This window comes from Cololabis saira, chromosome 21, assembly GCF_033807715.1.
Source record: "Cololabis saira isolate AMF1-May2022 chromosome 21, fColSai1.1, whole genome shotgun sequence".
Taxonomy (NCBI): Eukaryota; Metazoa; Chordata; class Actinopteri; order Beloniformes; family Belonidae; genus Cololabis; species Cololabis saira.
Genome location: NC_084607.1, coordinates 1,747,809 through 1,819,897, shown reverse-complemented (window position 1 = coordinate 1,819,897; position 72,089 = coordinate 1,747,809). Strand labels below are relative to the sequence as shown.

The window sequence follows — 72,089 nt, the reverse complement described above, 5'->3', positions numbered from 1 at the left end:
AAAAAAAACAGGTAGTGGTGGTGGTTTGAAAGTCTGCTGAATCCGCTCCGCAGGAAGACGAATTCAAAATGGGGCCGAATGAGCTTTGCCGAGGTGAGATAAGGTGAGATGAGACCCCGCCCACCACGACGTCGTGACGTCATGACGCTCCTGTGCGATTCCTAAAACTTTTGAGTGCTGCAAACAAATTAACTATAAAATATTGAGCCCTGTCCCATTAAAGTGGCATAAGTCTTTACAGAGCTCAAAACTTTTTAGTTCAGTCAACTGCATACCGACTTTTGAGTGTTACAAACTTATAAATTATGAGCCAGTACAACTGTTAGGGAAAACAGTGTGCATACAGCACCTGTGCATTGCGCTTTTCAATCCGGTCGGGTACCAGAACTTATTGTCCGTGTGAAATTATATGACAAAAAAATGCAAAAATTGTTTTCTTAAATTTAGTATGAGGTTGCTTTAATTATGTGGCAAATTATAATAAACACGAGAAAGATGGTACTTCAATGAAAAATAGATATTTTATTCAACTTTGCTGCTGTTCATACAAAAAAACCAAGGACAGGCACAGTGATCAGTCAGTATAGACATAAATCCATAAATAAATAAACCTCTGTCCATTGTTTTTCATTTTTTAAGGACAGGCAATTGTGTGATATAAAAAAGAAATGATAAAATAAAAAAAACGTCTCGCGTATTTTTTCTCCATCAAGTGGGTAAAATGGGTTCTGGATGGCAGGACGTTCTCTGGGTTGAACTGGTATCATTTGTTGAAACCCGTCACCAGAGCCGTCTGGGATATTTGTGAGGCCCTGTGCGAAATGGCCGGGGGGGGCCCAAATTTTGGGGTTTTTCGGGTCATATCGGGTGTCTATATGCGCAATTTTAACTCTCCAATTAGCAAAATACTGGATACCTTCCCCTGCAGTAGCGGAGCGCGGGTCTCAGTACAGAGGGGGCGGAGTATTCTCGATGGGCCCTTATGATAGTCATTTTAATGTTCAACAACACCTCATCCCACCCATCAAACAACATTTATTCTCACTTTTATTGAGCCAAGCCTATAGGACTATGCTGCAGAAAGTAGTAAAGTCACAAACTTGTTCAGAAGAACACACACACACACACACACACACACACACACACACACACACACACACACAACTGACAGCTGTCAATCACATGGCGCTGAAAACTCAGATAGTCACGGACTGACTCAGTTCCATCTTTGATACAGCTTAAATACAAAAAAAAACATAACTGGTCTAAAATTACACAATCTATTTAGATAGATATAGACACAGCGGTCTATTAACATAATTTCTGAGCTCTATAATAGAGAATAGACTCGGCGGTCTAGTTGAAAACAACACAAGCACATTAAAATAGGCAGGTGGTCAAAGCTACCACAACATTCTGATAAAGAAATTATTTATGCAGGTTACACTGACCATAGTTGACTCTTCCATAACCCAAAATAATCCAGGTAACGTGGAAAACGGGGTAACATTCAAAACTTTGTACATGCTTAGTCCTCTTTTAAAGTTTAGCTCGTCTCCTTCATGGCCGCAAATTTGCCGAGTCGGCAAATTGCTGCAACTGTTAAGGCTGATTTATGGTTCCGTGTTACACCAACGCAGCGCCTACGGCGTAGTGTAAGCGGCGATGCGCACGTACGGTGCGTGTCGCCGCGTACCCTACGGCGTATGCTCTGCGTCGATTTAACGCAGAACCATAAACCAGGCTTTACAGACAATCAGCGTTGGCTCACAGCTCTGATGCGTTCAGGACAGTTGTAAAGTAAGAATCAGCCTACACTGGCCGCACAATGCACATTTTATCGTAATTATAGCCTTCAGTGATATTTATAAGGGGAAAAAAAACAAAACAAAAAAAAAAAAACGGCCCACAGCGCGAGGCCCCTTGGGGCGCGAGGACCCGTGCGGTCGCGCGGTTCGCACACTCCTTGCGGCGGCTCTGCCCGTCAGCATCAACCATGGAGAGCCTCATATCACAGATCAGCATCTGCAGTATTGATCAGTGAGCGCAGTCGTCCGGTGCGGGGAACACATCTGCTTCTTTTGCAGAAAGGGGTCCATGGTGGCTCTCATCTTCGGACTGCATGCATTTAATTTAAAATACTTTTGTCAGGCACAGTCAGGCATAACGTTTAAGCTCTCTTTTAAAGCCAAAATACGCTTAATATCTTACCAAGCCGAGTCCGTTTCGTTCAACGGTCCGAGGTGCTTTTTCTCTTCAAATGCTCATGCATTACAAACGTGCTCCCGTGATAAGCAAGGTCTCCTTTGCAAACCTTGCAAGTCTTCTTTTTATTCGCCGTATCCAGGCTAAAATACTCCCGAACTTTTGAAGTTTTGTTACCCGCAGCTGCACTGAGACGCAAAAAAAAAAAAAAAAAAAGTTGCGCTGAGCTGTGGTGCTGCGCGGCTCTCGGCAGAGATTGTATGAGTTAAAGTGAAGTGAGATGCCTCACTCCATTGTGAAAAAAACATCTGGTGACAATTGCCGACAATTTTGATTATCGCTTTTTGTCGACAACGTCGACGAATCGTTGCAGCCCTAATTATGATCGGAACACAAGCCATTTCACGGCCCAGTAGTAGCGGACATTTAACTTACTGACTTTAAATGCATTTATTTGCCCTCTAGTGGACACATAAATTACTGCACTCAACTGCATTTAAATGCATTTAAAAACATGTATTTGCCCTCTAGTGGACATATAAATTACTGCACTCAACTGCATTTAAATGCATTTAAATGCATTTACGTGACCTCTAGTGGACATATAAGTTACTGCATTAAAATTATACTGATTTGCCCTCTTGTGGATATATAAGTTACTGCATTTACATGCACTTATTTGCCCTCTAGTGGTCACGTAAATTACTGCATTTAAATGCACTTATTTTCCCTCTAGTGGACATATAAGTTACTGCATTAAAATGACTTATTTGCCCTCTAGTCGATACATAAATTACTGCATTTAAATGCATTTCTTTGCCCTCTAGTGTACGTATCAATTACTGCATTTAAATGCATTTACTTGACATCTAGTGGACATATAAGTTACTGCATTAAAATGACTTATTTGCCCCTCTAGTGGACATATTAATTACTGCATTTAAAGGGAAAGTTCCGTTTTTTACAACCTGGACCTTATTTCTGGCATTTTTTATGGTCGTATATTCACCCAGAAAAGTTTGGTGTCATTTGGACTCCAAATGACACCAAACTTTTCTGGGTGAGAAATAAGGTCCAGGTTGTAAAAAACGGAACTTTTAACCTAATGCATTTATTTGCCCTCTAGTGGTAACATAAATTAATGCATGTAAATGCATTTATTTGCCCTCTAGTGGACATTTAAATTACTGAATTTAAATGCATTTATTTGCCCTCTAGTGGTCATATTAATTACTGCATTTAAATGCATTTAAATGCATTTATTTACCCTCTAGTGGACAATTAAATTACTGAATTTAAATGCATTTATTTGCCCTCTAGTGGACATAGAAATTACTGCATTTAAATGCATTTAGATGCATTTATTTGCCCTCTAGTGGACACATTATTACTGCATTAAAATGACTTATTTGCACTCTAGTGGACATATAAGTTACTGCATTTACATGCACTTATTTGTCCTCTAATGGTCACATAAATTACTGCGTTTAAATGCATTTATTTGCCCTCTAGTGGACATATCGATTACTGCATTTAAATGTATTAATTTGCACTCTAGTGGAAATATAAGGTACTGCATTCAAATTATTTTGTTTGCCCTCTAGTGGACACATAAATTACTGCATTAAAATTTCTTATTTGCCCACTAGTGTAAATATTAATTACTGCATTTAAATACATGTATTTGCCCTCTAGTGGACATTTAAATGATTTACTTTAAGTGCATTTATTTGCCCTCTAGTGGACATATAGGTTACTGCTTTTAAATAAATTTTCTTGCCCTCTAGTGGACATATAAGTTACTGCATTTACATGCACTTATTTGCCCTCTAGTGGTCACGTAAATTACTACATTTAAATGAATTTATTTCCCCTCTAGTGAACATTTAAATTACTGACTTTAAATGCATTTATTTGTCCTCTAATGGACATATTAATTACTGCATTTAAATGCATTTATTTGCCCTCTAGTGGACATATAGGTTACTGCATTTAAATGCATTCCTTTGCCCTCTAGTGGAGATATTAATTACTGCATTTAAATACATGTATTTGCCCTCTAGTGGACATTTACATTATTTACTTTAAGTGCATTTATTTGCCCTCTAGTGGACATATAAATGACTGCACTCAACTGCATTTAAATGCATTTAAATGCACATATTTGCCCTCTAGTGGACAAAGAAATTACTGCATTTAAATGCATTTAAATGCATTTATTTGCCCTCTAGTGGACATATAAGTTACTGCATTTAAATGACTTATTTGCCCTCTAGTGCATACATGAATTACTGCATTTAAATGCATTTACTTGACATCTAGTGGACATATAAGTTACTGCATTAAAATGACTAATTTGCCCTCTAGTGTATATTTAAATTACTGCGTGTAAATGCATTTATTTGCCCTCTAGTGGACGTTTAAATTACTGACTTTAAATGCATTTATTTGCCCTGTAGTGGACATATAAATTACTGCATTTATATGCATTTAAATGCATTTATTTGCCCTCTATATGACTTATTAATTACTGCATTTAAATGCATTTATTTGCCCTCCAGTGGAATTATAAGTTACTGCATTCAAATTATTTTATTTGCCCTCTAGTGGACACATAAATCACTGCATTAAAATTACTTATTTGCCCACTAGTGGATATATAAGTTACTGCATTTACATGCACTTATTTGCCCTCTAGTTCTCACGTAAATTACTGCATTTAAATGCACTTATTTGCCCTCTAGTGGTCACGTAAATTACTACATTTAAATGCATTTATTTGCCCTCTAGTGGACATTTAAATTACAGACTTTAAATGCATTTATTTGCCCTCTAGTGGCCATTTAAATTACTGACTTTAAATGCATTAAAATTACTTATTTGCCCTCTAGTGGACATATAAGTTACTGCATTTACATGCACTTATTTGTCCTCTAATGGTCACGTAAATTACTGCGTTTAAATGCATTTATTTGCCCTCTAGTGGACATATCGATTATTGCATTTAAATGTATTAATTTGCACTCTAGTGGAAATATAAGTTACTGCATTCAAATTATTTTGTTTGCCCTCTAGTGGACACATAAATTACTGCATTAAAATTACTTATTTGCCCACTAGTGTACATATTAATTACTGCATTTAAATACATATTTGCCCTCTAGTGGACATTTAAATAATTTACTTTAAGTGCCTTTATTTGCCCTCTAGTGGACATATAGGTTACTGCTTTTAAATTAATTTTCTTGCCCTCTAGTGGACATATAAGTTACTGCATTTACATGCACTTATTTGCCCTCTAGTTCTCACGTAAATTACTGCATTTAAATGCACTTATTTGCCCTCTAGTGGTCACGTAAATTACTACATTTAAATGAATTTATTTCCCCTCTAGTGAACATTTAAATTACTGACTTTAAATGCATTTATTTGTCCTCTAATGGACATATTAATTACTGCATTTAAATGCATTTATTTGCCCTCTAGTGGACATATAGGTTACTGCATTTAAATGCATTCCTTTGCCCTCTAGTGGAGATATTAATTACTGCATTTAAATACATGTATTTGCCCTCTAGTGGACATTTACATTATTTACTTTAAGTGCATTTATTTGCCCTCTAGTGGACATATAAATGACTGCACTCAACTGCATTTAAATGCATTTAAATGCACATATTTGCCCTCTAGTGGACAAAGAAATTACTGCATTTAAATGCATTTAAATGCATTTATTTGCCCTCTAGTGGACATATAAGTTACTGCATTTAAATGACTTATTTGCCCTCTAGTGCATACATGAATTACTGCATTTAAATGCATTTCTTTGCCCTCTAGTGTACGTATCAATTACTGCATTTAAATGCATTTACTTGACATCTAGTGGACATATAAGTTACTGCATTAAAATGACTAATTTGCCCTCTAGTGGATATTTAAATTACTGCGTGTAAATGCATTTATTTGCCCTCTAGTGGACGTTTAAATTACTGACTTTAAATGCATTTATTTGCCCTGTAGTGGACATATAAATTACTGCATTTATATGCATTTAAATGCATTTATTTGCCCTCTATATGACTTATTAATTACTGCATTTAAATGCATTTATTTGCCCTCCAGTGGAATTATAAGTTACTGCATTCAAATTATTTTATTTGCCCTCTAGTGGACACATAAATCACTGCATTAAAATTACTTATTTGCCCACTAGTGGATATATAAGTTACTGCATTTACATGCACTTATTTGCCCTCTAGTTCTCACGTAAATTACTGCATTTAAATGCACTTATTTGCCCTCTAGTGGTCACGTAAATTACTACATTTAAATGCATTTATTTGCCCTCTAGTGGACATTTAAATTACAGACTTTAAATGCATTTATTTGCCCTCTAGTGGCCATTTAAATTACTGACTTTAAATGCATTAAAATTACTTATTTGCCCTCTAGTGGACATATAAGTTACTGCATTTACATGCACTTATTTGTCCTCTAATGGTCACGTAAATTACTGCGTTTAAATGCATTTATTTGCCCTCTAGTGGACATATCGATTATTGCATTTAAATGTATTAATTTGCACTCTAGTGGAAATATAAGTTACTGCATTCAAATTATTTTGTTTGCCCTCTAGTGGACACATAAATTACTGCATTAAAATTACTTATTTGCCCACTAGTGTACATATTAATTACTGCATTTAAATACATATTTGCCCTCTAGTGGACATTTAAATAATTTACTTTAAGTGCCTTTATTTGCCCTCTAGTGGACATATAGGTTACTGCTTTTAAATTAATTTTCTTGCCCTCTAGTGGACATATAAGTTACTGCATTTACATGCACTTATTTGCCCTCTAGTTCTCACGTAAATTACTGCATTTAAATGCACTTATTTGCCCTCTAGTGGTCACGTAAATTACTACATTTAAATGAATTTATTTCCCCTCTAGTGAACATTTAAATTACTGACTTTAAATGCATTTATTTGTCCTCTAATGGACATATTAATTACTGCATTTAAATGCATTTATTTGCCCTCTAGTGGACATATAGGTTACTGCATTTAAATGCATTCCTTTGCCCTCTAGTGGAGATATTAATTACTGCATTTAAATACATGTATTTGCCCTCTAGTGGACATTTACATTATTTACTTTAAGTGCATTTATTTGCCCTCTAGTGGACATATAAATGACTGCACTCAACTGCATTTAAATGCATTTAAATGCACATATTTGCCCTCTAGTGGACAAAGAAATTACTGCATTTAAATGCATTTAAATGCATTTATTTGCCCTCTAGTGGACATATAAGTTACTGCATTTAAATGACTTATTTGCCCTCTAGTGCATACATGAATTACTGCATTTAAATGCATTTCTTTGCCCTCTAGTGTACGTATCAATTACTGCATTTAAATGCATTTACTTGACATCTAGTGCAGTGATTCTTAACCATAGGGCCGCGGCCCACACTTGGGCCGCGAGCGCCATCTAGTGGGCCGCGAAAAATAATTCAGTTTTGTACATGTGGGCCGCGAGGGCCGCGGGACTGCATAAGCAACTCCCGACCAAATGAGAAGAAGACCCTCAGCTAGCTGTACGTGTAATAGTAAGAGAAATGGTGTGTATTTATAGAGAAAATCCTTCATTTTGCACAGAGTACGTTTAGATCCGCCAGGATCAGGGATCGATTACTTGGGTCTGCGCCCAGAGCGAGCGCGGCGTGCTCATTTATCCCGGCGCGTCCCCGCGGCCGGGGAGGTCGGTGCCGCTCGGGCGGCTCCGTCGTTACTGCTGAAGGATTGTACATGTAGATGCGTGGGCTGGACTGTTGTTCGGGCTTTTGCAAAAGCATCGGAAAGTGACACGGCTGCAGCGGCCAGAGAGCTGCGGGCTCAGCTGATCAGGCTCGGATGAAATCCGACATGCGCAGTCCTGACAACTTATTAATGTAAATAAAACTTAGTAAGTTACTTAGTAAGTAATTAGCTTGACTCTTACAGAGATGAGAAGCGTAACAGGTGGAAAGTTCAACCCAGAATGGACCGATTCATCCTGGTTCAGTCTTCCCACTGGGACAAAACCAGTGTCTCATACGTTCAGAGACCGTGGCGTCACAGAAAATAAGCTGACCATCTTAAAACATCCTGCCATGCATGTTTGGGTCCACATACAGCTGTGAAGCAGCTTTCTCCACAATGAACATAATTAAAACTAAATATCGTTCCAGGCTCACCAATGAGCACCTTCTCATGTGCATGAGAACCTGACACCATCCAGCCCAGATTTAAAGTCCTGGCAGGAGAAATAAGAGCTCAGTTCTCTCACTGAACGACAGAAAGTGGGGACATAAGATTAAGGGGAAGAAAGAAAAACTGCAAAACTGTTCAATTGTTAAGATGTGTTTATATTCATTTATTATAAAACTGTGTTGAGACAATTAACAAAGAAAAGGGGAAATTCAAACTGCTGGTAAAGAAATAAAATAAGATAGCATTTGAAAAATAAAATAAAATCTATTTTATTTTTAAGAGAAAAAAATATGTGTATTTGAAGTTACACATGTTAATGGGCAAATATGTACTTTTTTAATATAACAGTCAGATGCAGATGTTGATACAACTATGAGGCTACTTGAATATACAGTATATATATATATATATATATATATATATATATATATATATATATATATATATATATATATATATATATATATATATATATATATATATATATATATATATATATATATATATATATATATATATATATATATATATATATATATTATGATGTTCTGGACCTTCGCTTGAGTAAATTTTCTCTAAATGGACGTCTTAAAGTTGAATACCCCTGCTATACAGTGTTAATATTTAACGGGCCCCGGGCCACTCTGTACTGAAAAAATTGGGCCCCAAGGTCAGAAAGGTTAAGAACCCCTGATCTAGTGGACATATAAGTTACTGCATTAAAATGACTAATTTGCCCTCTAGTGGATATTTAAATTACTGCGTGTAAATGCATTTATTTGCCCTCTAGTGGACGTTTAAATTACTGACTTTAAATGCATTTATTTGCCCTGTAGTGGACATATAAATTACTGCATTTATATGCATTTAAATGCATTTATTTGCCCTCTATATGACTTATTAATTACTGCATTTAAATGCATTTATTTGCCCTCCAGTGGAATTATAAGTTACTGCATTCAAATTATTTTATTTGCCCTCTAGTGGACACATAAATCACTGCATTAAAATGACTTATTTGCCCACTAGTGGATATATAAGTTACTGCATTTACATGCACTTATTTGCCCTCTAGTTCTCACGTAAATTACTGCATTTAAATGCACTTATTTGCCCTCTAGTGGTCACGTAAATTACTACATTTAAATGCATTTATTTGCCCTCTAGTGGACATTTAAATTACAGACTTTAAATGCATTTATTTGCCCTCTAGTGGCCATTTAAATTACTGACTTTAAATGCATTAAAATTACTTATTTGCCCTCTAGTGGACATATAAGTTACTGCATTTACATGCACTTATTTGTCCTCTAGTGGTTACGTAAATTATTGCATTTAAATGCATTTATTTGCCCTCTAGTGGCCATATAAATTACTGCATTTAAATACATTTGAATGCATTCATTTGCCCTCTAGTGGACACATTATAACTGCATTAAAATGACTTATTTGCCCTCTAGTGGACATATAAGTTACTGCATTTACATGCACTTATTTGTCCTCTAGGGGTCACGTAAATTACTGCATTTAAACGCATTTCTTTGCCCTCTAGTGGACATATTAATTACTGCGTGTAAATGCATTTATTTGCCCTCTAGTGGACGTTTAAATTACTGACTTTAAATGCATTTATTTGCCCTCTATATGACTTATTAATTACTGCATTTAAATGCATTTATTTGCCCTCCAGTGGAATTATAAGTTACTGCATTCAAATTATTTTATTTGCCCTCTAGTGGACACATAAATCACTGCATTAAAATTACTTATTTGCCCACTAGTGGATATATAAGTTACTGCATTTATATGCACTTATTTGCCCTCTAGTTCTCACGTAAATTACTGCATTTAAATGCACTTATTTGCCCCCTAGTGGTCACGTAAATTACTATATTTAAATGCATTTATTTGCCCTCTAGTGGATATTTAAATTACTGACTTTAAATGGATTTATTTGCCCTCTAGTGGACATTTAAATTACTGATTTTAAATGCATTTATTTGTCCTCTAGTGGACACATAAATTACTGCATTAAAATTACTTATTTGCCCCCTAGTGGACATATAAATGACTGCACTCAACTGCATTTAAATGCATTTATTTGCCCTCTAGTGGATATATAAGTTACTGCATTTACATGCACTTATTTTCCCTCTAGTTCTCACGTAAATTACTGCATTTAAATGAATTTATTTGCCCTCTAGTGGACAAAGAAATTACTGCATTTAAATGCATTTAAATGCATTTATTTGCCCTTTAGTGGACATATAAGTTACAGCATTTACATGCACTTATTTGCCCTATAGTTCTCACGTAAATTACTGCATTTAAATGCACTTATTTGCCCTCTAGTGGACATATAAGTTACTGACTTTAAATGCATTTATTTGTCCTCTAGTGGACATATAAATGACTGCACTCAACTGCATTTAAATGCATTTAAATGCATTTATTTGCCCTCTAGTGGACATATAGGTTACTGCATTTAAATGCATTTACTTGCCCTCTAGTGGATATATAAGTTACTGCATTTACATGCACTTATTTGCCCTCTAGTTCTCACGTAAATTACTGCATTTAAATGCACTTATTTGCCCTCTAGTGGTCACGTAAATTACTATATTTAAATGAATTTATTTGCCCTCTAGTGGACATTTAAATTACTACATTTAAATGCATTTATTTGCCCCCTAGTGGACAAAGAAATTACTGCATTTAAATGCATTTAAATGCATTTACTTGACATCTAGTGGACATATAAGTTACTGCATTTACATGCACTTTTTTGTCCTCTAGTGGCCACGTAATTTACTGCGTGTAACTGCATTTATTTGCCCTTTAGTGGACATATAAGTTACAGCATTTAAATGCACTTATTTGCCCTCTAGTGGACATATAAGTTACTGACTTTAAATGCATTTATTTGTCCTCTAGTGGACACATAAATTACTGCATTAAAATTACTTATTTGCCCCCTAGTGGACATATAGCTTAGTGCATTTAAATGCACTTATTTTCCCTTTAGTGGACATATAAATGACTGCACTCAACTGCATTTAAATGCATTTATTTGCCCTCTAGTGGACATATAAGTTACTGCATTTACATGCACTTTTTTGTCCTCTAGTGGCCACGTAATTTACTGCGTGTAACTGCATTTATTTGCCCTCTAGTGGACATATAAGTTCCTGCGTTTACATGCATTTATTTGCAGTCTAGATGACTTATTAATTACTGCATTTAAATGTATTTATTTGCCCTCTATATGACTTATTAATTACTGCATTTAAATGCATTTATTTGCCCTCTATATGACTTATTAATTACTGCATTTAAATGCATTCATTTGCCCTCCAGTGGACATACAATTAATGCATTAAAATGACTTATTTGCCCTCTAGTGGACATATAAGTTACTGCATTTACATGCATTTATTTGCACTGTAGTGGGCATATTAATTACTGCATTTAAATGCATTTATTTGCTCTCTATATGACTTATTAATTACTGCATTTAAATGCATTTATTTGCTCTCTAGTGGACATATAAGTTACTGCATTTACATGCATTTATTTGCACTCTAGTGGGCATATTAATTACTGCATTTAAATGCATTTATTTGCTCTCTATATGACTTATTAATTACTGCATTTAAATGCATTTATTTGCCCTCTATATGACTTATTAATTACTACATTTAAATGCACTTATTTGCCCTCTAGTGGTCCCGTAAATTACTGCATTTAAATGCATTTATTTGCCCTATAGTGGACATATTGATTACTGCATTTAAATACATCTATTTGCCCTCTACTGGGCATATAAATTACTGCATTTAAATGCATGTATTTGCCCTTAAGTGGAAACATAAATTACTGCATTTACATGCATTTATTTGAACTCTAGTGAACATATTAATTACTGCATTAAAATTACTTATTTGCCCTCTAGTGTACATATATGTTACTTCATTTAAATGCATTTATTTTCCCTCTAGTGGACATATTAATTACTGCATTATAATTACCTATTTGCCCTCTAGTGTACATATAAATTTCAGCATTTAAATGCATTTAAATGCGGTTATTTTCCCTCTAGTGGACATATAAGTTACTGCATTTACATGCATTTATTTGCCCTCTAGTTGACATAAAAATTACAGCATTTAAATGCATGTATTTGCCCTCAAGAGGACATATTAATTACTGCACTAAAATGACTTATTTTCCCTCTAGTGGAAACATGAATTACTGCATTTAAATGCAATTATTTGCCCTCTAGTGGACATATAAGTTACTGCATTTAAATGCATTTGTTGCCCTCTCATGGACACGTAAATTACTGCATTTAAATGCATTTATTTGCCCTCTAGTGGACATATTAATTACTGCACTAAAATTACTTATTTTCCCTCTAGTGGAAACATGAATTACTGCATTTAAATGCAATTATTTGCCCTCTAGTGGACATATAAGTTACTGCATTTAAATGCATTTGTTGCCCTCTCATGGACACGTAAATTACTGCATTTAAATGCATTTATTTGCCCTCTATTAGACATATATATTACTGCATTTAAATGCATTCATTTGCTCTCTAGTGGACCTATTAATTACTACATTAAAATTACTTATTTGCCCTCTAGTGGACACATAAATTACTGTTTAAGAATTACTTATTTGCCCTCTATTGGACATATAAGTTACTGCATTTATTTGCTTTCTAGTGGACCGATACGTTACTGCATTTAAATGCATTTCTTTGCCCTCTAGTGGACATATTAATTACTGCATTAAAACGACTTATTTGCCCTCTAGTGGACAAAATCATTTCTGCATTAAAATTACTTATTTGCCCTCTAGTGGACATATTAATTACTGCATTAAATGTACTTAATTTCCCTCTAGTGGACATATATGTTACTGCATTTAAATTTTTTTGTGAAGAATCAACAACTAGTGGGACACCATCATGAAGTGGAACGAAATGTATTGGATATTTCAAACTTTTTTAACAAATAAAAAACTGAAAAAGTGGGCGTGCAAAATTATTCAGCCTCCTTAAGTTAATACTTTGTAGCACCACCTTTTGCTGCGATTACAGCTGTAAGTCGCTTGGGGTTTGTCTCTATCAGTTCTGCACATCGAGAGACTGAAATTTTTGCCCATTCCTCCTTGCAAAACAGCTGGAGCTCAGTGAGGTTGGATGGAGAGCGTTTGTGAACAGCAGTTTTCAGTTCTTTCCACAAATTCTCCATTGGATTCAGGTCTGGACTTTGACGTGGCCATTCTAACACCTGGACATGTTTTTGTGAACCATTCCATTGTAGATTTTGCTTTATGTTTTGGATCATCGTCCTGTTGGAAGACAAATCTCCGTCCCAGTCTCAGGTCTTTTGCAGACTCCATCAGGTTTTCTTCCAGAATGGTCCTGTATTTGGCTCCATCCATCTTCCCATCAATTTTAACCATCGTCCCTGTCCCTGCTGAAGAAAAGCAGGCCTAAACCATGATGCTGCCACCACCATGTTTGACAGTGGGGATGGTGTGTTGAGGGGGATGAGCTGTGTTGCTTTTACGCCAAACATATCGTCTTGCATTGTTGCCAAAAAGTTTGATTTTGATCTGATCTGACCAGAGCAGCTTCTTCCACATGTTTGGTGTGTCTCCCAGGTGGCTTGTGGCAAACTTTAAACAACACTTTATATGGATATCTTTAAGAAATGGCTTTCTTCTTGCCACTCTTCCATAAAGGCCAGAATTGTGCAGAATACGACTGATTGTTGTCGTATGGACAGAGTCTCCCACCTCAGCTGTAGGTGACCTCTGACCTCTGCAGTTCATCCAGAGTGATCATGACCTCTGACCTCTGACCTCTGCAGTTCATCCAGAGTGATCCTGACCTCTGACCCCTGACCCCTGACCTCTGCAGCTCATCCAGAGTGATCATGACCTCTGACCTCTGCAGTTCATCCAGAGTGATCATGGGCCTCTTGGCTGCATCTCTGATCAGTCTTCTCCTTGTATGAGCTGAAAGTGTAGAGGGACGGCCAGGTCTTGGTCTGATACTCCTTCCATTTCAATATTATCGCTTGCACAGTGCTCCTTGGGATGTTTAAAGCTTGGGAAATCGTTTTGTATCCAAATCCAGCTTTAAACTTCTCCACAACAGTATCTCGGACCAGCCTGGTGGTTTCCTTGTTCTTCATGATGCTCTCTGCTCTTTAAACGGACCTGAGACGATCACAGTGCAGGTGCATTTATACGGAGACGTGATTACACACACGTGGATTCCATTTATCATCATTAGTCGTTTAGGTCAACACTGGATCATTCAGAATCCTATATATATATATATATATATATATATATATATATATATATATATATATATATATATATATATATATATATATATATATATATACATACATATATATGTATATATATGTATATATATATATATATATATATATATATATATATATATATATATATATATATATGTATGTATATATATAATATGAGGATCTGATAAGAGACCGGACCTGCTCCAGGTCCAGGTCCTGGTCCTGGTCCAGGATCTGATAAGGAACCAGACCTGCAGACTAAAAGACTCTGATTAGGTTTCAGACTCTGATCCAGAGATAAAAACATCCTTCTGTGTTTTGGACCCAAACCTGAAATAATGTCATTAAACTCTTAAAGAAACATGTTTACAGGATCCAGCTGAACCACCCAGACCTGGTCCTGGTCCCTGGGCTGGTCTGGTCCCTGGTCTGGTCTGGACCCAGACCTGGTTCTGGACCCAGACCTGGTTCTGGTCCCTGGTCTGGTCTGGACCCTGGTTTAATCAGATTATATCTGGTCTCACTGACTTGTATGGACTTGTACGGTTGTGGGTGTATATGTAAATATAAATACACATCGTTGATAATCCTCCGGATCTGGTCGACCCCCCCCCCCCCCGACAGGTGTGTTCTGTCTCAGGTCTAACCCCCCCCCCCCCCCCGACAGGTGTGTTCTGCCTCACCTGCAGTCTTTCACCAGCGCTTCCAAGCGTCTGATTGGCTGTTGTTGTGCAGCATCAGATAAGCAGTGTGTGTGTGTGTGTGTGTGTGTGTGTGTGTGTGTGTGTGTGTGTGTGTTCTGGTCTACGTCCGTCGTGGGAACACCCCAGACCTCATTCTTTAAAAAAAAAAATGTATTTCTTTTTTTTATTTGCACTTTTTAGAAAATAAAAGGACAACAACAGAATAAAAAAAAAACAACAAAACACACACACACAAAAAAAATCTAACAAAATTTTAAACATTATACATATATATATCACTTTGTCATTACATATAAGACTTCATTCAGGGGATTCCTTACACTCACTACATGGACAGAAGTACAGACGTATCTTCATGTTATGGATCATTAGGCTGTTGTTTGTTGTTAACTCACCCATTTTTCCTTCTTTCTTCAAAAATAGTTTCATTGTTATTTTTTCCATTCCATATATGTCATTTACAAGATCCTTCCATTTAGAATTAATTAAATTATCCTCTTTTAACCAATTTCTTGTAATTTGTTTTATTAATGCTACTCTAACACAAGGCAAGTTTATTTGTATAGCTCGATTCAACACAAGCTAATTCAAAGTGCTTTACATCAACATTAAAAACGGCAAGACACAATTAAACAGTAAATAACAAATACAATTAAATAAAATGATAAGAAAAGAGGTAAGATACTAAAAAGCACCAGTTATTAGTCAGTAAGGGCGGTAGATCCAGCAGGTTCATCTCATCCTTACGATAGCAAGAATTACGTTTCTATACGGTCAAAATATACAAAGACCGGGTCAAATACAGGATTACAAAAGTAATCTGTTACAATTTGTACGGTGAATTAAACCAATTTGACAATTCTACGTCACGATTCCTGCATTCAGGGCTTATCCATAACTAGTGTAACTTCGAGCAGTTTTCAAAAATCACAATTAATTAATTAAAGAGTACGCTTCAGTAACCAGTACACAATTAAACAGTAAATAACAAATAAAATGTAATAAAATGATAAGAAAAGAGGTAAAATAATACAAATTAAAAGCGGCAAGATACAATTAACAAATAAAATGAAATAAATTATGAGAAAAGAGGTATAATAATAAAAATTAAAAGTGTGTGCAGACAAGGTAAAAAAAAATAAAATAAAAAATAAATAAATAAATAAATAAATAAATAAATAAATAAATAAAAAAAAAAAAAAAAAAAAAAAATTAAAAGTGGCAAGACCCAATTAACGAATAAAATGTAATAAAATAATAAGAAAAGAGGTGAAATAATAAATATTAAAAGTGTCAAGACCCAATTAACAAATAAAATGATAAGACAAGAGGTAAAATAATAAATATTAAAAGTGTCAAGACACAATTAACAAATAAAATGAAATAAAATGATAAGAAAAGAGGTAAAATACTAAAAAGCACCAGTTGTTAAACAGTAAGGGCAGTAGATCCAGCAGGTTCATCTCATTCTTACAACGGCAAGAATTACGTTTCTATACGGTCAAAACGTACAAAGACTGGGTCAAATACCGGATTACAAAAGTAATCTGTAACAATTCGTACGGTGAGTTCAGGTTACTAACATGAATGTATTTCCTTCTCTAGTTAGTTGCAGCGTTGCTTCCTGGGTAAAAAAACAGCTGTGACTCATCGCACGGGTTTGAGAAATCAGAGAAAAACAGGTCCTGAGGAAGTGGCTACAAAGACAGGAAGCTGCAGAAAATCAGAGGTCTGTGTGTGTGTGTGTGTGTGTGTGTGTGTGTGTGTGTGTGTGTGTGTGTGTGTGTGTGTGTGTGTGTGTGTGTGTGTGTGTGTGTGTGTGTGTGTGTGTGTGTGTGTGTGTGTGTGTTACTCACACAGAGGGGTGTGTGTGGGGGAGTGTCCCGACTTTTAATCAGGTCCTTGAATTGATTCCTGCAGGATGGCGTCCCCATGACGACACAAAGGTCAGAATCTCTACCTCTGTGTGTGTGTGTGTACTTAAGTTAATTAAGTAAGTTTTTCTCCTTTTCCCTTTTTTTTCTTTTTTTCTTCTTTTTTCCCCTTGTTCTGTTTTTTTCTTCCCTTTTCCTTTCCTTTTTAATCTCGACATTTCGACTTTTTTCTCGACATTTCGACTTTTTTCTCAACATTTCGACTTTTTTCTCGACATTTCGACTTTTTTCTCGACATTTCAACTTTTTTCTCGACATTTCGACTTTTTTCTCGACATTTCAGCATTTTTCTCGACATTTCGATTTTTTTCTCAACATTTTGACTTTTTTCTCGACATTTTGACTTTTTTCTCGACATTTCGACATTTTTCTCGACATTTCGACTTTTTTCTCGACATTTCGACTTTTTTCTCGACATTTCGACTTTTTTCTCGACATTTCGACTTTTTTCTTGACATTTCAACTTTCTTCTCAAAATTTTGATTTTTTTCGCGACATTTCGCCATTTGACTTCATTCAAAGGCAAGAGACAAGAGTTAATTTTTCGCGGCTCCAGACAAATTTGTTTTTTTGTTTTTGGTCCAATATGGCTCTAAAACATTTTGGGTTGCTGACTCCTGGTTTAGTCTAAATGTGTGGAGTGATAAAAAAGCGTATGAGATTTTTCCATCCAAATTCTCGCCATCTTCTCGAACCAGTTGAAGATTGCTGCGTGTTGCTACGGTGGCCGAGACCCGCTATTGCTGAAAATAAAAGTAACGCTGAGAACAGAAACAAACACCGCTGCAAATAAAAGAAATGCTACAAAATAAAAAGAAACGCTGCTGCAAATAAAAGAAACGCTGCTAACAAAAACAAACCGCTGCAAATATAAAGACACTCCGCTGCAAATAAAATAAAATAAACGACGCAAATAAAAAAGCCACAACGGAAGTGAATTACCGGGGACTGTTTTTGCTGATGCACCGGTGTTGCACATTAAAAATGACACGTAGCGACGTTGAACACTAACCTTTTCACTTATTTTCTCGTTCGTTGTTCTTCTTATCCCTCGCTCTTCTTCTTTCTTCCTTTTCACTTATGTCTTCGTCTTCTTCTTCTCCTCTCACGTAAAAAACACCGGTGCATCAGCAAAAATAGTCCCCAGTAATTCACTTCCGTTGTGGCTTTTTTATTTGCGTCGTTCTTTTTTTTATTTGCAGCGGCGTTTCTTTATATTTGCAGCGTTTCTTTTATTTGCAAAGCGTCTCTTTTATTTGCAGCGGCGTTTCTTTATATTTGCAGTGGCGTTTGTTTTTATTTGCAAAGCGTTTATTTTATTTGCAGCGCCGTTTCTTTTTATTTGCAGCGTTTCTTTTATTTGCAAAGCGTTTCTTTTATTTGCAGCGGCGTTTGTTTTTATTTGCAGCGTTTATTTTATTTGCAAAGTGTTTATTTTATTTGCAAAACATTTATTTTATTTGCAGCGCCGTTTCTTTTTATTTGCAGCGTTTCTTTTATTTGCAAAGCGTCTCTTTTATTTGCAGCTGCGTTTCTTTATATTTGCAGCGGCGTTTGTTTTTATTTGCAGCGTTTATTTTATTTGCAAAGTGTTTATTTTATTTGCAAAGCGTTTATTTTATTTGCAGCGCCGTTTCTTTATATTTGCAGCGTTTCTTTTATTTGCAAAGCGTTTCTTTTATTTGCAGCGTTTATTTTATTTGCAAAACGTTTCTTTTATTTGCAAAACGTTTATTTTATTTGCAAAACGTTTCTTTTATTTGCGTCGTTTTTTTTATTTGCAGCGGTGTTTCTTTATATTTGCAGCTGCGTTTGTTTTTATTTGCAGCGTTTATTTTATTTGCAAAGCGTTTATTTTACTTGCAAAGCGCTTATTTTATTTGCAGCGCCGTTTCTTTTTATTTCCAGCGTTTCTTTAATTTTCAGCAATGGCGGGTCTCGGCCACCGTAAATTCAGGTACAGAGAACACCTCCCTTTTTTAGTATAAATTCAACTGGACTGATGAAAACGTTGTGCGTTTCTCTCCTACCTTGTAGTCTGAAAGAATTGAACCTCCTGACGGAAAAAAATGGTGCTTGATGTAATAAAAGCTTGTATTAACTTTGATTCTAGTTCACTGGTTTTCTTATCCAGACAAACGAACACAGGATCTTTCACTTATTTCTTATTTTATACACACCCATCAAAAATACAATCATGTCATTAGTCTCCGCTGATAATAATATAAATATAGATACAGATACTTGTCAGTGTCTCGCCGCTTTTAATGTTGATGTAAAACACTTTGAATAAACCTGTGTGTGTGTGTGTGTGTGTGTGTGTGTGTGTGTGTGTGTGTGTGTGTGTGTGTGTGTGTGTGTTACTCACACAGAGGGGTGTGTGTGGGGGAGTGTCCCGACGGCGTCCCCATAACAATACAAAGGTCAGAATCTCTCCCCATGTGTGTGTGTGTGTGTGTGTGTGTGTGTGTGTGTGTGTGTGTGTGTGTGTGTGTGTGTGTGTGTGTGTAGGGGGGCGTGTTCCTGACAGAGAGAGACATGATTTCATCTCAGGGCGATCGAGCTGGAGGACAGACGGACCTTCTGAGCGCGTGCGGGAGAGAAGAGGCTCGGCAGACGGAGCTGAACCGACAACCTGCCGAGGACCAGGATCTCCATCAGCCAACAGGTCAGTCTCCCTTAGATTTACATTTATTTATTTAGCACAGTATAAAAACAGAACAAGTGACATACAAATTAGGGCTGGGCGATTTTGGACAAAAATAAAATCCCAATTTTTTTTCTCTGAAAACCAGATTTTCGATTTCGATTTTTTTGGTAAAACTACAAAAAACAATGGAATAAATTGTTTCAAATATTTTATCTTTATTTTTAAAGAAAAATAGCAAACAAATGTCCCTATTGGGAATGAAGTGCAATTGAAAGATACTGTAAATCCTCCTTGAGTTTAGTAAAGTGACAACATTTACATTTTCTTGACCAAACAAAGACGACTAGACGAGCTCTGTCTGTGATGCAGCTGCAAAAAAGGAAAATCCATTTTCCGATTTAAATTTTTTTAACATCGTGTTGAATAATAAATCCGATTTAGATTTAAAATCGATTAATCGCACAGCCCTAATACAAATGTAAAAAAAGAGATTGGTAATGTGCTCAGCTGAGGCAAAAAGCCTTCTACCTCTACCTGTAAAATACAGCAAAAGATTGTACTAAGATTAAAAATATGCACAACACACGATTGCAGTCTAGCAAAAAAAACGGCAGCATGAATACAATATGGTATGTACATGATTTAAGAAAAAAATAACAAATCTAGAAATATCATTAGGTAATCTGATCAATTACATTATTATTGATTATTAACCTTTATTTTACCAGGAAAATCCCTTGAGACTGAATTTTTTTTGCGAGGGAAACCTGGCCAAGAGGCTTAACAATAAAATCAATTTAACAACAACACCACAGTGCAAACATCATTACAAAACCTTACATTAAAAGTAGCAGGTGCACATTTCTGTTTCTGTTTAAGAAGAACCTTGAATTCACCCGAGGAGACGAGTCCACAAAGTAAAAGAGATTTCTGAATGTGGTTCCAGGACCAGGAGCAGCAGGAGGAAGTTCTGTATGAATCCTGGAGACTTTCTATGAATCCTGGAGACTTTCTATGAATCCTGGAGACTTTCTATGAATCCTGGAGACTTTCTATGAATCCTGGAGACTTTCTATGAATCCTGGAGACTTTCTATGAATCCTGGATACTTTCTATGAATCCTGGAGACTTTCTATGAATCCTGGAGACTTTCTATGAATCCTGGAGACTTTCTATGAATCCTGGAGACTTTCTATGAATCCTGGATACTTTCTATGAATCCTGGAGACTTTCTATGAATCCTGGAGACTTTCTATGAATCCTGGGGACTTTCTATGAATCCTGGAGACTTTCTATGAATCCTGGAGACTTTCTATGAATCCTTGGGACTGTCTATGAATCCTGGAGACTTTATATGAATCCTTGGGACTTTCTATGAATCCTGGAGACTTTCTATGAATTCTGGAGACTTTCTATGAATTCTGGAGACTTTCTATGAATTCTGGAGACTTTCTATGAATCCTGGAGACTTTCTATGAATCCTGGAGACTTTCTATGAATTCTGGGGACTTTCTATGAATCCTGGAGACTTTCTATGAATCCTTGGGACTTTTTATGAATCCTGGAGACTTTCTATGAATCCTTGGGACTTTCTATGAATCCTGGAGACTTTCTATGAATCCTGGAGACTTTCTATGAATCCTGGAGACTTTCTCCAGCTTCCGTGTGGAAGAGCGGGAGCTGTACACACTGTGAGCTGGAGAGAACAATCTATACCTGTCCACTGACTGCGACCACTCCCTTTCCCCCTCCCTTTAGGGGTGCAGTCAGCTCTGTAAACTAGGGTACACCCAGAGTAAATAAAAGCAAGGAAGCAGCAGAGACAAATTAGAGTATGTTGGAGATCTTACAAATCTCGACTGCTCTCCTTGCAAGTAAATTCTAATCGTGTTTGTGTCTTTCTTTGTCTCCAGAGAGTTTGATGATACAAATGTTAAGTGCCTAAACCTAACAGACAGATATGAGGGGAGTTTATTCAGGATGGCTTTGTAAATAAAAATAATCCAATGGTGTTGTCTCCTCAGGAGACCAGAGAATCAAGAACACAGTGATTGTCACGGTGTGGTTGTTGAGGACCCAATAGGCCAACACACGGCCAAAGTTCCGGGGGCCCTTCAGGACCGGGCCGACCGGCAAGACAGTTCGGGGGGTCGTCCACGAAGCCTAGGTATGGGCCTTGGCGTGGGGCTCGGACGACTTGGTGTGGGGCTTGGACGACTTGGCGTGGGGCGTGTAAGACTTGGCGTGGGGGTTGGAAGACTTGGCGTGGGGCTTGGATGACTTGGTGTGGGGTGTGTAAGACTTGGCGTGGGGCGTGTAAGACTTGGCGTGGGGCTTGGATGACTTGGCATGGGGCTTGGACGACTTGGTGTGGGGCGTGTAAGACTTGGCGTGGGGGTTGGAAGACTTGGCGTGGGGCTTGGAAGACTTGGCGTGGGGGTTGGAAGACTTGACGTGGGGCTTGGAAGACTTGGTGTGGGGTGTGTAAGACTTGGCGTGGGGCGTGTAAGACTTGGCGTGGGGCTTGGATGACTTGACGTGGGGTGTGTAAGACTTGGCGTGGGGCTTGGATGACTTGGCGTGGGGCTTGGAAGACTTGGCGTGGGGGTTGGAAGACTTGACGTGGGGCTTGGAAGACTTGGTGTGGGGTGTGTAAGACTTGGCGTGGGGCTTGGAAGACTTGGCGTGGGGCTTGGAAGACTTGGCGTGGGGCTTGGATGACTTGGCGTGGGGCTTGGAAGACTTGGCGTGGGGCTTGGATGACTTGACGTGGGGCTTGGAAGACTTGGTGTGGGGGTTGGAAGACTTGGTGTGGGGCGTGTAAGACTTGGCGTGGGGCTTGGACGACTTGGCGTGGGGGTTGGAAGACTTGGCGTGGGGTGTGTAAGACTTGGCTTGGGGCTTGGAAGACTTGGCGTGGGGCTTGGATGACTTGGCGTGGGGCTTGGAAGACTTGGCGTGGGGCTTGGACGACTTGGCGTGGGGCTTGGACGACTTGGCGTGGGGGTTGGAAGACTTGGCGTGGGGTGTGTAAGACTTGGCGTGGGGCTTGGAAGACTTGGCGTGGGGCTTGGACGACTTGGCGTGGGGGTTGGAAGACTTGGCGTGGGGTGTGTAAGACTTGGCGTGGGGCTTGGAAGACTTGGCGTGGGGCGTGTAAGACTTGGCGTGGGGCGTGTAAGACTTGGCGTGGGGCGTGTAAGACTTGGCGTGGGGCTTGGAAGACTTGGCGTGGGGCGTGTAAGACTTGGCGTGGGGCGTGTAAGACTTGGCGTGGGGCTTGGAAGACTTGGCGTGGGGCGTGTAAGACTTGGCGTGGGGCTTGGATGACTTGGCGTGGGGCTTGGATGACTTGGCGTGGGGCTTGGATGACTTGGCGTGGGGCTTGGACGACTTGGCGTGGGGCTTGGACGACTTGGTGTGGGGGTTGGACAACTTGGCGTGGGGGTTGGAAGACTTGGCGTGGGGCTTGGACGACTTGGTGTGGGGCGTGTAAGACTTGGCGTGGGGCTTGGAAGACTTGGCGTGGGGTGTGTAAGACTTGGCGTGGGGCTTGGAAGACTTGGCGTGGGGTGTGTAAGACTTGGCGTGGGGCGTGTAAGACTTGGCGTGGGGCTTGGATGACTTGGCGTGGGGCTTGGATGACTTGGCGTGGGGCTTGGATGACTTGGCGTGGGGCTTGGACGACTTGGCGTGGGGCTTGGACGACTTGGCGTGGGGCGTGTAAGACTTGGCGTGGGGCTTGGATGACTTGGCGTGGGGCTTGGATGACTTGGCGTGGGGCTTGGACGACTTGGCGTGGGGCTTGGACGACTTGGCGTGGGCGACTTGGCGCAGGGCTTGGAAGACTTGGCGTGGGGGTTGGAAGACTTGGCGTGGGGGTTTGGACGACTTGGCGTGGGCGACTTGGCGTGGGGCTTGGAAGACTTGGCGTGGGGCTTGGAAGACTTGGCGTGGGGCGTGTAAGACTTGGCGTGGGGCGTGTAAGACTTGGCGTGGGGCTTGGAAGACTTGGCGTGGGGCGTGTAAGACTTGGCGTGGGGCTTGGATGACTTGGCGTGGGGCTTGGATGACTTGGCGTGGGGCTTGGATGACTTGGCGTGGGGCTTGGACGACTTGGCGTGGGGCTTGGACGACTTGGTGTGGGGGTTGGACAACTTGGCGTGGGGGTTGGAAGACTTGGCGTGGGGCTTGGACGACTTGGTGTGGGGTGTGTAAGACTTGGCGTGGGGCGTGTAAGACTTGGCGTGGGGCTTGGATGACTTGGCGTGGGGCGTGTAAGACTTGGCGTGGGGCGTGTAAGACTTGGCGTGGGGCTTGGAAGACTTGGCGTGGGGCGTGTAAGACTTGGCGTGGGGCTTGGATGACTTGGCGTGGGGCTTGGATGACTTGGCGTGGGGCTTGGATGACTTGGCGTGGGGCTTGGACGACTTGGCGTGGGGCTTGGACGACTTGGTGTGGGGGTTGGACAACTTGGCGTGGGGGTTGGAAGACTTGGCGTGGGGCTTGGACGACTTGGTGTGGGGCGTGTAAGACTTGGCGTGGGGCTTGGAAGACTTGGCGTGGGGTGTGTAAGACTTGGCGTGGGGCTTGGAAGACTTGGCGTGGGGTGTGTAAGACTTGGCGTGGGGCGTGTAAGACTTGGCGTGGGGCTTGGATGACTTGGCGTGGGGCTTGGATGACTTGGCGTGGGGCTTGGATGACTTGGCGTGGGGCTTGGACGACTTGGCGTGGGGCTTGGACGACTTGGCGTGGGGCGTGTAAGACTTGGCGTGGGGCTTGGATGACTTGGCGTGGGGCTTGGATGACTTGGCGTGGGGCTTGGACGACTTGGCGTGGGGCTTGGACGACTTGGCGTGGGCGACTTGGCGTGGGGCTTGGAAGACTTATGTGGCTGACAGCAGAAAGGGACACGCCTGGAACGCTTGCAACAAACTCCTCAGAGTCTGGCAGGAATTTCCACCTCCATCAAGGTCTCTTTCTCCAGGGTCTGTGTTAAAGCATCCTATTATCTGGTGCTGAGACCTGGACTATGAAGAAGGAACTACAAGACCGGCTCAACGGCACAAACACAAGACTCCTCATGTGTTCAGAAACATCTCCTGGAAAACTCATCCAACCACGGAGCAGATCTCTGGTGAACTGCCACCAATAACAACAACTGTAGCACGCCGTAGAGCAATCTTTGCGGGTCATTGCTACCGTGCTACGGATCAAGTAATATGGCGGCTCCCCCAATCATCCAGAGGAACCAGGCTCATACTTATCCTGACAATCTCTAGCGACCCAGGACTTACACTCCAAGAACTGGGAGCAGCAATGGCCGACAGAACCCGATGGAAAGAAGTGACATCTAGGATCTCCATGACAGTCGAAGGATGATGATGATGGAAGACTTGGCGTGGGGCTTGAACTCTGACTTGGCGTGAGGAGAGCAGGAGGCAGGAGTTCATAAAAGGCAGGGTTTATTTAACAAAAACCAAAAGCGCTGCTGAGCAGGATCAAACAAGGCAGAACAAAAACAGGGAACCATAAACTAGAGGAGAACATGGAGGGAGGAAACAGTACGGGCCGACAGGGAGCGGGAAAGACAGGACCAGATATACGCAGGGGGCAACGAAACACAGGTGCAGACAATCAGGGCAGATGGAAACAGGAGGGACAGAACTGAGAATCAAAAACTGGGGGAAACCCTGACGGTGATGTGTCCTAAATGCTGAGTTAGTAATAAAACGTAAAGCACTGTGATAAACTGTGTCAAGCCAATAAAGTGTTGAGGAGGCAGCATGAATATAAATAATGTCCCCGTATTCCAAAGTGCTTAAAAAAGTTGCCTGTACCAGTTTTTTCTTGGCAATAATGTTAAAACAGGTTTTGTTTCTATAATAAAACCCCAGCAGAGCCCTCAGTTTCTTTAGCAGATGAGACACATGTTCTAAAAATGACAGTTTGTCATCCAACCAGATACCCAGATAACCAGTAGTAACCAGCAGTAACCAGTAGTAACCAGTAGTAGTAGCCAGTAATAACTGGACAGCTGGACAGACGCCGCTGTTAGCGCTCATAGCTGCTGGTGTTAGCACTCGTAGCTGCTGGTGTTAGCACTCGTAGCTGCTGGTGTTAGCGCTCGTAGCTGCTGGTGTTAGCGCTCGTAGCTGCTGGTGTTAGCACTCGTAGCTGCTGGTGTTAGCACTCGTAGCTGCTGGTGTTAAAACTCATAGCTGCTGGTGTTAGCGCTCGTAGCTGCTGGTGTTAGCACTCATAGCTGCTGGTGTTAGCGCTCATAGCTGCTGGTGTTAGCGCTCGTAGCTGCTGGTGTTAGCGCTTGTAGCTGGTCACATGACTTTTATTGTGCGTTACTGTTCTACGTCTTTACCTGCACCACCTGTCTGTCCTGCTCTCAGGTGCGTCTCCATGGTGACGGTCTCCATGGCGACGGGGTTGTGTGTGCTGCTGAGCGCTAGCATGTACGCTAGCATGTGCGCTGCGTTCAACGTGGACACGGCGTTCCCGCTGCTGAAGACCGGCGACCGCGGGAGTTTGTTCGGACTGTCGGTGGCGCTGCACCCGGACCTGGGGACGGAGACACACCTGTGAGTGGACACCTGTCCTCACCTGTCCGTCTGTCCTCACCTGTCCTCACCTGTCCTCACCTGTCCGTCTGTCCTCACCTGTCCTCACCTGTCCTCACCTGTCCGTCTGTCCTCACCTGTCCTCAACTATCCTCACCTGTCCTCACCTGCCCTCAGCCGACGACCCAGTTCTAACTAATATAGAAACATGCAGCATGTGTTGTTGTTTTTGTCGAGGACTGATTGTATAAGAGAATGAATTGAATTCCAATAACTTTGTAAACGGTCGCATTCCCAGAACAAATGCATGAATGTAAATAACAATAATAAATTAAAGCTGCAAGCAGCGATGAACGGGCCCTCGCACTCACGGCCACCGCCCCCATAAGCATATCAGAAATGACACCACCCACGACTTCCTATGTTAAACCATTCAAAAGTTATAGCAGAAAAAAGGAACTATGAAATATCAACCAATCAGAAGAAGGGGCGGGGCTAATTTGCACCAATTATGGTCAAGGACTCAATATCGAGTCCGATGACACCACCAACGAGTCTTTATGTCAAACCTTTCAAAAGTTATGGCAGAGAAAAGTTTTCTAGGGGGCGCTGTTGAGCCGTTAGGCCACGCCCATTAATGCAAACCATGAAATATCCTATTTATTGATTTCCATCAGCTCATCTCGCTTGGAGCACAGATGCATACTAGAAGACTTGACAATTCCTGGTGCCAACAGGTGGCGCTACAACCGATCCTGAATATTCCACCATAGATGTCTTCAGGCTCAGTCTACAATCATGCACATACGTTTTCAACCACATCAAATCATGTATTGCTGAGTTACAGCCAATTGATGTTTCATGGCGAGGCTTAAAAATGACCTCAAACTTCGGTGGATCACTACGGTCAAGCCCTCTGGAAAAAAACTTAAAAGCTTCGCAATTTAGCGTCGGCCATGTGTATAGATTGAACAAACAAAGTTGTGAGACAATCCAATAAAATCTCTAGGAGGAGTTCGTTAAAATACGAGGCCTGGAAATGACCAGAATTCATGAAAAATGACATTTTCTGTTCAAAATGCTGGACCTCCTGTGTAACTTAGAGCATGGGTCCAAGAGACTTTTTTGTAGGGTTTTGTCTGCTATAATAGACACATAAAGGTCATTGCTGCAGGTCAAACCATATTATGGGGCTCGTCAAAAAACTTAAATAGGTGGCGCCCATTCTTGTCGACCCATGCCTGTCGACCATAAAATACGTAATTTTTCGCAACTCTGGAAAATTTGGTGAGCATTCGAGCATTTTAAGGCCTCCAAAAAGGCAATTCATTTCCGGCGAGAATAATAATATTAATAAGAAGAATAATAAACATCACAGATATAATAGGGTCCTCACACCTTCAGTGCTCGGGCCCTAATAAATGAACAGTTCTTCAGTCAGCTGATCCTTCATCCTCATGAATCCCCTGTCGGCCCCTGGACTGGGTCAGGTGGTTCTCATCACATCAAAGAGTGCGTGAGTGCGTGCGTGCGTGCGTGCGTGCGTGTGTGTGTGCGCGCGTGTGTGTGTGTGTGCGTGCGTGCGTGCGTGCGTGCGTGCGTGCGTGCGTGCGTGCGTGCGTGCGTGCGTGCGTGCGTGCGTGCGTGCGTGCGTGCGTGCGTGCGTGCGTGCGTGCGTGCGTGCGTTCGTGCGTGCGTGCCTGCGTGCCTGCGTGCCTGCGTGCGTGCGTGCCTGCGTGCGTGCGTGCGTGCGTGCGTGCGTGCGTGATGCCCTCCAGTGTTAATAATATGTTCAGATTCTTCAGTCTGAGAAAACACCAGCTGCAGTGGCAGGTACTGACCCGGTTCTGACCCGGTCCTGGTCTTGACCCGGTCCTTACTGACTATGTTTCCGTGCAGTCCATAACCCTTTTCTTTTTTTCTTTTTTAGTAATAGCAGTGACCAAAACAGCTGCAGAAATACTGCAGGAATGACATAGCAGCAGTTAAATGCAGCCTTCTGTAAGCTTTAAATATCCACTGGGCTTACATCAAATACATCAAAACACAACAATAAAAAACACTTTTCTGAACTTATCAATATGACTCTGTCCTTCACAGGATAAGTAGAATGGATCACTGCAAAAACTCAATGTTAACAAGAATATTTGTTTTATTTCTAGTTAAAATGTCTCATTTTAGTAAAAAAAATCTCATTACACTTAAAACAAGACTCATCACTGGAAAAAACAACAATTTTCTCCTGTTTCAGATAGGAGAAGATAAATCTCGTCCCACTGGCAGATTTTCCTACTTATTTCAAGTGAAAATTTACTTGAAACAGGTGAAAATTGTCAAATAAGTTATTTTGACTCTAAATGTTGAAATAGCAGTAAAACCACATTCATTGATGAAATGACATAAGGGATGGAAAGGGGGGATGGCAGTTTTACAGGGGGGATGATTTGGACCGTTTTTATTTCAGGGGGGATGCCATCCCCCCTCAACTCCAGTACTGGTTATTGGTGTGTACAAGGCCGTGCAAAACCGGGTCCTTGCTAATATTCCCGGTTTTAAAAGGGTTATTGAGTCCGTGGCGTCTGTCTGGACTGATAAACTCCCCAACATCAGCGCTCATGTTTGGAATGCAGGGATGAGCAGCAGCAGCTGTTCTGGTATCAGCTGGTCCAGTCAGGCCCCGCCCCCCCCAGGTCTCTCAGAGATCGGCCGGCTGTCCGTCTCCACGGTCGCCGTGACGACCGTTCCTTCATGTCCTCTAATTGAATTGGCTGTAATCTCTGTAATCTTGTTGTTTTTCCCCGGGGGCTTGTTTGTTTCCTGATCCTGGTCCCTGGAGAACCTTCCAGGGTTATTGAAGGGACCATTCATTCATCCATTCATCCATTCATTCAGGGTCTCTGGGTCCTGGAAGGAATAGTTGTCACGGCCCAAAAGACAGAGAACCCAAAAGCACAAAACCAAACAGAGTATCAGAGTCCAAAAGGCTTTAACCAGGTCAAACGTAAGCAGGAGTCAAAAACCGGGCAGACAGGCAGACAAATCCAAAGGGGGCTACCCAGGGGGCAAAACCCAATTTTTTGGGAAAACAGACATGGAGCGTTGTAAAAGGTTTGACACCAGAAATGATATCTAGGACCTTCAAGGATCAACCTGGGTGGACAACCCGGTCAACTAGCTGCTGGAAAGCTACAGGGGGCCAAAAACCCTCTTTTTGGGACATTTTCCAGGCGAAATTATGTATCTGCAAATATTTAGGTACTACAATGGCATTAATAGTCATAGAACTATAACATTTGGCAGAGAGTATGTTGACACATAGGGGAAGACAGGAACATAATATTCTGGGCCTTGCTGCAACTCTATTTTAAGATATCACTCTCAACATCCCAAAAAAGACAAAAAAAAGTACTGCTCGCCTAACAAATTCTCATGAAAATCAATATTTTTCAGTACTTTATGGAGAATATCTATGCCTACCATGTATATAGAAAACTTCCTTAATTCATAAGCTTTCATTTGAGTCCAAGATGGCCTTTCTATCTCGATGGCTGCACTAGCTGTGGCCAAATGTCTGCTCTATATCCCAAATGGAGAATTGTACTGAAACTGAATTTCCAGTCAGTGTTCCACGAGATGAGGTCAAGTGCTATTTCTTCTTCTATCATTTGAATAACATCCTATATTGATACTTAGATATTGATGATAATAAGAAACAAAATTCCTGTCAGCAAAACATTTATTTTCATTTGGATTTTCATAAATTGAATACAAAATAGCCATTTTCGTGGCCAGAACTAGATTGTGATTTTAAAAAAAGAAAAGAAAAAAAAGTAACCTGACATAATACATGTCCAAATTATAAAATTAGGCAGGCAAAAATCCAAAAACCGGGAATCAGGCAAGAAAGGCAGGCAGAAACAGACTCAGGAACGCTGGAAAGCTAGGCATGAACACTAGACAATCTGGCAGCAGCATGTGGAAGTGGGCCGGTTTATAAAGGGAACTGATCACCATGGAAACCAGGTGTGGAGACGGAGAGGAAGCACAGGTGAGAGGAATGATTGTCTGAATGATGAGGTGGCAGGATCTGGAATAACAGGAGAGTGAGTGACCGGGTAAAAACATATCCCCAACTGAGAAACCATGACACTAGTTAGCGTTAGTAAGCCTCTAGTTACTGTTAGTTAACCTCTAGTTAGTGTTAGTTAACCTCTAGTTAGTGTTAGTAAACCTCTAGTTAGTGTTAGTAAACCTCTAGTTAGTGTTTAGTAAACCTCTAGTTAGTGTTTAGTAAACCTCTAGTTAGTGTTTAGTAAACCTATAGTTAGTGTTTAATAAACCTCTAGTTAGTGTTAGTAAACATCTAGTTAGTGTTTAGTAAACCTCTAGTTAGTGTTTAGTAAACCTCTAGTTAGTGTTAGTAAACCTTTAGTTAGTGTTTAGTAAACCTCTAGTTAGTGTTAGTTAACCTCTAGTTAGTGTTAGTAAACATCTAGTTAGTGTTTAGTAAACCTCTAGTTAGTGTTTAGTAAACATCTAGTTAGTGTTAGTAAACATCTAGTTAGTGTTTAGTAAACCTCTAGTTAGTGTTTAGTAAACATCTAGTTAGTGTTAGTAAACATCTAGTTAGTGTTTAGTAAACCTCTAGTTAGTGTTTAGTAAACCTCTAGTTAGTGTTTAGTAAACATCTAGTTAGTGTTAGTAAACATCTAGTTAGTGTTTAGTAAACCTCTAGTTAGTGTTAGTAAACCTCTAGTTAGTGTTTAGTAAACCTCTAGTTAGTGTTTAGTAAACCTCTAGTTAGTGTTTAGTAAACCTCTAGTTAGTGTTTAGTAAACCTCTAGTTAGTGTTAGTAAACCTCTAGTTAGTGTTTAGTAAACCTCTAGTTAGTGTTAGTAAACCTCTAGTTAGTGTTTAGTAAACCTCTAGTTAGTGTTAGTAAACATCTAGTTAGTGTTAGTAAACCTCTAGTTAGTGTTAGTAAACCTCTAGTTAGTGTTTAGTAAACCTCTAGTTAGTGTTAGTAAACCTCTAGTTAGTGTTAGTAAACCTCTAGTTAGTGTTAGTAAACCTCTAGTTAGTGTTTAGTAAACCTCTAGTTAGTTATTGTTAGTAAACCTCTAGTTAGTGTTAGTAAACCTCTAGTTAGTGTTTAGTAAACCTCTAGTTAGTGTTAGTAAACCTCTAGTTAGTGTTAGTAAAACACTAGTTAGTGTTAGTAAAGCTTCTAGTTATTGTGCAGAAAGACCCTCCGGTCACATGGTTAAAAATGGCTCCCCACATCAGTGAGTGAGAAAATAAGCACCTGTAGGTAACTCCTCCCACCTGTAGGTAACTCCTCCCACCTGTAGGTAACTCCTCCCACCTGTAGGTAACTCCTCCCACCTGTAGGTAACTCCTCCCACCTGTAGGTAACTCCTCCCACCTGTAGGTAACTCCTCCCACCTGTAGATAACTCCTCCCACCTGTGGGTAACTCCTCCCACCTGTAGATAACTCCTCCCACCTGTAGGTAACTCCTCCCACCTGTAGGTAACTCCTCCCACCTGTGGGTAACTCCTCCCACCTGTAGATAACTCCTCCCACCTGTAGGTAACTCCTCCCACCTGTGGGTAACTCCTCCCACCTGTAGGTAACTCCTCCCACCTGTAGGTAACTCCTCCCAACTGTGGGTAACTCCTCCCACCTGTAGGTAACTCCTCCCACCTGTAGGTAACTCCTCCCACATGTAGGTAACTCCTCCCACCTGTAGGTAACTCCTCCCACCTGTAGGTAACTCCTCCCACCTGTGGGTAACTCCTCCCACCTGTAGGTAACTCCTCCCACCTGTAGGTAACTCCTCCCACCTGTAGGTAACTCCTCCCAACTGTGGGCAACTCCTCCCACCTGTAGGTAACTCCTCCCACCTGTGGGTAACTCCTCCCACCTGTAGATAACTCCTCCCACCTGTGGGTAACTCCTCCCACCTGTAGATAACTCCTCCCACCTGTAGGTAACTCCTCCCACCTGTAGGTAACTCCTCCCACCTGTGGGTAACTCCTCCCACCTGTAGATAACTCCTCCCACCTGTAGGTAACTCCTCCCACCTGTGGGTAACTCCTCCCACCTGTAGGTAACTCCTCCCACCTGTAGGTAACTCCTCCCACCTGTGGGTAACTCCTCCCACCTGTAGATAACTCCTCCCACCTGTAGGTAACTCCTCCCACCTGTGGGTAACTCCTCCCACCTGTAGGTAACTCCTCCCACCTGTAGGTAACTCCTCCCACCTGTAGGTAACTCCTCCCACCTGTGGGTAACTCCTCCCACCTGTAGATAACTCCTCCCACCTGTGGGTAACTCCTCCCACCTGTAGATAACTCCTCCCACCTGTAGGTAACTCCTCCCACCTGTAGGTAACTCCTCCCACCTGTGGGTAACTCCTCCCACCTGTAGATAACTCCTCCCACCTGTAGGTAACTCCTCCCACCTGTGGGTAACTCCTCCCACCTGTAGATAACTCCTCCCACCTGTAGGTAACTCCTCCCACCTGTGGGTAACTCCTCCCACCTGTAGGTAACTCCTCCCACCTGTAGGTAACTCCTCCCAACTGTGGGCAACTCCTCCCACCTGTGGGTAACTCCTCCCAACTGTGGGTAACTCCTCCCACCTGTAGGTAACTCCTCCCACCTGTAGGTAACTCCTCCCACCTGTGGGTAACTCCTCCCACCTGTAGGTAACTCCTCCCACCTGTGGGTAACTCCTCCCACCTGTAGGTAACTCCTCCCACATGTGGGTAACTCCTCCCACCTGTAGGTAACTCCTCCCACCTGTGGGTAACTCCTCCCACATGTAGGTAACTCCTCCCACCTGTAGGTAACTCCTCCCACCTGTGGGTAACTCCTCCCACCTGTAGGTAACTCCTCCCACATGTGGGTAACTCCTCCCACCTGTAACTCCTGCCACCTGTGGTAACTTCTCCCACCTGTAACTCCTCCCACCTGTAGGTAACTCCTCCCAACTGTGGTAACTCCTCCCACCTGTAACTCCTCCCACCTGTAGGTAACTCCTCCCACCTGTAGGTAACTCCTCCCACCTGTAGATAACTCCTCCCACCTGTGGGTAACTCCTCCCACATGTGGGTAACTCCTCCCACATGTGGGTAACTCCTCCCACCTGTAGGTAACTCCCCCCACCTGTGGGTAACTCCTCCCACATGTGGGTAACTCCTCCCACATGTGGGTAACTCCTCCCACCTGTGGTAACTCCTCCCACCTGTGGTAACTCCTCCCACCTGTCGTCCTGACAGGTTATTGGTCGGAGCCCCCCGGGAGAAGGCGGAGCCTGGCGTCCCGGCCAATCGGACAGGAGGAGTGTACAGCTGCCCGATTACCGCCCACCAATCGGACTGCAAGAGGATGAAGCTCGTGGATCCGGGTGAGAAACCTTTCCTCACACCTTTCCTCGCTGACATCACGAATCACCATAGCAACCAGATCAGACTCCGCCCCCACAGCTGTCACTCAAAGTCCCCTGTCTGTCCCGGCGTCAGGCCTGAACCCGTCTGAGGACCTGGTGGAGGACATGTGGCTGGGCGTCTCCGTGTCCAGCCAGGGCCGGCCGGGGGGACGCGTCCTGGTGAGTCTCACACGGGTTCAAACCCGTGGCCCGCGGGCCGTCCAGTACATATTCACTTCACACTCAGTCCAAAATTGACAAAACTAGGTCATTTACAAATCTTACAAATCTTGCACAAACCTTACAAATAGGATTGTCCCGATCAGGATTTTTTAGCTCCCCATAATCTAATGTCTAATAAAAATAATAATAATAATTAAAGCTGCAAGCAGCGATGAACGGTCCTCCACCCTTGTGCACGTTCAGGCTGCAGAGGAAGCTTGTATGAATTGCATGTAGATTCTTCAGGCTGGACATTTAGCGGATGAAACCACCCACGACTCTCTATACCAAACCATTCAAAAGTTATGGCAGAAAGTAGGAACTATCAGATAACGACCAATCAGATGAAGGGTGGGCGCGCTTTTTGGCGTCTAGCGTTGCCACGGTAACGCTTTTGACTGAGAAAAATAATGCGCGTAGTCGCAGGATGGAGACGCACATTTTGATGTATAACACACCTGGGTGCACGTTACGGTTCGGGCCGTATTAACGGCCGAAGAAATGGCATAAATTGCGCTAAAATTACACAATGAATTCAAGATGTTCAAAATGGCCGGCTTCCTGTTGGGTTTCGGCCATGGCGCCAAGAGACTTTTCTTTAAGTTGTGACATGATACAGGTGTGTACCGATTTTCGTGCATCTACATCAAACCGTATTGTGGGGCTTGAGGCACAAAGTTTTCTAGGGGGCGCTGTTGAGCCGTTAGGCCACGCCCATTAATGTAACCATTAAATATCAAATATTTCACCAGGACTGGCTTGGTGCAAAATTTGGTGACTTATGGGGCACGTTTAGGGGGAAAAAAGACCCTCCTTTCGTCGGAAAAATTTAAAAAAAGAAGGAAAACAAAATTCCTTCAGATACAATAGGGCCTTCGCACTGTAAGTGCTCGGGCCCTAATAATAATCTTTGTAAGACATAATCTTACAAAAACATGTGTAAAATACTCATTTTTGTGGTATTGTTATCAAATTTGAAATTGCACTAGATAAGGCTTCAGGCTGTGTCTCAATATGTTTTCCAGCTAATAAGTCACAGATTCGTCTGCAGACATCTGGTTACAAAACTAATAAATATCTTCTATTTCAGTGTGTTCGAACTTAGATTACTCAATTATAGTAGCAGTTACAGATTCTGACAGTTGGGGGAGAAACTTCAGAGTGTTACCTTTCAAAAGAGACCAAAACCATCCATGAACTTCGAACGGTTCAAGAACAGCTTCAGATTTACTTTGGGTAGAACTTGGATAGACGTTTTAGGCGACTTTTACAGGAGTGGGAACGAATGTTTACGTATGTAAACACGATTTTATTTCATTTCAGTGAACCTGTAATCCATCACTGTCACTCGGCGGTGAACGGTGGCCCCGCCATCCGTCCCAGTCGGTAGAAAGAGGGAGAGTGTGTGGGTGCATGGGCCTTATATATATATATATATATATATATATATATATATATATATATATATATATATATATATATATATATATATATATATATACTGGGCAGCCAAGCAAACCACAGGTGTGGTTAATTTGGTATATTTGCTCCTGATGCGAGGCTGTGGTCACATGGTTACACGTTCACTGAAATGAAATAAAACAGGGCGTTTCAGAGGAATAGAAACGTCTTAAACGGAAAACTGGATATAAATGAACAGATGGAGTTAAGGATGGAGGGAACGTGAACGTGTGACAGGTGAACGTGTGCATGGTGCGTCTGTGTCGGCAGGTTTGCGGCCATCGCTTCGTCAAGCTCTACGGAGCCTTCAAGCTCAGGCACATGATTGGTCGCTGCTATCTCCGTGGAAACGACCTGCGGTACGACGACGACGACCCGCACTGGCAGAACCCGGACCAGCCCTGCAGGTAGGTCACATGACCAGAACCAGAACCAGCCCTGCAGGTGGGTCACATGACCAGAACCAGCCCTGCAGGTAGGTCACATGACCAGAACCAGAACCAGCCCTGCAGGTGGGTCACATGACCAGAACCAGAACCAGAACCAGAACCAGCCCTGCAGGTGGGTCACATGACTAGAACCAGAACCAGCCCTGCAGGTGGGTCACATGACCAGAACCAGCCCTGCAGGTGGGTCACATGACCAGAACCAGAACCAGAACCAGAACCAGCCCTGCAGGTGGGTCACATGACCAGAACCAGCCCTGCAGGTAGGTCACATGACCAGAACCATGACCAGCCCTGCAGGTAGGTCACATGACCAGAACCAGAACCAGAACCAGCCCTGCAGGTAGGTCACATGACCAGAACCAGAACCAGCCCTGCAGGTCTTGGATCGTGGATGGGTCTTCAATGAGGCTTCCGGCCGCCATCTTGGATGGGTCTCTGCATTTATTTCTACTGAGGAAGGTTTTATCCCCGACTACAATCATCCATAACTGCCTGAATTTCTACCCGATTTTCACACGGTTTGGTTTGTTACAAACGGCAGAGATTTAGTTATGATACAGGACGCTGTCACACATTAAGAATACGTACTTTTATGCTGAAAGACTTTGTATTATGCTATTTACTTTTTTCTTCACATTACACATAAGTAACGTTACGATGATATAAGATTATAAATGGTAAAATAGCCTAAATTATTGTTCAATCTTACTTGTGAAAGGTAATCCCACGCGATCTTGTTTCAATACTGCACCGGTTATTGCAACCGTAAGCTGTACAAAATACGGGCTATAGTTGCTCACTCTCCGTTGAGTCCGGTTGACTCTGGCGCTGCTAGCCTGGGTGCTAGCCTGGGTGCTAGCCTGGGTGCTAGCCTGGATGCTAGCCTGGGTGCTAGCCTGGGTGCTAGCCTGGATGCTAGCCTGGAGTGAGGAGACCCATCCAATATGGCGGCGCCGCTGGATTACGACATTTCGACTTTTTTCGCAACATTTGGACTTTTTTCTCAAAATTTAGACTTTTTTCTCGACATTTTGACTTTTGCCTGATGCTAGCCTGGGTGCTAGCCTGGGTGCTAGCCTGGATGCTAGCCTGGATGCTAGCCTGGAGTGAGGAGACCCATCCAATATGGCGGCGCCGCTGGATTACGACATTTCGACTTTTTTCGCAACATTTGGACTTTTTTCTCAAAATTTAGACTTTTTTCTCGACATTTTGACTTTTGCCTGATGCTAGCCTGGGTGCTAGCCTGGGTGCTAGCCTGGATGCTAGCCTGGATGCTAGCCTGGAGTGAGGAGACCCATCCAAGATGGCGGCGACGCTGGATTACGTTCCAGCATGTCACGAGGCGTCTACGTTTATATGTCTATGGGTCACATGACCAGAACCCGGACAGGTAGGTCACATGACCAGGTAGCCCCGCCCCCTCACCCTCTCACCTGTGTTCCAGCCACCTGGGGGACGTCAGCACCGAGGCCATGTGCAACATGGGGATGTCGGCCGCCATCACCGACACCGAGGTCATCGTGGGGTCACCGGGAAGCTACGAGTGGCAAGGTAGGCCCCGCCCCCTCCGTGACATCACCGCCCCAGCAGTGACATCACCGCCCCAGCAGTGACATCACCGCCCCAGCAGTGACATCACCGCCCCCTCCGTGACACCACCGCCCCAGCAGTGACATCACCAACCTCTCCGTGACTTCTGTGTAATAACGTTTAGTTCCCTCAGAGACACGTTTAATTCCCTCAGAGCAACGTTTAATTCCCTCAGAGCAACGTTTAGTTCCCTCAGAGCAACGTTTAGTTCCCTCAGAGCAACATTTAGTTCCCTCAGAGCAACGTTTAGTTCCCTCAGAGCAACGTTTAGTTCCCTCAGAGCAACGTTTAGTTCCCTCAGAGCAACGTTTAGTTCCCTCAGAGCAACGTTTAGTTCCCTCAGAGCAACGTTTAGTTCCCTCAGAGCAACGTTTAGTTCCCTCAGAGCAACGTTTAGTTCCCTCAGAGCAACGTCTAGTTCCCTCAGAGCAACGTTTAGTTCCCTCAGAGCAACGTTTAGTTCCCCGGTGCTGAAACCGTCATCAGCTTCTGCGTGTTTGTTTCAGGGAACGTGCACGTGTCCTGGATGAACCCGGAGGTCGTGTTCGACACCCAGAAGACGTCCTTCTCCAACCTGAGACACAGAAACATCTACATCGGTGAGTTAACCCTCTAGATCCTCAGACCGGAGGGTCGGGGTTAACCCTCTAGATCAGGGGTGTCAAATGTGCGGCCCGAGAGAGATTTTCATGCGGCCCGCGAGAAGGCACGCAAAAAAACTAAATGTTAATTTACTAAAAAGGAAGGCATGAATAATTGCCATGAATCGCAGCATATCCCATAATATATTTCTTCTACAAATCCATCATTATTCCACAAAGAGAGCAGTTGGACATTTATTTAGTTTTCTAGAATGCATTTGCCGATTTTATTTCTTTGTAGACGGTGGTTTATTTTTATTAACTGACTACTATTATATATTTTGGCAGGAAAGATATCACTGCTAAAAAAGATGATAAAATATTTATTCAGAGAATTTCAGTTTTGAATACGAGGATAGTGACAAAGTAAAACAGTTAAAAAAGAAGTGCTGACTTTTTCGGCACACTGGCGTAAATATCTGCGCCAATTTTTAAAAATAAATACACTTAATTGTACTGGAAAAATCTCTAAATCACAAAGAAACACTTGGATGTAATAAGAAAGATTTTGCTTTTAATTAAATTTCCTATAAAAAAGCGAAATATAAAAAAAACATACTTGTTTCTGTTTATCTTTGTAAAATGATATTAAAAGTATCTTACATAATTTGAAAAAAAATGAGAAATATCAAGAAAAGATCCTGAAGAAATATATTTGACATAATTAGAGTGTAAACAATTCAATTCAATTCAATTTTATTTTCAATTCAATTTTATTTATATAGCGTCTAATACAACAGAGTTGTCTCTAGATGCTTTCCAGAGACCCATACCCAGAACATGACCCCCGAGCAATTATTTATTACATAAACAAATAAAGTGCATATTTCCTTTAAAATGAACTAAACTGATATTGGATTAGATAACAATAGTAAAAAAAAAGAATTAGAGAAAAACATTTTCGCACTGTTTTTGTTATTTTGAGCGTGCAGCCCGCGAGAAAAAAATTGGTCAAATCCGGCCCGCCAAGAAAAATGAGTTGACACCCCTGACCTAGATCCTCAGACCGGAGGGTTGGGGTTCAGGTCGGGGTTAACCCTCTAGACCAGGGGAGTCCAAAGTGGGTCCTGGAGGGCCGGTGTCCTGCAGGTTTCAGATGTTTCCCTGCTTCAGCCCACCGTGATAAAAGAAGCCGTGTCACCAACAGAGTTGTCCAGACCTTGATGAGCTGGTGAGACCGTTAATTTGAATCAGGTGTGTTGAAGCAAGGAGACATCTAAAACATGCAGGACACCGGCCCTCGAGGACCGACTTTGGACACCCCTGCTCTAGATCCTCAGACCGGAGGGTTGGGGTTCGGGTTGGGGTTAAACCTCTAGTCCAGGGGCGTCCAACCAGTCAGAGCCACGATTGGTTACTGTGTTACTGCAAAGAGCCCCATCAACTACCCATGATCCCTCACTCCCTGCTCTCTCTGAGACATAAAAATACTATTAGAAAACGGAAAGGTGAAATCCTGCACTCTGATTGGTTGTTAACTGTGGTATAATGATCTGATTGGTTGTTAACTGTGGTATAATGATCTGATTGGTTGTTAACTGTGGTATAATGATCTGATTGGTTGTTAACTGTGGTATAATGATCTGATTGGTTGTTAACTGTGGTATAATGATCTGACTGGTTGTTAACTGTGGTATAATGATCTGATTGGTTGTTAACTGTGGTATAATGATCTGATTGGTTGTTAACTGTGGTATAATGATCTGATTGGTTGTTAACTGTGGTATAATGATCTGATTGGTTGTTAACTGTGGTATAATGATCTGATTGGTTGTTAACTGTGGTATAATGAGCTTATACCACGGCTTCTATTCTAAAGTCTCATCACAGCAGATCATTCCGCGTCAGGGAAGCAACAACGTTTCCATGACAACAACCAACTGGTACAGATTTGTTGACGGTTACAGCAGGTAGAAAAAAGTAGCTGGTGTTAAAGTTTATTTTTTATTTTCATTAATAATTAATGAGGCATGTTGAGGGTAAACGTTGATCTCCGGGGAGGAGCTAATGTTAGCGGGGAGGAGCTAACGTTAGCGGGGAGGAGCTAACGATGGATGGATGGAGGAGTTCCTGTCTCCGACATGCGGAGCTACATCTGGAGAGATGGACTATTGTTTTACACAGTGGGATATTTTTACTGGATAATATGTATTTCTGATTAATTAAAAACTACATCAAATAGATTGTGTATTCCTCTTTCATATTTACATTATTGGTAACCGTTTTATAAAGGCAATAATCACTCCACGTCGGCCGGAGACGCCGCTCAGCTGTGATAGAACGAGCGTATACCACGGCCTGGCGGGATGTATTGCTTAAATATTCATATTTAATTTATATTTCATATATTAAACTCTCCCACTCTGCAGGATACTCGGTGACCCGGGGCCGCCGGCTGCTGTCCCGGGACCAGGAGACCATCGTCACAGGTGACCCCCCTTCACGTCTCTAACGGCGCTTTTAAACTAGTACCTGCTCCATCTGCACCTCAGAGTTGGATCACCAAACAGATGTTTGTGCTGCTACACTGCAAAAACTCAAAATCTTACCAGGAATATTTGTCTTATTAGGGCCCAAGCACTTACAGTGCGAAGGCCCTATTGTATGTTTTTTTTTTTATTCTTTCTTCTGACGAAAGGAGGGTCTTTTTTCCCCCTAAACGTGCCCAAAAAGTCACCAAATTTTGCACAAAGCCAGGCCTGGTGATAAATGTGATATTTAATGGTTTACATTAATGGGCGTGGCCTAACGGCTCAACAGCGCCCCCTAGAAAACTTCGTTCCTCAAGCCCCACAATACAGTTTGACGTACATGCACGAAAATCGGTACACACCTGTATCATGTCACAACTTAAAGAAAAGTCTCTCGGAGCCATGGCCGAAATCCAACAGGAAGTCGGCCATTTTGAATTAATCGTGTCATTTTGGCGAAATTTATGCCATTCCTTCGGCAGTTAATGCGGCCCGAACCGTAACGTGCACCCAGATGTGTTATACATCAAAATGTGTGTCTCCATCCTGCGACTACGCGCATTACTTTTCTCTTTCAAAAGTGTTACCGTGGCGACGCTAGACGCCAAAAAGCGCGCCCCCCTTCATCTGATTGTTCCATATTTGATAGTTCCCCAAAAGGCACCAAATTTTACATGCAAGTCAGGCCTGGCGATAAATTTGATATTTCATGGTTTGCATTAATGGGCGTGGCCTAACGGCTCAACAGCGCCCCCTAGAATACTTTTATCTGCCATAACTCTTGAATGGTTTCACATAGAGAGTTGTGGGTGGTGTCATGGGACTCGGTATTGAGTCCTTGACCATAATTAGTGAAAATTAGCCCCGCCCCTTCTTCTGATTGGTTGTCCCTATTTTCTGCTATAACCTTTGAATGGTTTGACATAGGAAGTCGTGGGTGGTGTCATTTCTGATATGTTCATGGGGGCGAGGGCCCGTTCATCGCTGCTTGCAGCTTTAATTTCTAGTTAAAATGTCTTATTTTTAGTCAAAAAATCTCATCACTCCGGCTCCGGCTCCGGCTCCGGCTCTGGCTCCGGCTCCGGCTCCGGCTCTGCCCCAGATCTAACCAGGTTCTGGTCCAACAGGAGCTCCCAAGGACCGGAAGGAGGACGTCCGTGGTTCTGTCCTGCTGGCCGTCAAACGGGCGGGGCGTCTGGTCGTCATGGAAACGCTGAGAGGGAAACAGATGGGATCGTACTTTGGAAACGCCGTGGCAACGGCTGACGTCAACGATGACGGGTATCTATCTATCTATCCATCTATCCATCCATCATCCATCCATCCATCCATCATCCATCCATCCATCCATCATCCATCCATCCATCCATCATCCATCCATCCATCCATCATCCATCCATCCATCCATCATCCATCCATCATCCATCCATCCATCCATCATCCATCCATCCATCCATCATCCATCCATCCATCATCCATCCATCCATCCATCCATCCATCCATCCATCCATCCATCCATCCATCACCTCCATGACCTTTGACCTCCGTCCAGGTGGGACGACCTGCTGGTGGGAGCTCCGTTCTACTTCCTGCGTGAGCAGGAAGTGGGCGGGGCCGTGTACGTGTACCTGAACCGGGGCGGGAGCTTCCCCCCCGACGCCAGCGCGGTTCTGACCGGCCCGGCCGGGTCGGCCTTCGGGATGTCTGTGTCTGCAGCCGGAGACCTGGACCAGGACGGAGTCCAGGGTGAGGTCACGACCCCGCCGTGAGGTCATCAAGTGACCCCGCCGTGATGTCATCACGTGACCCCGCCGTGATCTTATCACCCACGAGTCTTTATATCAACCCGTTCAAAAGTTCTGGCAGAAAGTAGGAACTATCAAATATGGACCAATCAGCTACTAGAATCACTTCCTGTTTAACGTTGAAGTTTGACGCGGCGCCACGGCCACGACATTTCACAAAAACTCACGATTTTGATAACTTTTCATGTTTAACGTCTTTTGTGTCTCCTGAGCGAGTTTTATGTTGAACGGACGATCCTGCTAGGAGGAGTTCGTTAAAGTACGACACGTGAAAATGGAAGAAATTGCGCCAAAATTACACGATTAATTCAAACTGGCCGACTTCCTGTTTGGTCGTGATGTCATCAGTAACCAGAGACTGTTGTGTACAGACTTTGCAGTGGGATGATGTCATCACGTGACGTCATCCTGTGATGTCATGCTAAAATAGGTTGTTGTTTTTGTTGTTTATTGTTTTGTGTGTCCAGACTTTGCAGTGGGAGCTCCGTTCCACGACTCGGGGAGTGTGATGATCTGGTACGGAAGTAGAGGAGGAATATCGGAGGAACCAGGCCAGGTCTGGAACACACACACACACACACACACACACACACACACACACACACACACACACACACACACACACACATATATATTATATATATATATGTGTGTATATATATATATATATATATGTGTGTACCTGTACAGGTGATCCGGGGCAGCAGCGTCTCCCCGGCCTTCAGCTCTTTCGGCTACTCCCTCTCTCCCGGTCTGGACGTGGACGGGAACGGCTTCCCAGACCTGCTGGTGGGTTCCCTGGACGACACGGTCGCCTTGCTCAGGTACGAGTCCCGTACGAGTCCCGGGTACAAGTCCCGTACGAGTCCCTGGACGACACGGTGGCCTTGCTCAGGTACGAGTCCCGTACGAGTCCCGGGTACAAGTCCCGTACGAGTCCCTGGACGACTCGGTCGCCTTGCTCAGGTACGAGTCCCGTACGAGTCCCGGGTACAAGTCCCGTACGAGTCCCTGGACGACTCGGTCGCCTTGCTCAGGTACGAGTCCCGAATGAGTCCCGCACGAGTCCCTGGACGACACGGTGGCCTTGATCAGGTACGAGTCCCGTACGAGTCCCGGGTACAAGTCCCGTACGAGTCCCTGGACGACTCGGTCGCCTTGCTCAGGTACGAGTCCCGTACGAGTCCCGTACGAGTCCCGTACGAGTCCCTGGATGACTCGGTCGCCTTGCTCAGGTACGAGTCCCGTACGAGTCCCTGGACGACACGGTCGCCTTGCTCAGGTACGAGTCCCGTACGAGTCCCTGGACGACACGGTCGCCTTGCTCAGGTACGAGTCCCGTACGAGTCCCGGGTACGAGTCCCGTACGAGTCCCGTACGAGTCCCTGGACGACACGGTCACCTTGCTCAGGTACGAGTCCCGTACGAGTCCCTGGACGACACGGCCGCCTTGCTCAGGTACGAGTCCCGTACGAGTCCCAGGTACGAGTCCCGGGGAGGAACCCTCACCCCAACCCAGGGGGCAGAACCCAATATTTTGAAAGAGCCATATTGGACCAAAAAACAAAAGACAATTAAAGCTGCAGCAGCGATGAACGGATGAACGGGCCCTCGCATGTGCAATTTTCACCAATAAAGGTCAAGGACTCAAAACTAAGTCCGATGACACCACTCACGACTCTTTATGTCAAACCATTCAAAAGTTATGGCAGAAAATAGGATCTATCAAATATCGACCAATCAGAAGATGGGGCTGGGCTAATTTGCACCAATAATGAGAAAAAAGTGAAATGTCGAGAAAAAGTCAAAATTTCGAGAAAAAAGTCGAAATGTCGATATTTATGTTGAAGTACAATCTCAAGAAAAAAGTCAAAATGTCGAGAAAAAAGGCAAAGTTTCGACTTAATTCTTGAAATTGTATTTCAACATTAATCTACACATTTTTACAGCATTGGAAAACGTTAAAAATTGTTGTGTCATGTTTGTCCTCCAACAGAAACCAAGTTAAGACAAAAAATATATTTCCCTCCCCATCTATTTCCATTTTCAAACATTTTTGAAAAAGCTCCAGGAGCCACTAGGGGGGTGCTAAAGAGCCGCGGGTTGCTGATCCCCGCCCGAACTGCTAACTGCTAGTTCCAATCTCACGTGCTACAATTGATCTGTGATTGATTGATCTGTGATTGATTGATCTGTGATTGATTGATCTGTGATTGATTGATCTGTGATTGGTTGATCTGTGATTGGTTGATCAGGTCTCGTCCCGTCGTCCGACTGAACAAGACGCTCCGAGTTTCTCCGGAGGTCGTCGACCCGAACGGCTGTGACTTGTGGTAAGATTCAGAGCTAACCATGCTAACATGCTAATGTGGAATGATCATGTTTGTTCACCATTCTAACATATCCAGCATGCTAATATGTCCACATGCTAATATGTTCACCATGCTAACGTGTTCACCATGCTAGCAGGTGTGTCCAGGTGTTGGTTTCTGCGACCAGGTACATTTTTTAAGCTAACTCTGTCTCCAGTATCCTGGTGGAGGTTTGTAGCTAAGCTAAGCTAACTCTGTCTCCCAGTATCCAGGTGGAGGTTTGTAGCTAAGCTAAGCTAACTCTGTCTCCAGTATCCAGGTGGAGGTTTGTAGCTAAGCTAAGCTAACTCTGTCTCCAGTATCCAGGTGGAGGTTTGTTTCTCGTACTCGATCTCCGGCCGACAGCGGAGCGACAAAGACGACATCAGTGAGTCGACAGTTTCATCTTTTTCCCGACATCCTGCTCCCAAACGCTTCCTTTTAAAGCCTGATTTATGGTTCTGCGTCAAATCGACGCCGTGCCCACGCCGTCGCCGTGACGCCGTCGCCGTGACGCCGTCGTGAACCTCCAGACTTCTCCATCACTCCATTTATCTGCGGTGCAGTTCCCCCCGTGACCGCTAGTTAGCGATCTTTTCCTGAATGGTTTATCCAACTTTTCCGGTGAATCGAGGAGATAAGGACAACTATTGTTCAAAAAAACAAAACCAAAAATAAATCACACATACACGAAGAAAAGAGGCTGAAAGTTCACGACTGTTTCAAACCGGAAACCAAAAATGTGTTGCTACCAAGAGAACCAATCACAGTCCTCTCGTCTGCGTTTGGTCTGCGTCGCCTCCACGCGTAGCTACAATTTTTGGGAGGTGCAGGTCAGTGACGGCGTCAGTGACGGCGTCAGTGACGGCGTCACATGATTATTGGTTTTGTGTTTTTTGGTGTTGTGTTGTTTTTGTGTTGTTATGACTGAATATGGCAGGTTTATTTGTATAGCACAATTCAACACAAGGTCATTCAAGTGCTTTACATCAACATTAAAAGCAGCAAGACATAAACTTCATTCATTCATTCATTCATTCATTCATTAGTTCACATGACCTGCTCCTCCCGTTGACTGATGTTGATTAGCTTGTTATGCTCGTTAACGACGTCGGCCAGTTTCCTGTGTGTGTGTGTGTGTGTGTGTGTGTGTGTGTGTGTGTGTGTGTGTGTGTGTGTGTGTGTGTGTGTGTGTGTGTGTGTGTGTGTGTGTGTGTGTGTGTGTGTGTGTGTGTGTGTGTGTGTGTGAGTGCTCCATTAATTAAACACACACTTCCTCAGGACCTCTGTTTTCTTCTGGGTCTTTTATTAATATTTATTACGGGACCAATCAGAGATGAGATCACACCCCGTTGCCGTGACAACGCCCACTACACCCCGGTCATGTCTGGTGACATCATGTCCTTGTGTGTCCTCCTGCGTGAGGACATTACACAACCAGACACGTCCTCTGAAACGCACACACACACACACACGCACGCACGCACGCACGCACGCACGCACGCACGCACGCACACACACACACACACACACACACACACACACACACACAGACGCACGCACACACACACACACACACACACACACACACACACACACACACACACACAGACGCACGCACACACACACACACACACACACTCCTCCAGACAAGTGTGTGTGTGTGTCAGAGACGAGGAGGACTTCACTGCAAAATCTCAAAATCTTACCAGGAATATTTGTCTTATTTCTAGTTAAAATGTTTCATTTTTAGTCAAAATATCTCATTACACTTAAAACAAGAGTCATCACCAGAAAAATAACTTGTTATTTGACGATTTTCACCTGTTTCAAGTAAATTTTCACTTGAAATAAGTAGAAAGATCTGCCAGTGGAACAAGATTTATCTTCTCATTACAAGCAAAAACATCTTGTTCCACTGGCAGATTTTTCTACTTATTTCAAGTGAAAATTTACTTGAAACAGGTGAAAATCGTGTTTTTTTCCAGTGATGAGATGATTTTTTTGACTAAAAATGAGACATTTTACCTAGAAATAAGACAAATATTCTTGTTAAGATTTTGAGTTTTTGCAGTGCAGGAAGACGAGGAAGACGAGGAAGACGTCAGAGTGTTGTTTATTTAACTTAAACAAAACCAAAACGCTGCTGAGCAGGAAAACCAGAGCTAAAACAAGAATCAAAAAACCAGAACTGAGGCCACGTTTCCACGTAGCCGGGTATTTACAAAAACTGATATTTCCCTCTAAGTTTATAAAAATCCAGGAACCTGCATAAATATCTGTTAAGGTGCTATGAGCAGCCAAACCTACAGGGGGCAGTGTAACGAGAAGATAAAGTCATGCTAGCCAATCAGAATCCTGGAAAAAAACATCAACAAATGACACGAGTAACTTCCAGTTACTTCCAAGATGAACCAGAGTCTTTGGTTTGGAGTGACAGAGAAGTGGAGTTACTTCTCAACATTTCGACTTTTTTTTCGTCTTTTTTCACAAAATTTCAACTTTTTTATCGACATTTTGACTTTTTTACCGACATTTCGACTTTTTTCTCAAAATTACGATTTTTTCTCGAATTTTTTCTAAAATTTTTTACTTTTTCTCGTCTTTTTTCACAAAATTTCGACTTGTTCTCGGCTTTTTTCACAAAATTTCGATTTTTTTCTCAAAATTTCGAATTTTTCTCCACTTTCTTCCCGACATTTCATCTTTTTTCTCAAAATTTCTCAAATTGATATTTCCCCCTCTACGTTTTCAAAAATCCCATCATTTCCAGGAACCTGCATAAATATCTGTTAAGGTGCTATGAGCAGCCAAACCTACAGGGGGCAGTGTAACGAGAAGATAAAGTCATGCTAGCCAATCAGAATCCTGGAAAAAAACATCAACAAATGACACGAGTAACTTCCAGTTACTTCCAAGATGAACCAGAGTCTTTGGTTTGGAGTGACAGAGAAGTGGAGTTACTTCTCAACATTTTGACTTTTTTCTCGACATTCTCGACTTTTTTCTCAAAATTGTGGCTTTTTTTCGTCTTTTTTTTTACAAAATTTCGACTTTTTTATCGACATTTTGACTTTTTTACCGACATTTCGACTTTTTTCTCAAAATACGACTTTTTCTCGATTTTTTTCTCGAATTTTTTCTCAAAATTTTGACTTTTTCTCGTCTTTTTTCACAAAATTTCGACTTGTTCTCAACTTTTTTCTCAAAATTTTGACTCTTTTCTCAAAATTTCGATTTTTTTTCTCTAATTTTTTCTCAAAATTTTGACTTTTTCTCGTCTTTTTTCACAAAATTTCGACTTATTCTCAACTTTTTTCTCAAAATTTGGACTCTTTTCTCAAAATTTCGACTTTTTTATCGACATTTTGACTTTTTTCTCAAAATTTTGACTTTTCTCAAAATTTCAATTTTTTTCTCGTCTTTTTTCACAAAATTTCGACTTGTTCTCAACTTTTTTCTCAAAATTTTTACTTTTTTCTCAAAATTTTGACTTTTTTCTCAACTTTTTTTCTCAAAATTTTGACTCTTCTCTCAACTTTTTTTCTCAAAGTTTTTACTTTTTTCTCAAAATTTCAACTTTTTTCTCAAAATTTCTCGAACGGATATTTCCCTCTACGTTTTGAAAATCCCATCATTTCCAGGAACCTGCATAAATATCTGTTAAGGTGCTATGAGCAGCCAAACCTGCAGGGGGCAGTGTAACGAGAAGATAAAGTCATGCTAGCCAATCAGAATCCTGGAAAAACACATCAACAAATGACACGAGTAACTTCCAGTTACTTCCAAGATGAACCAGAGTCTTTGGTTTGGAGTGACAGAGAAGTGGAGTTACTTTTAAGTGTGACGTTAGAATATAAAACAGGTAAAATACAAGAAAATATTGACGGTTACAAACTAATTGTAACCACAGGTGTCACTCATGACGCTGGTGACGTTTCTGTCTCATAATGTGACGTTCTGAAGCCTAAATGTCCGTTTCTCTCCGTTTACAAGCAAACGTGAAGACGGAGTTTTTGAAAATCTCCACTTTGGCCGGAGTTTTCAGAAATGATGGTTTTTGGAGACTTTGAGCTTCGTTTTCGTGTAAATGAACGGACAAAACGCATGAAAACACCAGCGTTTCTGCTACGTGGAAACGGGGCCTCAAACAAAAAGACACAGCCTTCAAAATAAAACAGGAAGTAACAAACCGTGACTGTCTCTTTTCCATCATCCTTTTTTTTTCTCATTGAATTTACAAAAAAACAAGGCACATTATTCATTACAAAAGAACATTTTCATCAAAGAACAACCAGCGACCAATAAGTAAAACAAAACAGAGAAAATACACAGCGAAAAAGAAAGAAAAGGAATAAACAAACAAAAAGAAAGAAAGAAAGAAAGAAAGTGATGAGTCAGGAATTAGGGAACAAAGATACTTCTGAAGATGCTCGGCTTTTGAATCGTGCAAGATTTTAAATATTTTTTGTACTGAATTATTCCGTTTAAATATGCAATAAAGATTGGATTAATTTTCAAAAAGCAACATTTATGAATAAAAGATTTAGCCAATATAATCAAATTATTAATTCCAAAGTCTATTTTTTTGTCCTCCACTTGTAAACCAACTTTAATGCTTTCGAATGTAAGAATAGGAATGGTTTAATTATTATAGGTTATCCAGTATTAAAGCTTCATAAAAGGTCCTGGTTAGAAACAAGAGGAAAAAAGATGCTCTAAGGTTTCTATGTCTGTGTTACAAAAAGTACAAATATTCAAACCTAAATAAAACCTTTTATGTAGAAAATCATTACATGGATAAATCTCATTCATTATTTTAAAATGAACTTCTTTAGCCTTAGGTGAAAGTGGAAAGGAGAGTTAACGGGTTCTCATCTTAATTAAAAAACTAGTCGTATAACGTTGAAACATAAGTTTCCTCTTCAAAGGTGAAGAGAAACACACCAAAGGAAAATTTGTTCTCAAGAATTTATTATTACATTTTTTCTCGACATTTTCGACTTTTTTCTCAAAATTTCGACTTTTTTCTCGACTTTTTTCTCAAAATTTCGTCTTTTTTCACAAAATTTAGACTTTTTTATCGACATTTTGACTTTTTTACCGACATTTCGACTTTTTTCTCAAAATACGACTTTCTCTCGACTTTTTTCTCAAAATTTGGACTCTTTTCTCAAAATTTCGATTTTTTTTCTCGAATTTTTTCTCAAAATTTTAACTTTTTCTCGTCTTTTTTCACAAAATTTCGACTTATTCTCAACTTTTTTCTCAAAATTTTGACTCTTTTTCAAAATTTCGACTTTTTTATCGACATTTTCACTTTTTTCTCAAAATTACGACTTTTTCTCGACTTTTTTCTCAAAATTTTGACTTTTCTCAAAATTTCGATTTTTTTCTCGAATTTCTTCACAAAATTTCGACTTGTTCTCAACTTTTTTCTCAAAATTACGACTTTTTTCTCAAAATTTTGACTTTTTTCTCTACTTTTTTTCTCAAAATTTTGACTTTTCTCTCAACTTTTTTTCTCAAAATGTTTACTTTTTTCTCAAAATTTCGACTTTTTTCTCAAAATTTCAACTTTTTTCTCAAAATTTCAACTTTTTTCTCAAAATTTCGACTTTCTTCTCGAACTAGTCGAACTAAAAAACTAGTCGTATAACGTTGAAACATATGTTTCCTCTTCAAAGGTGAAGAGAAACACACCAAAGTAAAATTTGTTCTCAAGAATTTATTATTACATTTTTTATCTAAAAAAATACAACTATCTATAACTAAAGAAGGAATTTGTGAACTAACCACAGAATAAATCATCATGCCTTTAACCTCCTGAGACCCTGCGTTCGCATATGAGGAATGATTATGATGATATTACGATATTATATTATAATTATGATATGATATTACATTTCTGCTGTTCTGCGCCATGATACTTCATTTGTACGAACATTGACCCATTGTCCTCATCCGGGACCCCCGCCTGCACCATCTAGTGGTCTCATAATGAAATTACACTCATTTGGGAAAAAGCAAAATGGCTGGGATCTCAATGAAAGTCTTCTATGGCAGCTCCCGACAGAAATATGGACATGGTAAAAATCCTAACCTAATTTTATGATTGAAACTAGTATATTTATGCACAATAACGTCTGCAGCTTCACATGCTTTTTTGATATATTTGAGTAATAATAGCAAGCTACAACGTCCGTAAACATGACGTACTCGTTTGAGGACATCAGGTCTATCTTCACTGCAAACACGTAAATTCTTTCCTAGAACATTTGTCTTTATTTCTTGCCCAAATGTCCAATTTCTAGTCAAAATAAGTCTCATTACACTTAAAATACTTGTTTTTAGATTTCCATTTGTTTAAAGCACATTTTCACTAGAAATAAGTAGAATAATCTGCCAGTGGAGCAAGTTTTTATTTCCGTGTAATAGGAAAGAAAACAATTGGGGAGTTTTTCCTTGCCACTGTTTGGCTTAAGGTTTTTCTCCCACTAGGGGAGTTTTTACCTGCCATTGTTTATGTAATAACTGCTCGGGGGTCATGTTCTGGGTATGGGTCTCTGTAAAGCGTCTAGAGACAACTCTGTTGTATTAGACGCTATATAAATAAAATTGAATTGAATTGAATTGAATTGAAAATGATATATAAATATAAATGATATAGAGATATAACCTAATACCCATGTTGTTATGATATTTTTATTATTAGAACCTGACCAGGATGTGCACGGATGCAGGGCAGGACCAAGAAAGGGAAATAGAGAGAAAATAAACCCATTGTCCTTATGTGAGGCCATTGGATTTGACATAGTTCAACAGCACATAGAAAGCAACAATTTAATTTCAACAAAAATTAGGTCCTACTGATCCCAAATAGTAAGGAGACATAAAAAATGCACATCAAACAAAAGCCCGGGTCTCAGGAGGATAAGTTGGAGAATCATTGCTCGTGGAACTGCCTTCATTACTGTGTTATATTTTAATTAATTACTGTGTCATATTGTCTATTTGTACAAACAAGGTTGTATTTTGCAATGAAAGCATCGTATGTTTCTCTCCTTCCTGTTCCAGCCGTCGTCTTCTCCGTCTCCGCTGACGTCACCAGCCTGAAGCCCCGCCTCCTCTTCCAGGACGGCGGGACGGAGTTCCAGGGCCGTCTGTCGCTGCAGCGGGGGGGCTGTGAGAGGCTGAGGGTCGGCCTGCAGGTGAGACGCTAGCGTAGCGTAGCTGCCCCGGGGGGGATGTGAGAGGCTGAGGGTCGGCCTGCAGGTGAGACTAGCGTAGCATAGCGTAGCTGCCCCGGGGGGGCTGTGAGAGGCTGAGGGTCGGCCTGCAGGTGAGACGCTAGCGTAGCGTAGCTGCCCCGGGGGGGTGTGAGAGGCTGAAGGTCGGCCTGCAGGTGAGACGCTAGCGTAGCGTAGCATAGCGTAGCGTAGCTGCCCCGGGGGGCTGTGAGACGCTGAGGGTCGGCCTGCAGGTGAGACGCTAGCGTAGCGTAGCGTAGCTGCCCCGGGGGGGGCTGTGAGAGGCTGAGGGTCGGCCTGCAGGTGAGACGCTAGCGTAGCATAGCGTAGCTGCCCCGGGGGGGCTGAGAGGCTGAGGGTCGGCCTGCAGGTGAGACGCTAGCGTAGCGTAGCGCCGCTGTAGCGTAGCGCCGCTGTAGCATAGCGCCGCCGTAGCCTAGCGCCGCCATAGTGTAGCGCCACCGTAGCGTAGCTCCACCGTAGCATAGCGCCACCATGGCATAGCGCCACTGTAGCATAGCACCACCTTAGTGTAGCGCCACCGTAGCACTAGCATAGCACCACCGTAGCACTAGCATAGCGCCACCGTAGCGTCCATTTTGAATTAATCGTGTAATTTTGGTGCAATTTCTTCCATTTTCACGTGTCGGACTTTAACGAACACCTCCTAGCAGGATCGACCGTTCCACATAAAACTCACTCAGGAGAAACAAAAGACGTTAACCATGGAAAGTTAACAAAATGGTGAGTTTTCATGAAATGGCCGTGGCCGTGGCGCTTCGTCAAACTTCAATGTAAAACAGGAAGTGATACTAGTAGCTGATTGGTCCATATTTGATAGTTCCTACTTTCTGCCAGAACTTTTGAATGATTTGACATAAAGAGAGAGATGTTTCTGGACACAGTGATGGGGATGTTGGGTGTTCAGAAGACGGTCCGACCTGAACCCGGCCCAGTTACAGGAACAGGTTCAGGTTCTGTTCTGTCCTGCAGGACCCGGTCCAGGACCAGGTGGAGCCGCTGGTTTTCTCCCTGAATGCCTCGTTGGACCAAAGGATTTCCCAGAACCAGGAACCGGTTCCAGACCTGAAACACTTCCCTGTTCTCAGCCAGACTCCCCGTCCCATCAGAACCCAGGTCAGAACCCGTCAGAACCCGTCGAAACGGAGACTGGAACCCACAGAACCAATCAATACAACACCAGAACCAATCAATACAACACCAGAAGAACGGGTCAGAACTAGGGGTGGGTATTGGGCAGGACCTCACGATACGATACGCATCACGATACTTGAGCCACGATACGATACAATATTGCGATATCCCGATATTTCACGATATTCTACATAGTTCACCGAAAAATGTAAAAATGCATTACACATCTTAAAATCAAAGTTGTATATATGTACATCAGATGTTAGTGATAATTCATTGGAGTCAAAACAATGTAATTCAAACTTTCCATTTTAATTATGCAACATATTTGCATGAAAAAACACACTGGAACACAATGAAAAGTGCAGTGTGAATTATTCTTAGATACAAAATACTCTAAATAAAATGCAGTGTCTCACCCACACTGAAATCACAAAATAAAGTGCAGCTAGGGGTGGGCAAAGATATTGATACAGCAATATATCGCGATACATACATTGAATATCGATATCGTATCGGGAGACTATGTATCGCGATATATTGCTGTATCAATATTTTTGCCCACCCCTAGTCAGAACCTTTACCAGATCTGTGTTTGTCCAGATCCACATCCAGAAGTCCTGCGGTCCTGACAACCGTTGCCATAGCAACCTGCAGATGACGGCCCAGTTCACCGACGAGGACCAGAGACCGTTTCCCCGGTGAGTGGATTTCTGGGGGGGTTAGGGTTCTGGGTTGCTAGCATAGGCTAGTTCAGCTGCTAGCGTAGGCTAGTTCAGCTGCTAGCATAGGCTAGTTCAGCTGTTAGCATAGGCTAGTTCAGTTGCTAGCATAGGCTAGTTCAGTTGCTAGCGTAGGCTAGTTCAGCTGCTAGCATAGGCTAGTTCAGTTGCTAGCGTAGGCTAGTTCAGTTGCTAGCGTAGGCTAGTTCAGCTGCTAGCATAGGCTAGTTCAGTTGCTAGCATAGGCTAGTTCAGTTGCTAGCGTAGGCTAGTTCAGCTGCTAGCATAGGCTAGTTCAGTTGCTAGCGTAGGCTAGTTCAGTTGCTAGCGTAGGCTAGTTCAGCTGCTAGCATAGGCTAGTTCAGTTGCTAGCATAGGCTAGTTCAGTTGCTAGCGTAGGCTAGTTCAGCTGCTAGCGTAGGCTAATTCAGCTGCTAGCATAGGCTAGTTCAGTTGCTAGCGTAGGCTAGTTCAGCTGTTAGCATAGGCTAGTTCAGCTGCTTGCATAGGAGGCTAGTTCAGCTGCTAGCATAGGCTAGTTAAGCTGTTAACATAGGCTAGTTCAGCTGCTAGCATAGGAGGCTAGTTCAGCTGCTAGCATAAGCTAGTTCAGCTGCTAGCATAGCAGGCTAGCTCAGCTGCTAGCATAGGCAAGTTCAGTTGCTAGCATAGGAGGCTAGTTCAGTTGCTAGCATAGGCTAGTTCAGCTGCTAGCGTAGGCTAGTTCAGCTGCTAGCGTAGGCTAGTTCAGCTGCTAGCATAGGAGGCTAGTTCAGTTGTTAGCATAGGCTAGTTCAGTTGTTAGCATAGGCTAGTTCAGTTGCTAGCATAGGCTAATTCAGCTGCTAGCATAGGCTAATTCAGCTGCTAGCATAGGCTAGTTCAGTTGCTAGCGTAGGCTAATTCAGCTGCTAGCATAGGCTAGTTCAGTTGTTAGCATAGGCTAATTCAGCTGCTAGCGTAGGCTAATTCAGCTGCTAGCATGGTTGGCTGTCTGTACAGTCATGCAAGTTCAATGCTGTTAAATCACTTTAGACTTTAAATCAAAGCATTTAGGTTTTTTTCATATAAAATAAATACATTACATACATAAATACATTCAGTTTAGAAGTTTTGGGGATGTCCCTTTTTTTGGCGCCTGCGCTGCTGAAATCGGGACGTCCCTTATTTGTATTTGTGAAAGGTGTCAACCGTTTCCCCGTGTCTGCAGGCGCGGCGGGGGCGATAGCGGCGGCAGCGCTAGCGGCCAGGTGCTGCTCTACGACGGCGGCCTCCGGCGGCTCCTCCTGCAGGTGAACGTCAGCAACGCCCCGTCAGAACACCGACCCGCCGAAGACGCTCACAACGCCGTCCTGAACATCAGCGTCCCGCCGTCCCTGGTCTACGCCGGAGTCCAGACTCAGGTGGGCCGGGCCGGGGGGTTTCTGGTCCCGGGGGGAGACCCGGGTCTGAGACCCGGATCTGAGACCCGGCTCAGAACCTTCCTCTGGTCCAGATCTGGGCCTGATTGAGCCGTGTAGTCCAGAACCCAGTGCACTGTGTTTGGGGAAACTGTGATGACTAGCTTTAGCGCCTCGTCTTCTTCTTTTAGTCCTGATGTCAGAAATCTGGGTGTGATATTTTTTTTAAATTTGATAGACAAGTTGTACTACCGTGATTACAAGACGACCCTGATTATAAGACGACCCTGATTACAAGACGACCCTGATTATAAGACGACCCTGATTACAAGACGACCCTGATTATAAGACGACCTGATTACAAGACGACCCTGATTACAAGACGACCCTGATTACAAGACGACCCCGATTACAAGACGACCCTGATTACAAGACGACCCCGATTACAAGACGACCCTGATTACAAGACGACCCCGATTACAAGACGACCCTGATTGCTAGACGACCCTCTTTTTCAAGGCTCAAGTTTGAAAAAAGACTATTTGAACACCAAAATTCAATTTTATACAGAAATTAATGACAGTACATCTGAAACAAATGATCATAACAATATATTGGAGAGAAAAAGCCTGTTATTTTGCCTCATTGAAATCATCATCTTGAAGTTTGCATCCTAACTTCTCGGTATTGAACTGGTCCCCCTGCAGACCTGGACCCGGACTTGGTTCTGGGTCTGAACTGGGCCCTGATCCCTGCTCTGGTTCTGTGTTCCAGGGTCCTGGACCTGCCGTGGACTGTTCTGATGAGGACCTGGTTCTGCTCTGTAAGCTGGGGAACCCGTTCAGGACCAGCCAGGAGGTACTGACCCGGTACCGACCTGGGACCGACCTGGGACCGGGACAGACCCGGGACCGGGACCGGCCCGGGACCGGGACAGACCCGGACCCGGGTCGGTCCCGGGTCGGTCCTGGTACTGAGACCTCTCTGTGTTCCAGGTGCAGGTTCTGATCAAGTTCCAGCCGTCAGAGATCAGTCTGGACACCAGGGAGATCCGGACCCGGCTGCAGCTGAACACGTAGGACCTGGTCTGGGTTTCTGGGGGTTCTGGGGTTCTGGGGGTTTAGTTTAGTTTAGTTAGTTTAGTTTATTTTGTTTTGGTCATTTACATTTTAAGATGTTTGCATATACACACTGTATATGTATACACACAGGTATAAATATATATATATATTATATATATGTACATATGTATATATGTGTTTCCTTTTTTTTTTTTTTTTTTTCTTTTTGACCAAAAAGGTTTAGGCTGAAGCCTCATGGATTATTTTGCCTATCCTTTTCAACAAAAGGCAGCATTCAGAAACAAAAAGATACTAATAAGAAGAAAACGAAACGAACGAACAAAACAAAGAAAATGAACAAAGAAGAGAAGAAAATAAATTTGGTCACTCACGATTGAGGACATCTGCAGGAGGAAAGATGCATAATTTAGACAGTTTAATATGAAGATAATTTATATTATTGTTCTATATTTATCATTTATTTTAGATTTATAATTTTCTTCTGGGGGGTCTAAGGTTTCTGGGGGGTCCAGGTCTAGGACCGGTACTGACTCTGGTCTCTGCGTCCTCAGGCTCAGCGAGCAGGACGACCTGGATCCGGTCCTCGTCTCCATGACGATGGAGTTCTCCCTGCAGACGTCCCTGTCCCTGTGAGTACCGACGTGGAAGAGCTGGGTGTCGTCAGCATAGAGGTGGTAGGAGAAGGAGAGGAAGAGCTGGGTGTCATCAGCATAGAGGTGGTAGGAGAAGGAGAGGAAGAGCTGGGTGTCATCAGCATAGAGGTGGTAGGAGAAGGAGAGGAAGAGCTGGGTGTCATCAGCATAGAGGTGGTAGGAAAGGAAGAGCTGGGTGTCATCAGCATAGAGGTGGTAGGAGAGGAAGAGCTGGGTGTCATCAGCATAGAGGTGGTAGGAGAAGGAGAGGAAGAGCTGGGTGTCATCAGCATAGAGGTGGTAGGAGAGGGAGAGGAAGAGCTGGGTGTCATCAGCATAGAGGTGGTAGGAGGAGGAGAAGGAGAGCTGGGTGTCATCAGCATAGAGGTGGTAGGAGAGGAAGAGCTGGGTGTCATCAGCATAGAGGTGGTAGGAGAAGGAGAGGAAGAGCTGGGTGTCATCAGCATAGAGGTGGTAGGAGAGGAAGAGCTGGGTGTCATCAGCATAGAGGTGGTAGGAGAGGGAGAGCTGGGTGTCATCAGCATAGAGGTGGTAGGAGAGGAAGAGCTGGGTGTCATCAGCATAGAGGTGGTAGGAGAGGGAGAGCTGGGTGTCATCAGCATAGAGGTGGTAGGAGAGGAAGAGCTGGGTGTCATCAGCATAGAGGTGGTAGGAGAAGGAGAGCTGGGTGTCATCAGCATAGAGGTGGTAGGAGAAGGAGAGCTGGGTGTCATCAGCATAGAGGTGGTAGGAGAAGGAGAGGAAGAGCTGGGTGTCATCAGCATAGAGGTGGTAGGAGAGGGAGAGCTGGGTGTCATCAGCATAGAAGTGGTAGGAGAGGAAGAGCTGGGTGTCATCAGCATAGAGGTGGTAGGAGAAGGAGAGCTGGGTGTCATCAGCATAGAGGTGGTAGGAGAAGGAGAGGAAGAGCTGGGTGTCATCAGCATAGAGGTGGTAGGAGAGGAAGAGCTGGGTGTCATCAGCATAGAGGTGGTAGGAGAGGGAGAGCTGGGTGTCATCAGCATAGAGGTGGTAGGAGAGGAAGAGCTGGGTGTCATCAGCATAGAGGTGGTAGGAGAAGGAGAGGAAGAGCTGGGTGTCATCAGCATAGAGGTGGTAGGAGAGGAAGAGCTGGGTGTCATCAGCATAGAGGTGGAAGGAGAAGGAGAGGAAGAGCTGGGTGTCGTCAGCATAGAGGTGGTAGGAGAAGGAGAGGAAGAGCTGGGTGTCATCAGCATAGAGGTGGTAGGAGAGGAAGAGCTGGGTGTCATCAGCATAGAGGTGGTAGGAGAGGAAGAGCTGGGTGTCATCAGCATAGAGGTGGTAGGAGAGGGAGAGCTGGGTGTCATCAGCATAGAGGTGGTAGGAGAAGGAGAGCTGGGTGTCATCAGCATAGAGGTGGTAGGAGAAGGAGAGGAAGAGCTGGGTGTCATCAGCATAGAGGTGGTAGGAGAAGGAGAGGAAGAGCTGGGTGTCATCAGCATAGAGGTGGTAGGAGAAGGAGAGCTGGGTGTCATCAGCATAGAGGTGGTAGGAGAAGGAGAGGAAGAGCTGGGTGTCATCAGCATAGAGGTGGTAGGAGAAGGAGAGGAAGAGCTGGGTGTCATCAGCATAGAGGTGGTAGGAGAGGAAGAGCTGGGTGTCATCAGCATAGAGGTGGAAGGAGAAGGAGAGGAAGAGCTGGGTGTCATCAGCATAGAGGTGGTAGGAGAGGAAGAGCTGGGTGTCATCAACATAGAGGTGGTAGGAGAAGGAGAGGAAGAGCTGGGTGTCATCAGCATAGAGGTGGTAGGAGAAGGAGAGGAAGAGCTGGGTGTCATCAGCATAGAGGTGGTAGGAGAGGGAGAGGAAGAGCTGGGTGTCATCAGCATAGAGGTGGTAGGAGAGGAAGAGCTGGGTGTCATCAGCATAGAGGTGGTAGGAGAAGGAGAGGAAGAGCTGGGTGTCATCAGCATAGAGGTGGTAGGAGAGGAAGAGCTGGGTGTCATCTCTCTCTCTCTGATTGGATGTCCCTAACCCTGTCCTCTGATTGGATGTCCCTAACCCTGTCCTCTGATTGGATGTCCCTAACCCTGTCCTCTGATTGGACGTGTCCTCCAGGACCAGGACTCCAGGCCCCGTCTTCTTCGGGGGTGAAGATGATCATGTGATCGGGGAGTCGGCCATGGAGACGACGGAGGACGTCGGCAGTTTGTTGCTGTTCCAGTTCCAGGTTCTTAGAAACTTCTAAAACCTTCTAGAAACTTCAGACCAGAAACCTTGTTAATGTTACCTGTAATTGGACGTTACCATTACAGGTGCATGTGTAACTGGACGTTACAGGTGCATGTGCAACTGGCCATTACAGGTGCATGTGTAACTGGACGTTACCGTTACAGGTGCATGTGTAACTGGACGTTACCGTTACAGGTGCATGTGTAACTGGTTGTTACCGTTACAGGTGCGTGTGTAACTGGTCGTTACAGGTGCATGTGTAACTGGTCGTTACCGTTACAGGTGCGTGTGTAACTGGTCGTTACCGTTACAGGTGCACGTGTAACTGGTCGTTACCATTACAGGTGCACGTGTAACTGGTCGTTACAGGTGCATGTGTAACTGGTCGTTACCGTTACAGGTGCATGTGTAACTGGACGTTACCGTTACAGGTGCGTGTGTAACTGGACGTTACAGGTGCATGTGTAACTGGACGTTACCCGTAACTGGACGTTACCGTTACAGGTGCACGTGTAACTGGTCGTTACTGTTACAGGTGCACGTCGCCGGGCGGCTGCTGGGTCGTCATGGCGACCTGGAGCTGGAGTTCCAGTGGCCGATGGAAACCCGGACGGGGAAGTGGCTGCTCTACATCACGCAGATCCAGCTGGAGGGAACGACCGAGTCGAGCTGCCGACCCGGGAACATCGTCAACCCGCTCAACCTCCCGGTAGCTACAGAATCAGAACCAGAACCAGAACCAGCTACAGAACCAGCTACAGAACCGTGTATCTGGCCCGGACCTTCTATCAGGGCCCGGCAGGAGGAAAATACAAATAATATTTTAGAGGAGGAAGAGTTTTTTTTCATTATGCACGTTGAGAAAAAAGTTGAAATGTTGAGAAAAAAGTCGAGAAAAAAGTCGAAATGTCGAGAAAAAAGTTGAGAAAAAAGTCGAAACGTTGAGAAAAAAGTCGAAATGTTGAGAAAAAAGTTGAAATGTCGAGAAAAAAGTCGAAATGTTGACATTAATGTTGAAATACAATTTCAAGAATAAAGTCAAAATTTCTGGAATAAAGTTGAAATGTTGAGAAAAAGGCAAATTTCAACTTTAGTCACTTTATTCTTGAAGTTGTACTTCAACATTATTCTCGACATTTTCAACTTTCTCTTCCTCCTCTGAGAGGGTTCTTTTATTATTATTTTTTAATGAAAATTAAAAAGAAGGATGGATGTTCTTGAAAACCTGCAGGGAAACTCCGACCCTAAACTAAATGATGGTTTATCTGATGTTTCTTTAGCTGACGGAGGAGAAGAGACAGAAGAGAAGGAGGAGTCTGGAGGAGGAGAAGGAGGAGGAGAAACAGAAGAGAAGGAGGAGTCTGGAGGAGGAGAAGGAGGAGGAGAAACAGAAGAGAAGGAGGAGTCTGGAGGAGGAGAAGAAGGAGGAGAAGCTGAGAGAGCAGGAAGACAAGATGGCCGTCCGTCACCTGCAGGGGAGGAAGAGGAAGTCCTACCTGCTGGTACTGGTGGTTAATATAATACATCCATGGCTGGTACCTGCACGGAGACCAGGGCTGTGATTGGTCTGCACGGGTCATGTGACCTCTGACATCATTAGGCCCTATTGTATCTGTAGGAAATGTTTTATTTTTATTTTTCCGACGAAATGAGGGCCTTTTTTCCCCTAAACGTGCCCCAAAAAGTCACCAAATTTTGCACCAAGTCAGGCCTGGTGATAAATGTGATATTTAATGGTTTGCATTAATGGGCGTGGCCTAACGGCTCAACATCGCCCCCTAGAAAACTTTGTTCCTCAAGCCCCACGATACGGTTTGACGTACATGCACGAAAATCGGTACACACCTGTATCATGTCACAACTTAAAGAAAAGTCTCTTGGAGCCATGGCCCAAACCGAACAGGAAGTCGGCCATTTTGAATTAATCGTGTCATTTTGGAGCAATATATGCCATTCCTTCGTCCGTTAATACGGCCCGAACCGTAACGTGCACCCAGGTGTGTTGTACATCAAAATGTGCGTCTCCATCCTGCGACCACACGCATTACTTTTCTCTTTCAAAAGCGTTACCGTGGCGACACTAGACGCCAAAAAGCGCGCCCACCCTTCATCTGATTGGTCCATATTTGATAGTTCCTACTTTCTGCTATAACTTTTGAATGGTTTGACATAAAGACTCATGGGTGGTTCATCGGACTTAGTTTTGATTGGTCTGCACGGGTCATGTGACCTCTGACATCATCCCTCTCCCGGGGGGGTTTGATTGGTCTGCACGGGTCATGTGACCTCTGACATCATCCCTCTCTGCAGGACTGCGTCCTTGACCGGACGTGCGTGACCTTCACCTGTCCTCTGGTCAACATGAGCAGCTCTGCAGCGCTGACGGTCCGGAGCCGCGTCTGGACCGGAACCCTGGTGGAGGTACTAGTTAGTGCTGGTTACTAGTCCTGGTTAGTAGTCCTGGTTACTAGTCCTGGTTTATACTAGTCCTGGTTTATACCAGTCCTGGTTACTAGTCCTGGTTTATACTAGTCCTGGTTACTAGTCCTGGTTTATACTAGTCCTGGTTTATACTAGTCCTGGTTTATACTAGTCCTGGTTTATACTAGTCCTGGTTACTAGTCCTGGTTTATACTAGTCCTGGTTACTAGTCCTGGTTTATACTAGTCCTGGTTTATACTAGTCCTGGTTTATACTAGTCCTGGTTTATACTAGTCCTGGTTTATACTAGTCCTGGTTACTAGTCCTGGTTACTAGTCCTGGTTTATACTAGTCCTAGTTAGTCCTGGTTTATACTAGTCCTGGTTACTAGTCCTGGTTACTAGTCCTGGTTACTAGTCCTGGTTTATACTAGTCCTGGTTTATACTAGTCCTAGTTAGTCCTGGTTTATACTAGTCCTGGTTTATACTAGTCCTGGTTTATACTAGTCCTGGTTTATACTAGTCCTGGTTTATACTAGTCCTGGTTTATACTAGTCCTGGTTTATACTAGTCCTGGTTACTAGTCCTGGTTTATACTAGTCCTGGTTTATACTAGTCCTGGTTACTAGTCCTGGTTACTAGTCCTGGTTTATACTAGTCCTAGTTAGTCCTGGTTTATACTAGTCCTGGTTTATACTAGTCCTAGTTAGTCCTGGTTTATACTAGTCCTGGTTTATACTAGTCCTAGTTAGTCCTGGTTTATACTAGTCCTGGTTACTAGTCCTGGTTACTAGTCCTGGTTACTAGTCCTGGTTTATACTTAAAGAAACCTTTAAAAAACCTGTGGTGACATCACAGGGGCGTGTCCCTTGGCCCCGCCCCTGTGGTGACATCACGGGGGCGTGTCCCTTGGCCCTGCCCCCCGCTGGACTCCGCCCCCTGAGTTGGAGGTGTGTTGTGTTCCAGGACTTCTCCGATGCCGGGAGCGTGGCGGTCCGGGTCCGGGCCACGCTGAGGCTTCGTACCGACAAACCCGCCGTCCTCATGGACCCGCAGACCTCCCAGGTGACCAGGGACCGCTAACCGCTAACCGCTAACACGGGTGCAGGTTCAACTCCAGGGTTCCTCTTCTCCTGAACCTCCACTTCCTGTCTGCAGGTGGACGTCCACATCTACCCAGAACCCGGACTGCAGGTGGACTCCAGCGCCCCCCTGTGGATCATCGTGGTGTCGGTCCTGGCCGGGGTCCTGCTGCTGGCCCTGATCGTCCTGATGCTCTGGAAGGTGAGTCCGGTCCTGGTTCTGGATCTGGTCCTGGTCCAGGTCCTGGTCCTGGTCCAGGTTCAGGTCCTGGTCCTGGTCCTGGTCCTGGGCCAGGTCCTGGTCCTGGTCCTGGTCCAGGTCCTGGTCCCGGTCCAGGACCTGGTCCTGGTCCAGGTCCAGGTCCTGGTCCAGGTCCTGGTCCAGGTCCTGGTCCTGGTCCAGGTCCAGGTCCAGGTCCAGGTCCTGGTCCAGGTCTTGGTGGCTCCTGGAGATTTTTCAAAAAGTGTTTAAAAATGGAAATCGATGGGGAGGGAAATATATTTGTTGTGTTAATGTGGTTTCTGAAGGACAAACATGACACAAACATTGTTAACGTTTTCCAATGCTGCAAAAATGTGTAGAATAAATATTATATTTCAACATTTCTGGTAACAAAGATTTGTACGGAAGAGTAAGTGAGAGGCCATGCAGGACAAAAAATATTTGAGAGGGGAAGATGTTTTTTTATTGCGCACTTCGAGAAAAAAGCCGAAATGTCGAGAAAAAAGTTTAAATGTCGAGAAAAAAGTCAAAATTTCGAGGTTAATTTTGAAATAGAATTTCGAGAAAAAAGTCGAAATGATGAGAAATAAGTTGGAAATTCGATATTAATGTTGAAATACAATTTCAAGAATAAAGTCAAAATTTTGTGAATAAAGTTGAGAAAAAAGGCGAAATTTCGACTTTATTCTTGCAATTATAAACAAAACGTGACTCATAAGAAAATGTTGCCACAGCGCCCCCACTGGCCAGGAGGGGAATCATTCAGAGGCTTTGATTAATCCATATTGAATCAGGGCGGGGAGAATTGATGCATCGATTTTTCTATATTTTTACCCACCCCTAGTCTGGATGCTAGCTGGTTCCTGGTTGCTAACGTGTGATGCTAGCTGGTTCCTGGTTGCTAACGTGTGGATGCTAGCTGGTTCCTGGTTGCTAAAGTCTGGATGCTAGCTGGTTCCTGGTTGCTAACGTGTGGATGCTAGCTGGTTCCTGGTTGCTAACGTGTGATGCTAGCTGGTTCCTGGTTGCTAAAGTGTGGATGCTAGCTGGTTCCTGGTTGCTAAAGTCTGGATGCTAGCTGGTTCCTGGTTGCTAACGTGTGGATGCTAGCTGGTTCCTGGTTGCTAAAGTCTGGATGCTAGCTGGTTCCTGGTTGCTAACGTCTGGATGCTAGCTGGTTCCTGGTTGCTAACATGTGGATGCTAGCTGGTTCCTGGTTGCTAACGTGTGGATGCTAGCTGGTTCCTGGTTGCTAACGTCTGGATGCTAGCTGGTTCCTGGTTGCTAACGTGTGGATGCTAGCTGGTTCCTGGTTGCTAACGTGTGGATGCTAGCTGGTTCCTCGTTGCCAACGTGTGGATGCTAGCTGGTTCCTGGTTGCTAAAGTCTGGATTCTAGCTGGTTCCTGGTTGCTAAAGTCTGGATGCTAGCTGGTTCCTGGTTGCTAAAGTCTGGATGCTAGCTGGTTCCTGGTTGCTAACGTGTGGATGCTAGCTGGTTCCTGGTTGCTAACGTGTGGATGCTAGCTGGTTCCTGGTTGCTAAAGTCGTGATGCTAGCTGGTTCCTGGTTGCTAAAGTCTGGATGCTAGCTGGTTCCTGGTTGCTAACGTGTGGATGCTAGCTGGTTCCTGGTTGCTAAAGTCTGGATGCTAGCTGGTTCCTGGTTGCTAAAGTCTGGATGCTAGCTGGTTCCTGGTTGCTAACGTGTGGATGCTAGCTGGTTCCTGGTTGCTAACGTGTGGATGCTAGCTGATTCCTGGTTGCTAACGTGTGGATGCTAGCTGGTTCCTGGTTGCTAACATGTGGATGCTAGCTGGTTCCTGGTTGCTAACGTGTGGATGCTAGCTGGTTCCTGGTTGCTAACGTGTGGATGCTAGCTGGTTCCTGGTTGCTAAAGTCGTGATGCTAGCTGGTTCCTGGTTGCTAAAGTCTGGATGCTAGCTGGTTCCTGGTTGCTAACATGTGGATGCTAGCTGGTTCCTGGTTGCTAAAGTCTGGATGCTAGCTGGTTCCTGGTTGCTAACGTGTGATGCTAGCTGGTTCCTGGTTGCTAACGTGTGGATGCTAGCTGGTTCCTGGTTGCTAACGTGTGGATGCTAGCTGGTTCCTGGTTGCTAACGTGTGGATGCTAGCTGGTTCCTGGTTGCTAACATGTGGATGCTAGCTGGTTCCTGGTTGCTAACGTGTGGATGCTAGCTGGTTCCTGGTTGCTAACGTGTGGATGCTAGCTGGTTCCTGGTTGCTAACGTGTGGATGCTAGTTGGTTCCTGGTTGCTAAAGTCTTGATGCTAGCTGGTTCCTGGTTGCTAACGTGTGGATGCTAGCTGGTTCCTGGTTGCTAACGTCTTGATGCTAGCTGGTTCCTGGTTGCTAACGTGTGGATGCTAGCTGGTTCCTGGTTGCTAACGTGTGGATGCTAGCTGGTTCCTGGTTGCTAACGTGTGGATGCTAGCTGGTTCCTGGTTGCTAAAGTCTGGATGCTACCTGGTGTCTGGTTACTAAAGTCTGGATGCTAGTTTGGTGGTGTGGATGCTAGCTGGTTCCTGGTTGCTAACGGTCTTGTGTCCCCCCGTCGCCCCCAGTGCGGTTTCTTCCGGAGGGCCAGTACCAGGGAGCGGTACCAGGCCCAGACCCAGAAGGCCCGAGTAAAGACCCAGCCGTCTGAGAGCCGGCGGCTAACGGAGGAGTTCTGAGACGCCGACGCCGCGGGGACGGAGAGCAGCTGGTTAGACTGGTTAGAGACTGGTTAGAGACTAATAAATGACTATTAACCAGCTGTTGGCTTTTTACTGATGGGTTAACATCTGCTAACTTGTTTATTACTTCTAGTTTCCTTTTGACTGACAGCTTTCTAACTAGTTAGTCTCCAATAACTGGCTCTCTGCTCATTTCTGACTGTCTGGCTGTTTCTCTGCTGTGGAGCCTTTTATTCTGAAGAAATGCTTTACTTCCTTTTTTGTTGCTGCTTTTCTTCCAATCGATTCTCCTCAGTATCAGTTAGATGTGACATCATCACCTCCTCAGATGTGCTGATGATCTTATAGGCTCATTTTAGTTTCCTTCATGAAGGCACATCTAGAATGGGACTTTTATTCTGAAAAGAGCTGCTGTCACTTCCTCTCAGGTGAAACACAGCAGGAAGTTAACAGGAGGATCAGGCCACGCCCACTTCCACCTCCAGCAGTCAGAGAACAGTTTAGTTCTGTTAAAACCAATGTCAAAATTATAAAAAATCAATGAATTAACCCTTATGCTGTCTTCGGGTCAAAATGACCTAATTCTCCTTCCTTCCTTCCTTCCTTCCTTCCTTCCTTCCTTCCTTCCTTCCTTCCTTCCTTCCTTCCTTCCTTCCTTCCTTCCTTCCTTCCTTCCTTCCTTCCTTCCTTCCTTCCTCCCTCCCATCCTTCATTTCTTCCTTCCTGCCTTCTTTCGTTCCTTCTTTTCATTCTTCCTTCCTTCCTTCTTTTTTCCCTTCCTTCCTTCTTTCCTCCTGCTCTCTCTTTCCTTCTTCCCTTCCTCTTTTCTCCCTTCCTTCCTTCCTTCCTTCCTCCCATCCTTCTTTTCTTCCTCCTTCCTTGACCCGAAGACAGGGTTAAAAGAAAAGTTAATAAAATCCCGCCCCACACAAGGAATCCTGGGAACTGAGTTCCTGCTGATGTTTCACCTTCTCCAGAGTTGACTCGTGTCCTTGACTCGTGTCCTTGACTCGTGTCCTTGACTCGTGTCCTTGACTCGTGTCCTTGACTCGTGTCCTTGACTCGTGTCCTTGACTCGTGTCCTTGTCTCAACCTGATCTCACAAAAATCTGTGAAATGCCCACGACCTCTCACCACTATTTTCCGTGGTACCAACACGGAAAGTGGTATAATTAGGTGTGAGCACCACGGATATTGTACCATGCAAAGTCAATGGGATCCCTGGTCGTGATATATACACGTATTATGACATTATTATTATTTATATATTATTCTTTGTTATAGTGGCTAAATTATGCGTTTTTGTCACGCAAGGTACTGTTTTTTACTGTCAGTTTGTATGACCATGTTTTTAACGCTGTTTTAGCAGTGTTTTATTGAGGTTTTAATGGGAGCACCATGGATATAGTACTATGCAAAGTAAATGTCTAGAATTTCAGCCTCTTAGCTCAAAGCGTTAGTAAACTATGCAAAAAAAGACACAAAATAGTCTTTGCAGGCCCGAAAAGCAACAGACGCGGTGACCTTTGACACTTCTGAAGGTCACACAGATCTGGAACTCCGCACAGTGGATGAAAGTCACCTCCTGATACAGAGTCTAGAATTTCAGCCTCCTAGCTCATAGTGTTAGTGAACTATGCAAAAAAGACACAAAATAGTCTTTGCAGACCCGAAAAGCAACAGACGCGGTGACCTTTGACACTTCCGAAGGTGACACAGATCTGAAACTCCGCACAGTGGATGAAAGTCCCCTCCTGATACAGAGTCTAGAATTTCAGCCTCCTAGCCCAAAGCGTTAGTGAACTATGCAAAAAAAGAGACAAAATAGTCTTCGCAGGGCCGAAAAGCAACGGACGCGGTGACCTTTGACACTTCTGAAGGTCACACAGATCTGGAACTCCGCACAGTGGATGAAAGTCACCTCCTGATACAGAGTCTAGAATTTCAGCCTCTTAGCTCAAAGCGTTAGTGAACTATGCAAAAAAGACACAAAATAGTCTTTGCAGGCCCGAAAAGCAACAGACGCGGTGACCTTTGACACTTCCGAAGGTCACACAGATCTGAAACTCCGCACAGTGGATGAAAGTCCCCTCCTGATACAGAGTCTAGAATTTCAGCCTCCTAGCTCAAAGCGTTAGGGAACTGTGCAAAAATAGACACGAAATAGGCCTCATAACAATACATAACAAACCTCCTGTGCCTACTGAGCATTAATAACATGTCATAGTCAAAGGAGAACTAATTAAAACGGATGTCCTTAACATGAACCTATTGTATTATTGAATTATCAAGGACACTTTCGTGTTTTTGTGTTTAGAAATGTTAAAGATATTAAAAGAAAACCATAACACAATGAGGAAAATACTGTGGTGAACAAGTCGTGCCCAGAGCGTGTCTCGAACCACAGTCTCCCAGACCACAGTCAACTGCACTAACCAGTCTCCCAGACCACAGTCAACTGCACTAACCAGTCTCCCAGACCACAGTCAACTGCAATAACCAGTCTCCCAGACCACAGTCAACCGCACTAACCAGTCGGCCAAATGCTGATGTGTTGCCCAGGCGGGCAAGGCCTTATCTTATCTGTGGTCGTTACACTATGTTCCAAAAAGTATTGTTTTTAATGGACAAGATCCGGCATTTTACGTTGAATTCTATTGTTCAGGTTTTAAAATTCTAGCTAAATACATAAAAAAGGGAGGTGAGGTGTGAGCTTCATAACAAAACTTCTGTGCCTACTGAGCATTAATAACATGGGGTTAGCCATAGAAAGGGGCAATAACAGCCTCCTGCGCCTACTAGTAGGTAGAGTAGGGCCCTACTGGCCCATATCTATGGGATGATTGTTATCGTTTTGTCCTTCATTCAATGGTATGACAGCAGTCAAATCGGGTGACGGATCCCATTGACTTTGCATGGTACAATATCCATGGTGCTCCCATTAAAACCTCAATAAAACACTGCTAAAACAGCGTTAAAAAACGTGCTTTTACAAAAGGACAGTAAAAAACAGTACCTTGCACGACAAAAACTCATAATTTAGCCACTATAACAAAGAATAATATATAAATAATAATAATGTCATAATCCGTGTATATATCACGACCACGGATCCCATTGACTTTGCATAGTATTATATCCATGGTGCTCCCATTAAAACCTCAATAAAACACTGCTAAAACAGGGTTAAAAACATGTTTTTACAAACTGACAGTAACAAACAGTACCTTGCGTGACAAAAACGCATAATTTAGCCACTATAACAAAGAATAATATATAAATAATAATAATGTCATTATCCGTGTATATATCACGACCACGGATCCCCTTGACTTTGCATGGTACAATATCCGTGGTGCCCACACGGAATTATACCACTTTCCGTGTTGGTACCACGGAAAATAGTGGTAAGAGGTCGGGGGCCTTTCACGGATTTTTGTGAGATCAGGTTGCTTTGTCTCCAGGTTGGTTTCTTCAGGCGTCGGGGGGCGTGGCAGACGGCAGCGCTGCAGCAGAGGAGGATTCTGGGTAAAAACGGCCACCTGAGCACCGACGGTTTCCTGATCCAGGGTCAGGGGTCGTCCCGGAACAGGAAGTCAGAGAAACACTGGGTCATTTCCTGGACGGAGTCCCCCTGAGAGGACGGCCGTCTCCGTGGAAACGCACCCTGAACCCGGACCAACGGATCAATCACAGACCGATTATTGATCTGGAACTGTCAATCAAAGGACCAAAGCGGCCAGCAGGGGGCACTGCTGCCTTCAAGGACTCCTCGTAAAAATCAGTGTTGTGTTTGCTGGTTGTGTACTTTTACTGTCTGTACTTTTACCGTCTGTACTTTTACTGTCTGTACTTTTACTGTCTGTACTTTTACTGTCTGAGTTGTGATATAAGTTGAAATGTCGAGATCAATGTGGAAGTATAATTTCGAGAAAAAAGTTTAAATGATGAAAAAAAATTCAAAATGTCGAGAAAAAAAGTCAAAATTTTCTGAATAAAGTTGAAATGCATAATGAGAAAAAGATACACATTTTACCTCCTAGGATGTTTTTCTTGATTTAAGGACAGAACATTACACAATTCAACGAGAATAATAATAATAATGATAAATAAATCACTGAAAATTATTTTAAGTAATAATTATTAAAAGTATTAAAGCTACACAGTATGAATTAAAAATAGATTAATAAAAAGGGAGAAAAACAAAGCTTTTTTTTGCTTTTTTGAAAAATTATGTTTATTGGAAAGTAATTTGTAAAAAACTCGTAAAAATCGCTGTTGTGTTTGCTGGTTGTGTACTTTTACTGTCTGTACTTTTACTGTCTGTACTTTTACTGTCTGTACTTTTACTGTCTGTACTTTTACTGTCTGTACTTTTACTGTCTGTACTTTTACTGTCTGTACTTGAGTTGTGATATAAGTTGAAATGTCGAGATCAATGTTTTTTTCATGACCAACTTTTCAAAGTAATTTCCCACGCGAGGTAGGATAACAATGAAGAAAATATATATATATATATATATATATATATATATTTCAAACAATATTCAAGAGCATCAACATTTCAAACATATACTTGTAACAGTATAAAATGTATCAAAAGAGGATGCTCAGCAATTATAATGTGCTATCATGTGTTATCAGACTTCACTTAAAAACTACATGAAACACAATCCTTATATGAAAATACAAAACAAGCACCAACAAAAAATAGATAAAAACACAAAAATACACATTACAATTACAAAAGAGAACGTGTTTCTGCACTGCCTTAGATAATAAAGCATCTACAGTTTCTTCTGCTGCACAATTGAGAGTTCCAAAGACAGAACATCCAAAAATAATGAAAACCAGTGACAAATATTCAAAACATTTGGAGTTTTCCATCTCATGACTGGAACTTTCTTAGCTGCTGTTAGTCCACAAAATACTATTTTCTTCTCAATTCTATTTAGAGTGATAGAAGAGTCGTCGTTTAACAGTTTAATATTAGGAAGACAAGGTTTATGAAGATTAATTATCTACAACTTGCTGCCAAAAGGAGTAAACACCTGGACATTCCCACATGGGTTTATGTAACAATTACATTCAAAGAACAGAAAGAACACACTGGGCTTGTGGTTATTGTAAGTTGACAGCATTTTCTTGGTGATAAATAAAATCTAACTTGGTAATTGATGAGCTGATGGTTATAATTACTAGATGTCAAAGGGATTTTATTCCACACTCGTTTCCACTCGTCTATATTTTGTCCATGATCTTTTAAATCAGTATTCCATACTCTGACAATCGGAACATTCAGGTTTTGTTGCAGTTTTTTAATATATATATGATACAAACTTTTCGCCTTTTTTCCCTCTTTTTCCCCTCTTTTTTTCTCTTTTCCCTTCTTTTTTTCACCTTTTCCCCTCTTTTTCGCCTTTGTTGCCTTTTCCCTCTTTCTTCCTCTTTTTCCCCCTTTTTGGCCTTTTTCCCCTATTTTTTCCCTCTTTTTTCACTTTTTTCCCCTCTTTTTTCGCCTTTTTTTCCCTATTTTTTCTCTTTTTTCCCCTCTTTTTTCTCTTTTTCCTTCTTTTTTTCACCTTTTCCCCTCTTCCCCTCTTTTTTCCCCTTTTCACCTCTTTTTTCGCCTTTATTGTCTTTTCCCCTCTTTCTTCCTCTTTTTCCCCCTTTTTTCCCCTATTTTTTCCCTCTTTTTTCACTTTTTTCCCTTCTTTTTTCCCCTTTTCACCTCTTTTTTGCCTTTTTTGCCTTTTCCCTCTTTCTTCCTCTTTTTCCCCCTTTTTTTCACCTTTTTTCCCTCTTTTTTCCCTCTTTTTTTTGCCTTTTTTCTCTTTTTTCCCCTCTTTTTTTCTCTTTTTCCTTTTTTTCTCACCTTTTCCCCTCTTTTTTGCCTTTGTTGCCTTATCCCTCTTTCTTCCTCTTTTTCCCCCTTTTTTTGGCCTTTTTCCCTATTTTTTTCACCTTTTTTCCCTCTTTTTTCGCTCTTTTTTCGCTCTTTTTTCCCTCTTTTTTTCTTTTTTTATATATGATACAAATCCACCAGTTTTTGTAAATGTATTATCTTCACTAGCGGATGAAAAGGTAAAGCTTTACGCATCGTACGGATT

At 43.0% G+C, this 72,089-nt stretch overlaps 1 protein-coding gene across 5 annotated transcripts; it reads left to right on the top strand.

Annotated features, from left to right (window-relative positions):
* Positions 1 to 20,009: 20,009 nt before the first annotated feature.
* On the top strand, positions 20,010 to 70,167 carry LOC133422361 (integrin alpha-3-like). Of its 5 annotated transcripts, none has more exons than XR_009770736.1 (29): positions 20,010 to 20,120; positions 26,507 to 26,695; positions 33,960 to 34,087; positions 34,203 to 34,288; positions 36,062 to 36,198; positions 37,688 to 37,794; positions 38,340 to 38,432; positions 40,844 to 40,903; positions 42,073 to 42,226; positions 42,498 to 42,691; positions 43,218 to 43,306; positions 43,441 to 43,574; positions 45,006 to 45,083; positions 45,422 to 45,489; positions 52,179 to 52,312; positions 53,345 to 53,488; positions 54,110 to 54,207; positions 55,439 to 55,631; positions 56,403 to 56,486; positions 56,624 to 56,703; positions 57,262 to 57,339; positions 59,443 to 59,554; positions 60,092 to 60,265; positions 60,837 to 61,058; positions 61,867 to 61,977; positions 62,944 to 63,042; positions 63,136 to 63,261; positions 65,866 to 66,028; positions 69,444 to 69,526. XR_009770736.1 is itself a non-coding variant. In XM_061712329.1 (29 exons), exons 2-28 carry the CDS (start codon positions 26,517 to 26,519, stop codon positions 65,974 to 65,976), a joined length of 3,273 nt encoding a protein of 1,090 aa, XP_061568313.1. In that variant the 5' UTR covers positions 20,010 to 20,120; positions 26,507 to 26,516; the 3' UTR covers positions 65,977 to 66,008; positions 69,444 to 69,575. The 5 variants fall into 5 exon arrangements, 4 of the variants coding, with proteins under 4 accessions (XP_061568313.1, XP_061568314.1, XP_061568315.1 ...); XM_061712329.1 differs by having other exon boundaries at positions 65,866 to 66,008; positions 69,444 to 69,575; XM_061712330.1 differs by having other exon boundaries at positions 65,866 to 66,017; positions 69,444 to 69,574.
* The last annotated feature ends 1,922 nt before the right edge of the window (positions 70,168 to 72,089 follow it).

Coding starts and splice junctions, on each gene's coding strand:
- LOC133422361 (XM_061712328.1), top strand. CDS start 26,517: ATGGTGACGGTCTCCATGGCGACGGGGTTGTGTGTGCTGCTGAGCGCT. Junction 56,487..56,623: donor CGTTCAGGACCAGCCAGGAG/GTACTGACCCGG, acceptor TCTGTGTTCCAG/GTGCAGGTTCTGATCAAGTT. Junction 56,704..57,261: donor ACCCGGCTGCAGCTGAACAC/GTAGGACCTGGT, acceptor CTGCGTCCTCAG/GCTCAGCGAGCAGGACGACC.